We start from the raw sequence: 72089 nt of genomic DNA, 5'->3' as shown, positions 1-72089 counted from the left end.
GGAGGTCCTACTTGATCCAGCCCCCCAATAGGAAAAAGGCCAAGCGGGTGGGATGCAGATAAGATTGTGAGCTGGCACATGGGCTTGTCTTGCAAACATTTGGCAACCTTTGCATTTTCTGACAAGTTCTTCTACGTCTTTCAAAGCGGTTGGCCAGTAGAATCCGGTGCGAAATGCTTTGCCAACCAGTGTTCTTGAAGCGGCATGATTTCCACAGCAACCTAAGTGTATTTTGTCTAGGATCTCTTTGCCTTCTTCAAATGAGACACATTTTAGGAGTACTCCTGATGATGCTGCTCTTCTGTAAAGTCTATCTCCTACTAGAACGTAGTTTTTGCTTCTGCGAACAACTTGGGTGGCTTCTGCTTTATTTGCTGGCAATTTATTTTCTTTGATATAGTCGATGAAAACTTGGCTCCATGAAGTGTTGATTACCAAGATCTGAATGCCTTTAGCCTGAATTTCATGGGTTGTCTCACCAGGTTGTTTGATAGAGGGAACTGATAGCTCTTCTATGAATACACCGGGTGGAACCTTCGCTCTGTCTGATCCGAGCTTGGCGAGGACATCTGCTGCAATGTTGGAATCGCGTAGGACGTGTAGAATTTCTAATCCTTGGAAATGTTTTTCAAGTTTCCGTATTTCAGCATAGTAAGCACCCATGTTTTCTTTAGTGCAATCCCAATCTTTGTTGACTTGGTTGATGACTACTGTTGAATCACCGTATACGAGTAATCTCTTTATTCCGAGGGTAATTGCCACTCGTAGCCCGTGGATGAGGGCTTCATATTCTGCTTCGTTATTTGTAGCTTGCCATAATATCTGAAGGACATACTTGAGTTGTTTTCCTTCTGGAGAAATGAGGAGAACGCCTGCACCGGCTCCGCCTAGTTTGAGTGACCCATCAAAATACATCTTCCAGTGGTCAAAGATGGTATTTGATATAGGTTGTTGGATCTCTGTCCACTCGGCAACAAAATCAACAAGGGCTTGAGATTTGATTGCCTTGCGTGGGGTAAAATTGATATTGAGAGCACCAAGCTCGACTGCCCACTTAGATATGCGCCCTATGGCATCTTTAATGTGTAGGATGTCTCCGAGTGGAAAATCTATCACCACGGTAATGTTGTGGCTTTCAAAATAGTGGCGAAGCTTGCGTGAGGTGATAAGTAGAGCGTAGAGTAGTTTTTGTACATGCGGGTACCGGATTTTGGATTCTGACAGTACTTCGCTGATGTAGTATACGGGACGTTGCACTTTATACACGCGCCCTTGTTCTTCTCTTTCTATGACTATCGCCGTGCTGATCACGGTAGAAGTCGCCGTAATATATAGCATCATATCTTCGTCTTTCTTTGGAGGTGTCAGGATAGGCGACGAGGTGAGGTATTCTTTAAGTTTTTTGAAAGCTTCGTCGGCCTCTTTTGTCCACTCGAACTTGTCTGTCTTCTTTAGTAGTTTAAAGAAAGGTAACCCCTTTTTGCCGAGTCTTGATATGAAACGGTTGAGGGCTGCCATGCATCCTGTTAGTTTCTGCACATCTTTGATACTTCTAGGTGGGCCCATTTCTATTATAGCTCGAATTTGCTTGGTGCTGGCTTCAATCCCGCGCTGACTGACCAAAAATCCGAGTAGTTGTCCTGAGGGAACTCCGAATACACATTTATTTGGGTTCAACTTCCATCTCCATCTTTTCAAGTTTTCGAAGGTTTGCTTTAAATCTTCAATCAGAGTGTCTGGGTTCTTTGTTTTCACCACTACATCATCCACGTATGCCTCCACATTTTCACCGATTTGATCCCCAAGGCAAGTTTGGATAGCTCTTTGGTATGTGGCGCCAGCGTTCTTTAGTCCAAACGACATGGTCTTGTAACAGTAAGCACCGAACAGAGTAATGAAAGACGTCTTGCTCTGGTCTTGTTCTTTTAATGCGATCTGGTGATACCCTGAATAGCAATCGAGAAAGGATAATAGTGTAGACCCTGCTGTTGAGTCAACTATCTGGTCAATGCGTGGTAGCCCAAACGGATCTTTTGGGCAATATTTGTTGAGATCTGTGTAGTCGACGCACATGCGCCACTCGTCTGTGTTCTTCTTCTGCACAAGGACCGGGTTTGCTAGCCAGTCTGGATGAAGGATTTCTCTAATGAATCCAGCTGCCATCAGTTTTGTGATTTTCTTTTTAATCGCTGCCTTTTTGTTGGGTGAGAATCGTCGTAGCCGTTGTTTTACAGGCTTAGAGCCTTCATTGACATCGATTCCGTGCTCAGCCAACTCCCTTGGGACATCTGGCATGTCGGTTGGTTTCCAAGCGAATATATCTTTGTTGTCCCGAAGAAAGTTGGTGAGCGCAAATTCCTATTTTGCCGAGAGGTGGGTGCTGATGATTGTTGTTTTTGAGGCATCACCAGTGCCCAGGTCGATTTGTTTGACGTCGGCTTCTTTTGGTGGTACTAGGATGCTGGGCTTTTTAGCCGGTATCTCTAGCTCCTCTGGGTTTATTTCTGCAGCAACAGTGGCTATTTCTCTTCTACTTTGGTCATCTTGTGCTCTGGCTGTAATCTGGATTGCTTGAACATCGCAGTCAAAAGCGCGTTTCAAGTCACTTCGAAGGGAAAGTACTCCATTAGGTCCTGGCATCTTGAGCAGCAAATACGGGTAATGCGGTATCGCCATGAATTTTGCTAGTGCCGGTCGTCTGAGAATTGCATGGTATGATGACTCAAAGTCCGCCACCTCAAATTTGATGAATTCTGTACGGTAGTTCGAGGGTGTTCCAAAAGTGATTGGTAGAGTAATTTGTCCGAGCGGCATGGCTGCTTTGCCAGGTACTATTCCATAAAAAGGTGTGCTTGTTGGTGTGATCATCCCGGCGAGTTGTAGTCCCATCTTCCTTAGTGTTTCTGAAAAGATGATGTTGAGTCCAGCTCCCCCGTCGATTAGTACTTTGGTGACAGTCATACCGGCAATAGTTGGGTCTAGAACTAGTGGGTAATGGCCTGCGTTCCCTATGCTAGCCCATTGGTCTTCTCTTGAAAATTGGATTGGATATTGTGACCAATTGAGATATCTTGGAGTAGCCGGCTCTGCTGCCGTGATGGTTCGTAAAGCTAACTTTTCTTGATGCTTGCTTCTGGAATCTAAGGCCCCAGCGAAAATCACTGCTACCGTCCCTCTGGATTTTTGGAATCCTTTGTCCTCAGGGTTTTCTTCTTCTTTTTCTGACCGTCCTATTTAGTGTCCTTTTTGCTGTCTATCCTTGTGTATCGCTCTTTGAAGGTGTAGCAGTTTCTGATGGTGTGCTTTCCATTTGGGTGCAGGATGCAATGCATACTTTCAATGTCGTCATATCTCCTTGGCCTTGAAAATTTCTTTGATTTGTCAGCCGTTGCCACCGTGTTGTCCGGTCCACATTTTCTTTCCTGATGCCTGTTGTTTCGATGATTTGTCTTGTCTGGGTTGTCTCGGTTGTTCCTTTCTGGTAACCTTTCTCGCGTCTTCTCTTCTGTAGTAATCATCTTTTCTACCGTTCGTCTGAATTCTTCGTTGCTCCTTAGGTTTTCTTTGCAGAAGTCCTGAAATTGCCACCTGGCCATGATTCCGTGAGAAAAGGCTTCGATTACTTCTCGTTCGGTGATATCGTGTACTTGAGCACGTAGTTCGCCAAATCGTCGATAGTAATCCCTGAGGCTTTCGCCTCCTTTCTGCTTGAGTCCTTTTAGTTCTGCGTGGGTGATCGGGTGTGTGATGATACCCGCAAAATTTTCATAGAAAGCTCTTTGCAAGTCCTCCCAATTTCTGATCGACCCTAGGTTCAATTTATCGAACCATTGGAGGGGCATAGTTTCGAGGGCCATGGGAAAAAAACAAAGTTTTGATGTTGTCATCTCCACCGGCTAGTTCAATCGATTGCGAGTATATTCTGAGCCATTGCCTTGGTTTAGTCTTGCCATTGTACTTGGAGTGATTGGATGGTTTGAATTTGTGAGGTAGTCGTATTGAAGCTAGTCTGCTTGTGAAATAGGGGAATCTATCACGCATCCAGGCTTCTTGGTATTCCGATTCAGCACCTCCTTCTTGCCAGCTATTGTCTTGGTGAGAATAGTTCTGCAAGGCTGTCTGTGCAGGTACTCTGCTTATGGTCTTTCTTGGCTGTTCAACTCAGTGATTTTGGCTATAATCCCTTTTACTTTCTTTGTTGTGACTTCCACTTGGTTCAAGTCTCATAAAAGCAGATTTCCTCTTGCTTTGACCTTCTTGCTCATGAGATGTTGACTTCGCAGGTGGTCTTGAGCGTGTTCTTCCGTCATGCGTCTTTTGAATCGCTGGCTGGAAAAAATTCCGGAGTTGTTCCTGCCTCTCGTCGGGATGCGTAGTCGCTCTAAGTTCTTCCAGTGCTTCTCGGATCCTATCATAGGGCGTGTTCGCTGCACGCCTTTCTCCGACTTCTTGTTCAGATTTTCTTCTATTGTACTTGGCCATGTCAGACTCGTATCTTACCCAAGCTTCCTTGCGCTGCCTGGCACGGTGTTGGCGCCCTTGTTTTAATTTGTTTCTTCTTTCTCTGGCTTGTTTCTGACTTTCGGTCTCACCATCATACCCCTGGATAAATGGTGATATGTTGGATTCAGATTTGTCTGATGACCTGACGTCAGGTGCTTCTGGTGGGTCCAAAGGTGATTGCGGACGACGAACCATGAACACCTCCCGCGTGTGAATTGCTTCGTCATAGGTGTTGTTTCCCATGCTGTCACAGTTGTTGATAATTTCAGTAGATGCTTCATGATTATAGATCAAATCCCCTTCTTGATAGGGTAGGATTGCTGTTGTTGTTGTGCCGACTAGTTGGGTTCCACTATCTTCAGGAATGGAACCTGGCCAGTGGATGATACAGTCTTGTGATGTTATCGTTAGCACGAGACCCTCTTGGGCTCCTGTCAGTGGTATCCCAAGCATTGGATTGAAGGATCTTTCAAACTGTCCCTGATAGGATTTTGCCATGTTGTCGAGCCCAAATGGAAAAGAATTCAACTTCTTGAAAGAACTCCGAGTGTAATCTGAGTTGTTTTGGGTTGTGCTCTGGAACCCTGCCGAAAAAGAACTCGGTTTCTTGAAAGAACTCAGATAAAACTTCACCTTGGACACGGAACTTGAATTCGAGTCGGATGCGCGTAGCCATGAAATCTGATTTGAATCGGATATTATGAGCTGCGCGAATCTTCTGGTGAGCTGATCCATCGTAGTTGTCGAAATAGGAAATTCTTCATGATGATCCGGATCTTTGAGGAGATGGCCTTGAAGCTTGCCATAGTTGTCCGCCTCGCAGATCCATGAGCCGAAGATGAAAGTTGATCCCGTCGGGAAGATCATGTTATCGAGGTCCATCGAGCTCCTGGATGCAAAGTCGCCGAAAGCCCCTACCTGGCGCGCTAGCTATCAATGTTTTACCACCGATAGCCTGCCACGGGGGTACCCGAGGCCGTATGTTCGGGCTTCAGCGTATGCAGAACTCGATGATGAACGCAAGAGACAAACGACTTATCCTGGTTCGGACCCTCGATCGTTGATCGAGTAATAGTCCTACGTCCAGCCGGCGTTAGCCTCTATGTTGGATTGATTATGAAGTGTCGTACAATTATTGTTCTGTTGTCCCCTTCCCCAGGAGCCCTGCCCTCCTTTATATAGTCAGGAGGCCAGAGTCCTAGTCGGTTTACAATGAGAGTTCCTAGTAGGATTACTGAATAGTACTACTACTAAGATTATATGGGAAGAATCCTAGTTAGACTAGATCTTCTCTCTCCCTTGCGAGGTATCCTGTGGGTCCCGCATCGACATACTACACATCTCATCACCACCTTCCATCTCTTGTGCATGCATGATTCTTATACTATGCATATGCATGTAATAGATATTCTAGAGAGAGTCACGCTTCTAGAATTCGAGCAAGGACTCCCGGAGGAACAGCAGCAAGCTCAGGAGCAGGAGGTGCAGGCCCCCAAAGAAGGAGCCAATGAAGAAGTTCTTGAGTGTCCCGATCCCCAACCTTCATCTTTTTTGAAAGACAAGCCCCAGAGCATTCTAAGTCTCCTATGTTTTGAAAATGGTTACTTTGAGTATCTTTATTTGTGGATGCATTAAGTGATAGGAATTGGATGCAAACACTTATTGCATATATATCTATTCCTTGTCCAGTAAATGTATCCTAAATCCTATTTAGGTCCAGGAGCGAATCAAAGCTTAGCCTTGCTTAGACCGGTAAAAGTCAGGTGATTTCCTGTCACCTGCAAGTTAGGATGATGTCTGGTCATGGTTGGCTATATTTGCTATCGTGGAAATAACCATGTGTTAATAATGAATAGAGACCGGGCGGGATGTTGATAGAGAAGCAACAAGGCAAGGAGGTCTTGGGTGTGGATCTATCCCCGTCTGTATCATTTATGGACCGATTCGCTGTACGTCCTCATGTCATGTTGAACGCAGCCTAACACTTAGCTGGCCGGATAAGTCGTTCCAACCGCGAAGCCTAGTAGTTCAACTCAGGCTAGGAACCGGGGGGTCGTGCACATTCTGGAGGCAGTAAGGATGTGCTTGGGGACATTGGCATGAGTCCAAGGGGTCAGGTGCTTAAAATTCCTACACTTCCTGGCAGAGTGTCGCCCTTGAGGATGCGGCGCTGTCCGGACCCACGACTCTAGAGTTATACCAAAGGTGACTTGATTGTGACCCCGACAATGGAAGCAAGGTTTGTGTTAGGAATACCCCTCTAGCTGGATAGAAATCAATTCGAATCGCCATCTCTCCTGGATAGTGAGAACTTGACTGAGCAGCGACAACATAGATTCACTAAATTTAAAGATATGGTTAAATGATGATGATGATAATGAGCCATGAAAGACCTAATATGGTTATTATTATTTGTGACATAATCAAGTGATTAATTAGTACAAGTGCTAATATAGATGGTAGGTAATGGCTAAAATTCACTACTAGTACAGGTGAATAATGATAATGATTACTCAAGCTTTTATGCAAAAAGGTTATCTAGCAAGATCCACTGATAAAGCCTTGCATACTCCTTGGTGTCATTTATTTTTGGTTTATGATGGGTAAGTCTAGCTGAGTACATTCTCGTACTTAGGGTTTATTCCCCCTTGTTGCAGATGTCATGCTCTGTAACGGCTACTACAAGTATTGTCTCTACCCTATGGGGAATGAAGACTAGATGATGGGGCATGATCGTCTATGTTATCTTATCATGTTGCTTTTGCTGGATATGACTATGGAACTGGCTTGTATTTGAACTAAGCATGTGTGAGGGTCTCAAACTACTTTGCTTCCGCTATTTATGAACTCATGTTGTAATAACTTTGTGAACTCCGATGTATAAGGTAATTGTGAACTACTTGTGAAATGGATGTAACATGTGGCTTGTTATGTGAATCACTACGATCTTGGTTGTATGCAAGTTGGTTTGAAATTCTTCGTGGTTTCAGTTGACTACCGGGTTTATATGGGTTCAAGTATGACGGTTTGATCACTCCTGTGATTGCTTTCGTACTTGTGCTCTTATAAATTAGTCAGTTCTGTTACAGCTGGTATCGGAGCTAGATTCAACATTAAACATGTCATATGTGTATTTAAAACAAAGGTTTTTGTTTGCAAAAATCAGTTTTGACAACTTATAGCTACTTATATAGGTGTGTTCAAATCTAAAATTTTACTTAAGTGTGCCAGTGGTCATATCCTCTATGCTCAAATAAGGACTTTCAGGTGGCTTATTTAAGTAATGACTTTGGGGGGGGGGGGGTAATTGCTTGTATTTTATTTCGTCGTCCATACGGCGTGCTATTGTATGGATGCCATCCGCTTGGGTGGTAATGTATGGATCAATTGCCTCAATGCCTAGGTAAGTGTGAGTTGTGATAGCATGACCGTCCAACTGTCGGTCTAGGGGAGAGTTAGTTGTGGTTACCGGAATATTTACATGTTGCACACATGTATATATGAAGGTACTTAATTGTGGGTATATCTGTCGGGTAGTTTTGGATACCGAAGTATATATATCCAGGGATGTATATATGGAGAGTATCTTAGTTTACTGCTTTCATTGTGTGTTATTTCTCTTTTGTTGGGATGGGCTGCAATGAATTTGGTTGTAGGTACACTAACAACGCAACATGTAGCTCGACTAGATACGTATATGAGAGAGCGTATGTATGCCACCGTCTATGTCGTTAGCATTTTAAATTTTTCTTAAGATTCGTGAGGACGTACGGAACGTGCATGCATCATGTTCACTCATGCCATTATATTTTTGCATCACTCCCTCCCTTATCTTTAATTATTCTATTATATATTTCTCATCCTATAAGATAATCCTCTCACACCCAAATTATAAAGTTACTATAGATGGCCGCACCAGCATTGCCGCCTAGGAGCAGCACATTCCTACACGTGTTTGGCACTCCAACCCTGTTGTTGAGGGTGCTACATTCAGTGGGATATATGGAGCCACCTCGTTATACTTGGAAATAATGGGAGGCTGAAGGAGGGATGCTGTGGTATGACGTTGAGGTGGTTGTCCTGCCTCACGCAAACAGACCCCAGTGGCTTGGTTGGAGCGTCGAAGCTGATGGACAAACCCCTTTGGAAGGGGCACATGTGATAGCTTTGGAAGTGCTAGTTGATATTTGTTAGGAGTTCAGTGACGAGTTGATCAACGGACCAGTTGAGTCCATTCCTCATGTAGCCCCGTCTGAGGCAGAGTGGCTGAATTTTGAGGCTAATCCCTTGGTAATGACTGAGACAAAAAGGGCATAGAGCTTAGGGCCAGCCATGAGTGCTATGATGGCTGTCCTGAAGATGTTTCAAGATCACCAGGGCACTTATGTTAGTGCCTTGATAGCCCTTCGACAAGCATTGAATGAACAGCTCAAGTGGAAGAAGCGTGCGTGCAGGAATGGTAAGGAGCTTAGGACAGCTCAAAATGATATAGGTGGTCTTATGAGTGCTTTGGAAAACCGCATGCAGCAGTTTGTACGTGCTGTCAAGGAAAGGGATGCTAACCATGAGCAGATCATGTAGTTGACTCATGAGCGAGATGACGTACTCCGTCTGGCTCAAACCAGGGACAATGCTAGGATCATGACAGGAATTCGAGCTGAAGTCAGAGAGAATGAACTCCTCTACCAAATTAAAGAACTACAGATTGATGTTCACCGCCTCAACAATCAGCTCAATCCGATTCCTCACCCTATTCTCGTGTGCCCTGTGGTGGGGGGACCATAGGTGATCTTCTCTGATGATGATGGCATGGACTTAGATGCCAATGTCATTGTAGTACTTGAAGCCGATGAAGATGAAGAAGAGGAGGAACTCGATCCTATCGAGGATAAAGATGGTGAAGGAGTGATCGAAGCTAACACTGATGAAGATGTGTAGTTTAGCTATAGCACTAAGCTAGATGCACTAGTGCTTATCGTTTGCTTTCTTTTGGAAGAACATGTAACTTTATTTTAGTTAGAGACTTGGATGTAATCTCTAGAACTATGCATGTGTTACTTGTTCCCTTGTTTGCTCGCATGTTTCGTGGTTGTCCCACTTGAAAGCATCTAGGCCCCTAGTTGGGTTTAAGTGATTAATGACAATACATGATCACTATTACTAACGTGTGTTTTGCAGAGGCAATTAAGTTAGGTCATGGTAATGGAGATCAATTGGGCTATCATGGTGGTCATGCCCCTACGATGGAAATCATTTTGGTTTTTAAAGGATGGACGACAAGGTTAACGATGGACTAGTTCTAAGTGTCGTTTAGAGTCAAAGAGACACTTAGAGTAGTTTAGGACTTTGTTTTTCCTTTAGCTGTACTATTAAGGGGGGTATGGACGGGTAGCTTGACCTAGGTGAGTCTAGCAGGTTAGGTGTGGTGCACACTTGCTAATTCTAGCACTAGGTAGCTCCTAAAAAGCCCTTAGATCCGTTGGAGCAAATTTCATTCACCTACGTTCGAAAGTTGGAAGTGAATGGAGGGTCAAATACTAACCGGACGCTGGCTTCGGTGTGACCGGACGTTGGCTCTGGGTCCGGTCAGTTCATTTGACCAAGGTGTTTTCATCTGGTGCGACCGAACGCTGAGAGATCAACTGATCGAACGCTGAGGACCAGCGTCCGGTCGACTCCAGTAAGGTTCCAGAGAGGGAAAATCTCGACCGGACGTGTCCAGTTAGTGCTGACCAGACCCTGGCCAGCGTCCGGTCACACTGTAAACACTGGAGTTCGGGGTGAACTGACCGGCGCATCCGGTCAACATGACCGGAGCGTCCAGTCACCCCGCAGAGGCACATAACGGTTTGTTTTTTAGCCCATGTTATAAATACTTCCTCTATTCGTGTGGGGGGGACTTTTGCTCATTCCAACAGCTGAGAAACACCTTTGAGAGTGCCAAGAAGAGCAAGGTCCTAGTGAGATGATTGAAATTTGAGAATCCCAAAGAGAGCCCTCATTAGTGAGATCAAGAGTAGCCAAGTGTGCATCCACCCTTCTCATTAGGCTTGTCGTGGTCAAGTGAGAATTCGTCCTTGTTACTCTTGGTGATCGCCATCACCTAGACAGCTTGGTGGTGATTGGGAGATTGGTGATCATCTGGTGGTGCTTGTGGATGACCCAATTCAAGTTATGAGCGGTTGTGGGTGATTCACCACGACGGAGTGTCGAAGAATCAACCTGTAGAGAGCACTTGATCCTTACGCGGATCAAGAGGGGGCTACACCCTTACGCGGGTGCTCCAATGAGGACTAGTAGGACTCTCCGATACCTTGGCAAAACATCGCCGTGTTCCTCATTCTCTCTTTACTTTGAGCATTTACTTTGAGCAATTCAATTCTTGTCATTTACATTCCTAGAATTTCCATGCTAGAGTAGGATTGGAACTTAGGGTGCTAAACTTTTATACGTTAGATCAATAGAAACACTTTCTAGGCACAAAGGGTTAATTGGGCTAACCGTAGAGTTTCATTATTGCAAAGAAATTTAGAATTAGCCCAATTCAGCCCCCTCTTGGGCATCTTGATCCTTTCAATTTGTATCAGAGCCTCATGCTCATGTATTTAGGCTTAACTGCGTAGAGAAAGATGTCTCACGAGGATGGACCTCCTCCTATCTTTGAGGGGGATGATTTTCCTTATTGGAAAATCTGCATGGAGGCGTACTTAGAAGCTCTAGATGTTAGAATACTTAGAGTCACCTCATAAGGTTTCTCAAAACCTCGGGATGCCACACACCCACAAGGTGATGAGTTGAATTATGAAAAATGGAATGCAAAGACTAGAAACACCATATTTAGAGGTCTTTGTAAAGAAGCCATACAAATTGAAGGGCTTCCACTCCAGCCTGATTTGTCTCATGTTGAGCATCCTATCAAAATCCTAGACGAGAAAGAAAGAGCGACGAGGAACAGTGTGGTAAAGTTCTACAAAGTGCAATGGCAAAACCTCTCAGAGGATGAGGCCACATGGGAACAAGAGAGTTACCTATTGAAGCATTACCCCCACCTCCTCACTGGTTCTGATAGTTAGTTGTTGCGTCGAAATGTATTTCCCTATCTCTTTCTCACACTAGGCACATGAAATCTTGGGTCGAGATTTTGTTTTAGGGGGGTAGATTTGTAACACCCTCGGTGTTATGTCTTAATCAAAACACTAAACCATATCATGAGCATCATGTTTATGTATTATTGCACGTGGTAAATGAGAAATTAAATTTTATTGCACTAATTCTCAAATTGAGCTCTAATTTATTCCTTGTCCAAGTATTCTTCCGTAGCCCAAATCACTTTCATTCATCCTAATCCAACTCTAGCTCTTATTATTCTTCTCCTCCTTAATTTTCCATGCACGCACTCGGCACTCGCAAGCCCATGAAACATGCTTCAGTACATTCTTTGGCAAAGACGCGGTGCTTTTACTTTGTCGTGTCAAGAAACTCAAGTTAGCAGCACCTGACCGACCGGCAACAGCATCGCACACGCTACGCATTAATCTCACACACAAGCTTGGCCCGCTGAGCACTCCTTTTGCTCGCTGCTCAGTTGCTTTGCAAATGAAGGTCAGACACAGTTTCCACATGGCAACACTGTAGCAGCGTAGGAAATACTGTTCCCCGCAGAAAATACTATTCGCTGTGGGAAAAACTATTCGATATGGAAACACTGTTCATCCGCAGCAGCACGTCGTGCACAGGCAGCGTTTTTTTACCTTTAAGCAAGCTAGTTAGCCACTAACCTTACGACACGTCGCTGTCGCGCCTTCGCATCTCCTGTCTTTAAAAGGATATGCCGAGCCACCGAGCCATTTCTCTCCGCTACTCACTTGCTTCTCTCAAATCAAGTTTCTTTGTTCTTGCCCATGAAAGCTACGTCTATCGATTTCTCTCGAGCTGCAATAATCAGCTGAGGTAGCTAGTCTGTAATTGATCTTCTCATTCTCTAATATTTCCTTGACCTGTGGTCTCCTCCCCCATTAATTTCTTGACCTGCATGAATGAACCAGCACCCTTCCGCCAAGCACGTTTAGCCCAAAGCACACTCTAGTCCTGATGTGCTCATTAAGTCCAAAGACCACTCAAAGTCCATTATTGAATTAATTCCCTCATGACCAAAGACCCACTCCAAGTCCATCACGTGAAATCCAATTCACATGACCAGCTAGCCAAATGCTAGCTCCACCTCCAGCCCCGCGTCTCCTGCCTATAAAGGACATGCTAAGCCCACCGAGCCGTCCCACTCCACCGCTCACCATTTGACTCTCTAAATCGAGTTCCTCTGTTCTTACCTGGAAAGGCCGCGCTCTGCCGATCTCCCTCTCCGAGCTGTAATCGACCGAGGTAGCTAACCTGCAAGGATTCCTTCATTCTCCTTCTCCATTATTTCTAGACTCACAGTCACGTGTTGGTCAACAAGTCCAATAGCACGATTAGCCTCCTCCAATAATATCATTTTCTTCATCTCTAGAGCTCATTTGAATTTATTCATTTATTGTGAAATAAATTTTGTTAGATTCCTAAATTCATGATATATCTGTTAGTGTAATTAGTTCATATGGTTCTACGATGTTTTAGGGTTACTTATTAATTCTAGGTTGCTTGTTATTATTACGGTTATTTAGAGAATGAATTTTTGTAATGCATTGGTAGAAGTGCTAGCCCTAAAATTCTTTTACAGTAGGTTTATTGTATTATTATGTGCTCACTGTAATTTTTGTGGCCTTAGAATAGGTTGATAAATATGGTAGCTAGTGCACCTTGTTTTATCATATATATAGTAAATTGATATTAACAATAAGGATGACTTTAGTTGCTAAGATAATACATGAAATATTTCATACCTGTTTAGTGGGAATAATAGGTAACTTTGCGTATTAGTCGTTAGAGTTAGCTTAGTAGCTTAGTAGATGTATTCTTATTTTAAGAGTTGTTGTTGTCGTATTACTAAGTGTTGCATCATCATTTCATGTATGTAGATAACGAGTTGATTGAGTTCATGACTACGGGCGAGCAGGAGTATGACGAAGTCATCGAAGAGTACGAGGAGGAGATCCTCATGTAGGAGGACGTCCTAGAGCCATTAGTTGCTAACTTTGCTGACACCATGCCTGCCCAAGGCAAGCCCCAGTGCATAACCCTTACTTTGAATAATAACTGGATATATATCTATGGAGTGCATTTACGTTACAGGTATTTTATGGAAACTACATGCATAAATATATCTACCCATGAGTCCTACTAGTACAAGTCGAGTAGCTGCTATGCTCAGGATATCGGTAGCGTGAGTAACCTGCCGTTACTCGCAAATAGGTGATAAACATGATCACTCATGATAAAATGGTGGAAAAGAAAATGGTGACCGAGCAGGGATATGGTTGGGTTTTGGTGGGTGTAAAGGGTTGTCCTGCGGCTAACAGGGCATAGCTCGGTTACACTTTTTTCCTATCTGTGTCAATTAAGGTCCGGTCATTGCATATTGCTCTAGGCAAGTCACAGATCTATTGTCCCGAGCACATACTTGGGTATGGACGCAGGGAAGGCTTGTTGCTCTCTTGTCATGGATCTGGCTCTTTCCGGACCGACTGATTGGAGACGGAGATGATGGAGGTCCTTGCACCACACTGAGTCCGAGACTCAGGAGTGGGGGCTTGGAGTCCAAGTTTGGACGGGGACCTAGACACCCAGGACAGGAGAGTGATGGGTTGGTCCTGCTTGTGTCTAGGGTACAAGCAGGGCATGTGTCTTTAGGGTACCCAGCTAGGCACATTGATTCACGAATCGTCGGGAAATCCGGTACGGCTTGTCTATGGTTTAGCACCGTAGTAAGAATTGAAAGTTGAAAGGAGAAGAAATGGAACTGATTGCTCAACTCTTGCTTGAAAGTAGAATAGGTGCTTATATAGACTGGCTAGATGATAACTTAATACGGCTGATAATAATACATAAATGAGGACTCACTATTAGTATTGCTTTCTGCTAAAAGAAACCAGTAAACCATAAAGCTTATCATATTCCTTGGAGTCAGGAAATTATTCCCACTAGTCGGATAAGTCTTGCGAGTATATTGTATACTTAGGGTTTATTTACCCCTGTTGCAGGTGATGCATGAGAAGTACCTTTGTGTGGAGGATTCTTCTGGTGGGCTCAGACGGATCCTCATTCTTATCGCTAGATGTTTATTTTAAATTCCGCTGTTTATCATTCCACACTCTGATATTTGGTATTGTAATAATGTACTTTTAAGAAACTCTGATATTTGAAATGGATAGGTATTGTAACTCATTCTCATTATTAGATCCTTGGGAAAATATGGATCTTTCGGGTTCTCCCTTGGGGTGTGCCCGACGGATACCGCCCGCTGTAGCTTACTTTCGGGGTGCTTAGTGTCTGGTGGAAGACGAGCACCTCCGTAAGCGTGTTATTTTGGACGGTTCTACCACAAGAAGGAAGCCAATCTCCGAGATGGATTGCTACAATTATGGAGAACTTGGTCATCTAGCTCACCAATGCACAAAACCCAAGAAAGACAAGTTCAAGAACAAGAACAAAGGCAAGAAAGATGACTCAAGTGATGAAGATGAGAAGAAGAAAGACAAGCCATACAAGAAGAGAGATGGCAAGAATAAGGACTTCCACAAGAAGAAGAGTGGAAAGACATACATCGTCGGTGGTTGGCTCACAGACATTGATTCATCTAGTGGCTCATCTGATGATGATAGTGACAACGAGAAGGTGGCCACCATTGTTATTGACTCTTCATCATCTTCACCGCCACCATCGCCATCATCCTCTACACACCTATGCCTTATGGCCAACGGTGAATGCAAGGTATCAAATGATGATGAGAGTAGTGGTGATGAACATGCTAGTAATGATGATAGTGATAGTGATGATGATGAATATGAATCACCTTCTTATGATGATCTTGTTAAATTGCTAAATAAATACTCTAAGATCATTATAAAGACTAGAGCAAAGAATGACAAGCTAGAAGCTAAAAATAATTCTCTTTTAGCTAAATGTGATATAGCCAAAAAGGCTAGTGTTGAGCTTAGAGAAGTAAATGAAGCTATGTCATCCAAACTCAAGGAGTTCAAATCTTCTAAGAAAGAGCTTAAAGATAAACATGATAAACTTGAGAGGATGCATAAAGAGCTCATCACTAGCCATAACAAGCTAAAAGATGAATATACTACTCTTAAGATTAATCATAATAATCTTGTTATCGCTCATGAATTCTTATCCAATGAGCCACATGATGCTACTAACAATGTTGTTAAGATTGATATAGCTACATCATGTGATGATTTGATCATTGAGAGCATTGAGCAAAATTCTAGTAGCAAGGGCAAGCAAGTGGTTAAAGTCGATGATTATGATGAGTTTGTCAAGCTCAAGAATGACAATAAAAAGCTCAAGAAAGATCTTGAAGAACTCAAAACCACCAAGTCTATAGTGCTAAAAACTCTTGTTCATGATGATGGTTTGATCCTTGAGAATGAAAAGCTCAAAGAAGAGAATAAGAAGCTCAAGGAAGAGAAAACCAATGATGCTCTCAAGGAAGAAAATAAGAAGCTTAAATTAGAGAAAGAGCATCTCAAGATTGGATTGAGCAAGTTCACTAGAGGCAAGTATCTTCAAAGTGAGCTACTAAAGAATACCATCATGAAGATGGATAGAAGTGGCATTGGGTACGTGGCAAACAAAGAGAAGAAGGCTCAAGCTCAACAACAACAAAAGCCAAAGCCAGAGAAGTGTTTTGAGTGTGGACAAGAAGGCCACTTTGCTCATGAGTGCCAAACTCCACCACCACAACCCTTGCCCAAGCATGCTAGACCTTTTACCTTCAATGCTCACTACATACTTAGAAAGGATTCTAGTGGAAAGATGAAAGTCATGTTCTTAGGACCTTCCAATAAGAATAGGCCTAAGAAAATTTGGGTTGCTAAGTCACTTATTGAGAAGGTGAAGGGCCCTCAACAAGTTTGGGTTCCTAAAGCTTGATCTCTTATGTGTAGGTGAACTACAAGAGCGGTGGAAGTCATTGGGTTATTGATAGTGGTTGCACACAACATATAACCGATGATCCTCGTATGTTTACCTCACTAGATGAAGAAGTGGATGGACAAGAAAGAATCACATTTGGAGATAATTCAAAGGACAAGGTTAAAGGATTAGGCAAAGTGGCAATATCAATTGATCATTCAATCTCAAACATGCTATATGTTGCTTCATTGAGCTTCAACTTGCTATCCGTTGGACAATTGTGTGATCTTGGCTTCCAATGCTTGTTTACTAAGAAGGAAGTTGTTGTATCTAAGAAGGATGATGATCAAGTGATATTCAAAGGATTTAGATACAACAACCTATATTTAGTGGACTTCACCTCCAAAGATGCAAATTTAAAGACTTACCTATTCACCAAAACAACACTTGGGTGGCTATGACATAGAAGACTTGCTCATGTTGGGATGAGCTCACTCAAGAAGCTAATGAAGAATGACTTGGTGAGAGGGTTGAAGGATGTGAAGTTTGAAAAGGACAAGCTTTGTAGTGCATGTCAAGTCAACAAGCAAGTTGCAAATACTCATCCAACCAAAGCTTTCATGTCAACCACAAGAGTGCTAGAACTCCTTCACATGGATTTATTTGGACCGACAACATACAAGAGTTTGGGAGGAAATCTTTATTATCTTGTGATTATTGATGACTATTCAAGATATACATGTGTATTCTTTCTTCATGACAAATCCGAAGTTGCACCTTATTTCAAGAAGTTTGCCAAGAGAGCACAAAATGAGTTTGAAGTAAAGCTCAGAAAGATAAGAAGTGACAATGGGAAGAAATTTGACAACACAAATATAGAAGCATATTATGATAAAGTTGGGATCAAACATGAGGTCTCCACAACATATATTCCTCAACAAAATGGTGTAGTTGAGAGAAAGAACCGGACATTGATCACTCTTACAAGAACAATGCTAGATGAGTACAACACCCCAAAGCTCTATGGGCGGAAGCTATCAACACCTCATGCTATGCATCCAACTGCCTATTCTTTCAAAAGTTCCTTGGCAAGACACCATATGAGTTGCTCAATGGAAAGAAGTCAGACGTCTCCTTCTTTAGGGTATTTAGTTGCAAATGCTACATCTACAAGAAGCGGCAACACCTAGGCAAGTTTCAAAGATGTTGTGATATTGGTTTTCTTGTTGGTTACTCATCAAAGTCCAAAGCACATAGAGTATTTAATCATGCCACCGGCTTGGTTGAAGAAACATATGATATAGAATTTGATGAATCTAACGGCTCCCAAGGAGCACATGAGAATCTTGGTGATGTAGGTGATGAACCATTGAGGGAGGCTATGAAGAACATTCCAGTTGAAGACATCAAGCCTAAAGATGATGAAGATGATGTACAAGTGATTGATCCACCTTCTTCATCAAGTGTGCCACAAGATGATGATAAAGATCGGAGAGTTGAAAATGAAGACACACATGTCTCCCATGATCAAATGGTGGTACAAGCACAAGATGTTGATGCTCCACAACCTCCTCCTCAAGTGGTCAATAGAAGAAATACACCTCTACTACAAGATCATCCACAAGATCTCATCATAGGGAGTCCATCAAAGGGTATAATGACTTGCTCACAAAAACTTGCTTCATTTATTGCTCATCACTCTTTTGTCTCTTGCTATGAGCCTACAAAGGTAGAAGAAGCTCTTCAAGATCTAGATTAGATAAATGCCATGCATGAAGAGTTGAACAACTTCACCCGCAATGAAGTTTGGACTCTTGAAGAGCGGCCAAAAGGTGCAAGAGTCATTGAAACAAAGTAGGTGTTCCGCAACAAGCAAGATGATCAAGGAGTAGTTGTGATTCAAGGGGATTTGGACCTCTCTGGAATCGACTGGCCGTTGGGTGGCAGCGTCCGGTCGCTGCCACCGGAGCATTCGGCCAGTAGAAAACATGCGCGTTCTGGATTCTTTTCCTGTTTCCTTTTTTGACACGCGAGGGACCCCCCATATAACCCTATTCACCGCATGCATCTTTACCTAATCTGCCGCCGACCCCCGCACCCCGCACCGCCGCCCATGCTCGCGCTCGCCACCGCCGCTCGCGCTCGCCGCTGCCATCATGCCGCACCTCCACGTGTCGCCGCCCGTGCTCAGTCTCGCCCAAGACACTGCCCGTACTACGTCGCGCCTGAGCCACCACTGCCATCGTGCTAGTCTCCCCCACGCCTTTGCTTCAAGCCGCCGCTCCCATATAGTAGCCCTAGGCACCGCCTCCGCAAGCTCGCCACGCAGTAAGCTTCGCCACTGAGCTCTTGCGACCGAGCCGCCCTGCTTCGCGCTAGCACCATCATGAGCCCATGCTGCTCCACCATGCCTCCCCACATCCGTCCACTCCCGCTCATCAGCCATTACACCGCCATGCTCTAGCTTCATCACCGTCGGTGCCCTAGCCAGTGCTCTCCTCGTTGATTCATCATAGTGCGTCGCTGGAACCCTAACCCTAGCCAGTTCGCTGGTTCTCCGCATGTCGCTTCTCATCTCTTCAGATCGCTGGTTCATTAGGTAGCAAGCCCTTGATTCAATTTCATACCTAATTGCTTGCTTTCTTAGGGTTTCGTATCTCTAGATGAATAATTAAGATTATCTGTATATCCTCTATTCTATCGTGCAACGAGTCGGTGCCGTTGAGGTCCTATTTGCTGTTGTCAGTCAACTCAGGGCCAAGCTTGTGAGTACGGATCGAGGCCAAGCCTCAGAAGTGATAGTTGGCAGTCGTTTCTTGTCAGCGGCAGTTGTTCTTTTCATATCCAACCGATGGTTCGCGTCAAGAATGTTGGAAGTGGTCCCGGTGATGAGGATCCAAGACACCCGCCTCGCTTGCCTACAGATCCAAAAGGCAAGGCAACAAAGAAGCGGAAGTATCCAGATGCAGATACATCTAGAGCAGCTATAGTTGTAGAGGCCATAGAGTGTACCAAGAGAGGAGGTGCTCGTAGTGGTGTAGTTATTGTAGATCAGCTCTCTCCATCTATGAGGGCCGCACTAGAGTAGGTTAAGCACCATCATGGTGGTCCAGCTGGGACTGTCATGGTTGTAGGATAGTGAGTTGTCTTGGATGAGAGTCAGCCGCAGGGGGAGTCATAGAAGGAGCCATAGGTAGCAGAGCAGACTCAGGAGGGACAGTAGGCCCAGGAGACAGAGCAGGCACCTCAGCCATAGCTTCACCACTCTAGTCATACCCATGCTCTAGTCACACCGAGGATAGATACACAGCGGAGGGGTTCTCATCCACCGCCCAGACCACAGGGTCTGCCTCTAGTGACTCATCTAGATCTGAGCACCGCCACAGCCAAGCAGGTGCAGCAGCTCAAATTTGTGGAGTTTGAGCAGTGGTTTCTGCCGAGGTGAGATGAGCGTGCATCAGAGGGCTTCTACACACCACTACAGGAGGATTTCTATAATGCATATCTTAACAGTGGAGCTATTTTCAGATCTCAGAGGGTGTGCAACATAGAGTCTATTGTTGCAGTAGCTGGAGAGCATATTTGCCCCTACCTTTCTTACCTGCCTGGGCTATCAGATTTACTTGGACGGACAGACTTGTATATTCTATCTTGGGTCCGTCAGTTCTATGCTTCTCTCTGGATTGACCCGCAACACAGATTCATACACTTTGCATTTAGTGGCAGAGATTACAGACTGACGAGCACTAGGGTCAGAGAGATACTACGACTTTAGGAGTAGCCCATCCGACTACATGAGGTTTGCTATGGACAGATAGCGCCCCCTAGATGTCCTCATGGCGGGATGGTGCCCCCTACAGATCTAGTGCTCCACTGCTTCACAGAGCCATTCGGCGAGGGGTCTAGCAGGACACCTAGTGATCTCACTCCCACTGCTAGAGTGCTTGATGCCATTATGAGGATGACACTACTTCTAAGGATGGGGTATCGCGAGGGCTTGACTCGCATACAGTTGTGGCTACTGAACTGTCTAATGCAGCAGATAGTGTTTGATATTTGGGATCTCCTTCTATTAGAGATGGAGGACACTATTGCTGAGAGGTTCAGAGGTCACCAACAGTTGTACTATGCCCACTGGATCACATTTCTTATTCATAGGGCAGTTATAGTGAGGCCACCTGAGATGCTAGCTAAGTATAGTGGTGCTACGATAGAGTTCCCTGCATATAACCTGACTCAGAAAATCCACCATAGTACGCCGACTGCACCTAGCCATCCGCACCATCGTCTAGAGGTGCCAGAGACTGCAGCCCAGCAGGATGATATTATCTAGGGCTTAGCAGCTAGATGCTCAACAGGAGGGGATGGTCGAGAGTGACCCCAGTGATAGTTCAGATGAGGACTACCGCGATATCCCTCAGATGCCTCCTCGACGACATGATCATGAGGCCGGTAGCTCTAGTTCAGATCCATCTGCATCGTAGACAGACCCTACTCTACTTGCTATACTTGAGCGGATGAGGCAGGATCAGACTCGCCAGGCTCAGGAGACCGCCGCTACTTTTGCATAGTTCCAGGCTCGACAGGATGAGTTTCAGTGGCAGCAGCAGGCCATATAGCAGCAGCTGCTGCTCCTTGGATTTATGCAGCATGTAGTGACAGCTATCGGGGTTCCACCGCTAGAGCCTTCACCCCAGCTTGGTCAGTCTGCCACAACTTCTATGACTCTAGCATTACAGCCTAGTGGGCTTTAGAGTCAGGGACAACCACCAGCATAGTTTGCTTCACCTACAGAGCAGGTGTCCCAATGGTTGCTTCACCCGTGTTAGCCCCGTAGTTCACACCTCTCTAGACGGGCTTCATACTGGCTCAGACTTCCTCGCTGCTAGTGCTAGAGACTACAGTGTCTAGGAGCCTTGGTGCATCTTTTAGTGAGTTGATAGCACAGCCTACTCCACCATATTTGCATGTCCTAGGTCCTTCTATAGTTGCACCTATTACCGGGACTATAGAGACGCTCCATTCCTCAGTGGCATCATCAGAGCCAGCTGCTCTAGTCATACCTGTATAGTCTATAGCAGCTCTAGTTATTGATCTGACCCAGACCACTTTAGCAATGCTTCTAGCTACAGAGGGTCAGATAGCTCTAAGTTCTGGCTCAGATGATGATGGCACTCAGTTCTAGCTTGCTCCTCATACCTCAGTGCCTGACTCATCCGCTATAGCCCCGCCGACCGACTCTTAGGTTTTGGTGTTTGACACCAAAGAGGGAGAGGGATCGAGTATGCTAGACTTAGGGGGAGCGACTTAGGGGGAGCTTAGTTTACTTAGACTATCTATTACCTTTGGAGTTTTATGTGTGATACACTATTATGCATTCGTGTGTTTACTTTTATGCATCAAACTATTTCTATGTGATAGTGATATCTATGTAATTGTGATATATGACATGTGGGCTTTCTATTTTGAATTATTTACATGTCATATCACTTGTGCTAAGCTCATTTGCTTTTGCTTCCGCGTTTTACTCCGATGCAAATGAGCTTTATTACTTGTACTCATACTTATTTCATATCTTTTGAGTACATCATGTTGGCTTGGGTCATATAAGCTTGCCTAACACTTTTGTTCTTATTGCCAAAAGCCTATATGAACCAAACATGTCAAAAACCTCAACTCTTTTACATACTCAAGGTAGTATTGTCATCAATCACCAAAAAGGGGGAGATTGAAAGCATCTAGGCCCCTAGTTGGGTTTCGGTGATTAATGACAATACAAGATTACTATGACTAATGTGTGTTTTATAGAGGCAATTAAGTTAGGTCATGGTAATGGAGATCGATTGGGCTATCATGGTGGTCATGCCCCTATAATGGAAATCGTTTTGGTTTTCAAAGGATGGACGACAAGGTTAAGGATAGACTAGTTCTAAGTGTTGTTTGGAGTTGAAGAGACACTTAGAGTAGTTTAGGACTTTGTTTTTCCTTTGACCGTACTATTAAGGGAGGTATGGATGGGTAGCTTGACCTAGGTGAGTCTAGTGGGTTAGGTGTGGTGCACACTTGCTAATTCTAGCACTAGATAGCTCCTAAAAAGCCCTTTGATCCATTGGAGCAAATTTCATTCATGTACGTTCAAAAGTTGGAAGTGAATGGAGGGTCAAATACTAACCGGACGCTGGCTCTGGGTCCGGTCAGTTCATTTGATCAAGGTGTTTTCATCTGGTGTGACCGGACGCTGAGAGGTCAACTGACCGAACGCTGAGGACCAGCGTCCGGTCGACTCTAGTAAGGTTCTAGAGAGGGAAAATCTCAACCGAACACGTTCGGTTAGTGCTGACCGGACGTTGGCCAGCGTCCGGTCACACTATAAACATCAGAGTTCAGGGTGAACTGATCGGCGTGTTCGGTCAACATGACTGGAGCGTCTGGTCACCCCGTAGAGGCACATAATGGTTCGTTTTTTATCCCATGTTATAAATACTTCCTCCATTTGTTAGTGGGGGGACTTTTGCTCATTCCAACAGCTGAGAAACACCTTTGAGAGTGCCAAGAAGTGCAAGGTCCTAGTGAGGTGATTGAGATTTGAGAATCCCAAAGAGTGCCCTCATTAGTGAGATCAAGAGTAGCAAAGTGTGCATCCACCCTTCTCATTAGGCTTATTGTGGTCAAGTGAGAGTTCGTGCTTGTTACTCTTGGTGATCGCCATCACCTAGATGGCTTGGTGGTGATTGGAAGATTGGTGATCATCCGGCGGTGCTTGTGGATGACCCAACTCAAGTTGTGAGCAGTTGTGGGTGATTCACCACGATGGAGTGTCGAAGAATCAAGCCATAGAGAGCACTTGATCCTTGCGCGGACAAGGGGGAGCTACACCCTTGTGCTGTTGCTCCAACGAGGACTAGTGGGGAGTGGCGACTCTCTGATACCTCGGTAAAACATCATCGCGTTCCTCCTTCTCTCTTTACTTTGAGCATTTAAATTCTTATCATTTACATTCCTAGAATTGCCATACTAGAATAGGATTAGAACTTAGGGTGCTAAACTTTTGTGCGTTAGATCAATAGAAACACTTTCTAGGCACAAGGAGTTAATTGGGCAAACCGTAGAGTTTAATTATTGCAAAGAAATTTAGAATTAGCCCAATTCACCCTCCTTTTGGGCATCTTGATCCTTTCACCGCTCATGTGTGGGAGGACCTTGCTCTAAAGTCCTTGTTAGACATCATTGCTCCTTCTTCTACAGATGATCTGGTGCAATGCTACTCGTTATCTACCCTAGCTTTGGAACCTTTTCCTCATAGATTATGTTGTTGCTTTTATCAACTAATTCCTAGCCAGTGCATTGACTCTATCCCTCGAATCCCATGTATTTTGTCTCCAACTCTTTCAAGTCTCTGGGTGTTTATCAGTTTTGATCTCATGTTGTTGCTCGGTGAGATCAAATCTTATGTGAATCTTTACCTAGGAATCACCTGGGTGGACACTAGGCGTGTATGGAAATAACGCAAGAGTCCCCTACTCAGTTGTCTTCAGCAATTAGGCTATGTTCTCTTACGCTGTGTTCTGACCTTTAGATCGCCTCCTCGTTGACTCCTAACCTTGTGACTACCTTTACTTGCTATCCCTCCTTTGCACAGTGCTTGTTCTTATGACTAAATCTATGCACTTGAAGTTTCACTTTGGGTGTGTGATCAGTAATGGTGTTATGAGTAGCAACTACAGTGCCGCGACGAAACCAAGAGCCTCCTGTGGCGTGTGACCCAAGGTTGTACTGCTCGGCACATGCTGGTATCGAGATATCTAATTATGATCCATTAGAGAACTACACCAATGTGTTATTTTCATGTGAGCTCTTCCTCGATGATCTCTCCATATCTACTCTAAAGATACTTATATCTGACCCAATGGAGTAGTGTTTCCTTTTGAAATTGCAAAGAAGATAACCTTTGAAGAGCAGGTCACCGACATGAACATTGGTAGACCGCAAGAGGTGGTAGATAAGTGACTCTTTGTGACTGTTCCTATAAGGATGTCGGTCCTCTAGGGAGCAACTTATGTCATCCCCATTGTATCAGAAGACTACACAATATTTAAAAGTTGGACAAGTTATCAGTCGGCTAATAAATAGACCAGGATATTATATCATATGATGGGTCACCTGGTGCATATGAGCTTTCTATCTTAGCCTTGATCTTTAGGTGCAAGATGATCAACCGATCTTCTTTGGTGTGACCCCTTTTGCTGACTTCAGTGGTGACCATTCATTATGCATCAACCGTGATGATGGTTGTTAGCAGAATTAAAGATTCAATTGCATGAACTTTTAGAGAAGGGCCTCATTCGCCCCAGTTCATCACTATGGGGTTGTCCAGCTATATTCGTGAAAAAGAAGGACATGTCACTATGCATGTGTGTCGATTATCGTCCACTCAATGTCATGACAATCAAGAACAAGTACCCATTGCCCTGTATTGACATTTTGTTTGATCAATTGTCTAAAGCAAATGTGTTCTCCAAGATTGATTTGAGGTCAGGTTACCACCAAATCAAGATTTGGTCGAGAGGCGTATCTAAGACAACTTTTTCCACTAGGTATGACCTTTATGAATAGTTAGTTATGTCCTTTGGATTGACCAATGCTCCTGCCTACTTCATGTACTTTATGAACTCGGTGTTCATGCCTGAACTTAACAAGTTCGTGGTTGTGTTCATCGATGATATCTTGATTTATTCTGAGATGGCAAAAGAACATGTTGAGCATCTGAGAGTTGTTTTATCTAGGCTACAAGAACATAAGCTTTATGCCAAGTTCAGTAAATGTGAGTTTTGGCTTAAGAAAGTACCTTTCTTGGGTCATGTGTTGTCTGATGAAGGAATTTCGGTTGATCTGTCTAAGGTGCAAGAAGTATTAGATTGGAAAGCACCAACTTCAGTACATGAGGTTAGAAGTTTCCTTGGTTTGGATGGCTATTATCGTTGCCTCATTCTAGATTTCTCTAAGATAGCCAAGCCCATGACCAGGTTGCTTCAAAAAGATGGGAAGTTTCTTTGGACTCCAGAGTGTGAGATTGCTTTTTGCACTTTGTGGAATTTGTTAATCTCAGCTCCTGTTTTGGCACAACCTGATATTGAGAAATCTTTTGATGTGTTTTGTGATGCATCAGGTACCAGTTTAGGATGTGTCCTTATGCAGGAAGGTCGGGTTGTTGCTTATGCAATGCATCAGCTAAGAAAGCATGAAGCTAATTATCCAACTCATGATCTAGAGTTAGTTGTTGTTGTTCATGCCTTGAAGATTTAGAGGCATTACATGCTCGGTAACGTGTGTCATATCTGTATCGATCATAAAAGTCTCAAGTATATCTTCACTCAACCGTAATTGAGCATGAGACAGAGAAGATGGCTAAAGTTGATCCAAGATTATAATTTAGAAGTCCATTATCATTTGGGTAAAGCAAATGTTGTTGCCAATGCTTCGAGTAGAAAATCTCATTACAATTCTCTCTAGGAAGCAGATTATCATTTGGCACATCTACTGCACCCTGCTATATTGCATAGTAATACTCTTAGTTGCTCGCTAGAAAGCAAAATCATCAAGCTTCCGAAGACCGATGTGGGTGGGTTCCACCTAAAAAGAAAGAAATCACAGCTTATGTTGCAAGGTGTGACAATTGTTGTAGAGTCAAAGCAATTCACTTGAAGCATGCTGGACTTCTTCAACCATTGTCTATACCAGAATGGAAATAGGAAGAGATTAGTATGGATTTCATTGTTGGACTTTCCCCTACTCAAAAGAATTTTAATTCTATATGGGTAATAGTGGATCGTTTAACAAAGTCTGCTCATTTCATACCAGTTAGAACTGACTATCGACCAAGTGACTATGCTGAGTTATATTTTAATCAAATAGTACATCTCCATGGTGTTCCTAGAACCATTGTATCTGACAGAGGACCTCAGTTCACTACTCGTTTTTGGGAACATTTGCTCAAGATGTTAGGCACCAACTTAGTCAGAAGTTCTGCTTATCATCCACAAACCTCCGGACAGACAGAGTGGGTGAATTGAATATTGGAAGACATGTTAAGAGCTTGTGTCATATCTTCCAAAGGTTCATGGGATAAATGGTTACCCTTGGCTGATTTTTTCCTATAATAATAGTTATCAAGAAAGTATCAAGATGGCTCCGTTCGAAGTGTTGTATGGCCGCAAGTGTAGAACTTCTTTGAACTGGGTTGAATCTAGAGAAAGGAGATACTACGGCATTGATTTCATCGAAGAGGCTGAACAACAAGTCCATACTATCTAGAAACATATGGAAGCCGCTCAGGCTAGGTAGAAAGGCTATGCGAATAAAAGAAGGAAGCCCATTGAGTTTGTAGTGGGTGATCACGTTTATCTGAAAGTATCACCGATGAAAGGTGTGCAATGATTTGGAGTAAAGAGGAAGCTTGCACCTAGATATGTAGGCCCATACCCGATCTTGAAGAAGAGTGGGAGAGTAGCCTACAAGATAGAGCTACCTTATGAGATGAGAGCTATCTTCAATGTTTTTCACGTCTCTCAATTGAAGAAATGTCTCCGTGTTCCCGAAGAAAGAGTTTCACTCAGAAATATCAAGTTGACATCAGATCTATCCTATGAAGAAAGACCGGTGTGGGTTATTGATACCAGAGAGACAGTAACCCGGAACCATGTGGTCAAGTTTACATGGTTATGTGGCATAATCAGGGTAGTGAGATCGATGCAACGTGGGAATAGGAAGATTATTTAAAGGATGTATACCCTACCTTTTATTCAAAATGGTACACTTTTCAAATCTCAGGACAAGATTTTTATAAGGGGGGAAGGCTGTAACACCCTAGGTGTTTGGCTTCCACATTTGCACTTGCATTTCATAAACATGAGCATCATTCACCCATTCATGAGCTTAGATTGTTTGGAACATGCTTTTGAAACATTGCAACATATGTTTATTTTTCATGTGTGTTTGTTTTATGAAATGGATAGTGTGCAACACTCAAGTGCAACATGTGCAACTCACTCTTGAAACATGTCACATACTTTAGTGAAACATGGTTAGTTAGTACTATGCAACAAACTTATGAAACATATGAAACATGGCTTTGAAACAAAAGTAGTAATTCACTTGTTTTTCCTTGTTTCAATGCATGTGATGCTTGATTTTGGTGTGATCAATGTGTGGTGTGGTTAATTATTCCCTAAAACACCTTAACTACACTTAGGGTACATAGTGGAGCAATGTTCATGTTAATGACTTTGCCTAATTATGCTTCTAGGGTTTAGTTTGACTAGGTGCTCCTCTTGAGTGCTTTGGTTTGACTAAACTGGAACAGTGCCAGAGTGTTTGCATGTCTAAGCAACCTAAAGCAAACTTGTAGCAAATTATATATGGAACAAACATTGTTTAGAGGCCAAGTCATGAAAATGTGTGGAACAGTCCCAAACATGGCCCACAAGGCAGATTTGGGTGCTGATTCAGCACTTAGAATTTTTCTAAGTCAAAAATCGAATTCTAGTTTCATTGGCTCAACTTTGGCATGATTTTACTCTACATTGGTTGAGAATTAGACTATGATCCTTTAATAGGAATTGTAGCTAGTATACAGGGCTTCAATTGTTGTTAAGACTGTTTGCACTGAAGAGCCACGGTTTAGGAGTTTGAACGCTGTGAAATCACATCATCAGGCGGTTGATCGTGGGCCTGATGGCCATCTTCGTCAGGCCGGGCTCGCCAAGTGGCGGTCGTACATCAGCGCTGCCCCCTCTCATTAGGCCATCGCTGCCACGACGATGCCACACGCCCACTGGTTCCCTTACTTGCTTCATCCGCATCGCCTCGCCTCACCAGTTCACCCAGAAGCAAAGCGCCGCGCTGCACCATTTCCACCGAGCAAGCATCGTCGTCGCACGGCTCCTCCGCTAGCTAGCCGCCATGCAATTGCTCACACCCATAGACTCGCCTGGCCCTGCTCTACTCCCTTGACCTCTTCGCAGTTTCAGTCGAGCCTAGGTGAGGGCCCTTTGGCCAATTCTGTCGTCGTCACCATGACTGTCACCTCGCCGGAGCACGAGCTCGCCGTGGCCCAAGCTGACCACCGCTCCTCCATGCTCCCTTTCCTAAGCATTGTGTTCCACATGCCTCATAGTGACTCTAACCCTATCCAATCTAACTACTTCTGCCCGAATGTCGCCGACGGGTGAGCTTTGCCGGAGTAAGCTCCACCGCCGCATGGACCTCTCCATGGCCAGGTGTCCCTAGAGCATCTCCTAATTCTAGGCTAGCACGAATAGTTTCGCCCGAGCACCATGGTGCCATAGAGCCTTTTGCCTACACCCGCCATGGCTGGAGCCAGCCAGCGCACCGTCATGCTATGGCGTCGTACCGCCATGGCCGACGATGAGCCGCCTCCAGTGCGCCTCAACCCTAACCACTTACCTCTATAGATGTGGGAGAGTGAGGAGAGCACCAAGGGGGTCAGTTTCACTGGTGGATTCACCGTCAGTGAGCTACCGTCGTTTAACCGCCGTCCCCTACTCTAGTAAGACTGACCGGCGGGGTCCACTGACCTGTGGGTCCTGAGTGTTAGTGACGGTAAAGTGAAAAGATAGTTCATTTATTTCCATATTTGCATGCATATTTGGAAAATCATAAGTGGAGTTTTAGAGATCCAATTTTGGTGAACCAAATTTTGGAGTGTTCCTCATGAAGTGTAGTATTTAGAAAAAATATAACATGAACACTTGTAGTAAAGTTTCTGGAAGAATTAAATTGCAACTTAAAATATGTTTTTAAATAAATGCAAACTTGTTTAACTCATATCTAGAGTTCCAGTGCTCCAAAAATTATGAAATTTGTATGGTGAGCTGTTCTTGATGAGTAGAAGCTCTGGTAAAAATTTGAGAGTCATTGCATGAATAGTTTTTGAGTTATTAATTTTCCTTTTATAATTAGGTGATCCTTGTGTGAATTTTAATAATTAATCTATGAATCCAATGCTCATGAAATTTATTGGAGGTTGTCCTGATACCTCAAGGATGCTAAGAAAAATATTTTTTCTATTATTTGACACTTTTCAATAGGGTTTCCTATTTATGGCATTTTAAGCCCTTTTGTGTAGGATGTTATGATTGTTCAAATGATGTGAAATTTATATAGTAGTCTATTGGAGACATGGATAAGCTACTTGTGGAATTTTCTATACACTTTGTCTATGTGTTTATTATTTAACCTAAGTATCTAAATAAATCAATAAAGGCATGAAAGGAATTTATTTATGAATGACCACTATGTTTTCTAGTGTTCATTTGATGTATGTTAACTGTTGGTAACATTGGTAGTGCTCTTAGTACTATTCTTGTATATAATAAAATATTATTTCACTATAATTCACTTATAGTGACTTGGACAGATTTTAGAGTTAAGTAAATTAACTGGTGAAGATGAGTTTGCTAGGAATCTTGTCTAAAACAAAGTTGTATATAACTCACTTAACTAGCTTGTGTTAAATTTTCATGGTATTTGGCCAAATAGTTTTTGAGTTATGCCTGTTCAAAGTTGGCCTTCAGAAATTATGGCTCTCTAGAAATTCTGGACCAGATTTGATAAATGTGCCTGTTTGACATTGTTAACTTGGGAATCATGCTAAAAGGTTTAAATATGAATTGTAGACAATTTTATAAGCTTTACATATTGTCTTGTTGCATGTCTTTTAGATTAGTAGAACTCTAGTTATGAGTAAAACTAGTTGCTGTTGTTTGCAGCCTTGACTCTGTGATTGTAGTGAATAATTGGTTTGCTTGCTATGAGTTGATGTGATGATTTAGATGCTAGGCTAATTAACATAACTTGTTAGTTGTAGGTGCTCGACCTCTTACTGAAGATGAACAACCTTATCTTAGGCTGTTAGAGCTTGGTGAGCGTGTAGTTCTTGTTGTCTAGAAGAGATGTGCACATACTCAGTAAAATATGTGTTAATCTTGTATCACCGTATCTTTCATGCGTCTATCTATACATGACTGCACATCTCATCATCACCTTCCATCTCTTATGCATGCATGATTCTTATACTATGTATATGCATGCAATAGGTATTCCGGAGAGAGTCACGCTTCTATAATTCGAGCAAGGACTCCCGGATAAACAACAGCAAGCTCAGAAGCAGGAGGTGCAGGCCCCCAAAGAAGGAGCCAACGAAGAAGTTCTTGAGTGTCCCAATCACCAACCTTCATCTTTTCTGAAAGGCAAGCCCCGGGGCATTTTAAGTCTCCTATGTTTTGAAAATGGTTACTTTGAGTATCTTTATTTATGGATGCATTAAGTGATAGGAATTGGATACAAACACTTGTTGCATATATATCTATTCCTTGTCCAGTAAATGTATCCTGAATCCTATTTAGGTCTAGGAGCGAATTAAAGCTTAGCCTTGCTTAGACCGATAAAAGTCAGGTGATTTCCTAGGATGATGTCTGGTCACGGTTGACTATATTTGCTATCGTGGAAATAACCATGTGTTAATAATGAATGAAGACCGGACTGGATGTCGATAGAGAAGCAATAAGACAAGGAGGTCTTGGGTGTGGATCTATCCCCGTCTGTGTTGTTTAAGGACCAATTCGTTGTATGTCCTCATGTCATATTGAACGCAGCCTAACACTTAGCTAGTCGGATAAGTCGTTTCGACCGTGAAGTCTAGTAGTTCGACTCAGGCCGAGAACCAGGGGGTCGTGCACATTCTGGAGGCGGTAAGGATGTGCTTGAGGACATTGGCGTGAGTCCAAGGGGTCAGATGCTTAAAATTCCTGCACTTCCTGGCAGAGTGTCGCCCTTGAGGATGCGGCGCTGTCCGGACCCGTGACTCCAGAGTTATACCAAAGGTGACTTGATTGCGACCCCGACGGGGGAAGCAGGGTTTGTGTTAGGAATACCCCTCTAGCTAGATAGGAATCGATTAGAATCATCATCTCTCCTAGATAGTGAGAACTTGACTGAGCAGCGGCAACGTAGATTCACTAAATTTAAAGATATAGTTAAATGATGATGATGATGATGATGATGATGATGATGATGATAATGATAACGAGCCATGAAAGACCTGATATGGTTATTATTGTTTGTGACTTAATCAAGAGATTGATTAGTACAGGTGCTAATATAGATGGTAGGTAATGGCTAAAAGTCACTGCTAGTACATGTGAATAATGATAATGATTACTTAAGCTTTTATGCAAAAAAGGTTGTCTAGCAAGATCCACTGATAAAGCCCTACATACTTCTTGGTGTCATTTATTTTTGGTTTATGACGGGTAAGTCTAGCTGAGTATATTCTCGTACTCATGGTTTATTCCCCCTTGTTGCAGATGACGTGCTCTGTAACGGCTACTGCAAGTATTATCTCCACTCTGCGGGGAATAAAGACTAGATCATGAGGCATGGTCGTTTATGTTATCTTAGCATGTTGCTTTTGCTGGATATGACTATGGAACTGGCTTGTATTTGAACTAAGCGTGTGAGAGGGTCTCAAACTACTTTGCTTCCGCTATTTATGAACTCGTGTTGTAATAACTATGTGAACTCTGATGTATAAAGTAATTATGAACTACTTGTGAAATGGATATAACACGTGGCTTGTTATGTGAATCACTATGATCTTGGTTGTATGCAAGTTGGTTTGAAATCCTTCGTGGTTTCAGTTAACTATCAGGTTTATATGGGTTCAAGTATGACGGTTTGATCACTTTGGTGAGTGCTTTTGTACTTGTACTCTTATAAATTGGTCGGTTCTGTTACAGGAACCGTCCGATGTAACTTACTTTCGGGGTGCTTAGCGTCTGGTGAAGACGTGCGTCTCCGGAAACGTGCTATTTCAGGTGGTTTCGCCACAGCCGCCCTCCAGAGCGGCAGTGTCGTAGGATGAATTTGATAAAAGTTTGGGTGTTTGTTTTAACAGGCCTATTCACCCCCTCTAGGCCAATCAGAGATCTTACATGGCTGCTGGCCTCCTCATGCTCACCATGCAGGGGGTGCTCGCTGGCTGCTGGCCACTCACTAGGGGTGCTTGCTGAGCTGGTCGCCGTGCTCGTGCAGGTGCTCCTCGTGTAGGTGCTCACCCAACGTTACTCTCGTGGGCTAAGGCAGGTGCTCGTCCAGCGCAGTGCGTCCACTAGGGCACCGGGGAGCTCCTTGCGCCGCCGATCTCCGCGCAAGCGTCGAGCTCTGCAACGACGAGTCTCCATTCGTCCAAGCAGCAAGGTGACATTGCGCTGATAGCATATGTTTCAAGTGTTTCAGAGTGTATTGCAAGTGTTTTACATCGATGTTGCAAAAGTAGATCGGATGTTGTATATGTTGTAATGGCTATGTGCATGTTGCAAGGGTATGTTTCAAATGTTTTATTTATTTTTCAGAAGCATGTTGCAGGTGTGTTTATTTGGATGTTGCATATGTTTCACGCATATGTTACAAGTGTTTTATCTAAATGTGACATATGCTTGTAATGGCTTTTAAAGTGTTTTTAGACATTTTGCAAGTGTTTCAAACATATGTTCCAAGTGTTTTAGCATATATTACAAGTATTTTATCTAGATATTATAAAAGTAGATCTAGGCCTGTTTGGCCGGGCTCCGGCCTGTCGGCCGCCCAGCGGCCGACACCCGGTTACTGTTCACCGGAGTCGTTCCTCTCTCTCCTCCTTTCCTCTCTCACTGACACGACGGGAGCCGGAGAAGCTCGTTTTTCTAGCTCTGCGGCTCCGACTCCTCTAGGCACCTGTCGGCCACCCAGCGGCCAACACCTTGCTACAGTGCAGAAGCCGGAGCCCACAGGAGCCCGGCCAAACGGGGTCTAGTGTTACATATGTTTCGGCAGTTTAGGCGGGCGAGCAGACAGGGCAGCGGGCCAGCAGACGCGACAAGGCGGCTAGGAGCAGATCGGCCAGGCGGGCGAGAAAGAGGTGAGCAGGCGGTTGGGCAAGCAGACGGCCGAGCGAGCAGGCAGGGCAGCGGGCGAGCAGACGAGCGACACGAGCAAGCACGGCCGAGCGAGCAGACGATTAGGTAGACGAGCAGGCCTAGCAGGCCAGCGGGCGCGGACATCCGTCCGAACCGTCCGTGTACTGGCCACACCGTTACAATGTTCATCCTACACAACACAGCCCCTCCATCGGTCCATCCCGCCGTTGTTTGCACATACTGTACTACCAACCGACCAGCGGGTCTCGAGAGCGTCGTGTCGTTGTGAATTGTGATGCGAAGTCGCGAGGGAGAAGTGACGCTGATGCATCAGGTGAAGGAAGGTGAGCCCGGTCTGAGCGCGCGTCACGTAGGCATAGCATAGGACACAACTAGTACTACAGGAACAGGACACCGCGAGAGATCCACCTGCCAAATTATTGCCGCGGGCACGGCCAATCCCACGCGCCCACCGAAACGCCCGAAAACGCCAAACCGTCCCCCTCCCGGCCTCCCGTCCGTCCGGGCCCGGAGTCCACGTGTCGGATCGCTCGCTCGGGCCCCCACGCCCCTCACCAAAGCCCGCACACGCACGAATGGCGAACGGACACGATCACACGACGCCCTCGAGGCCCGCCACCGCGGTGGGTCCCATGTGAGCCTCGCTTTTCTCTCCCCCACCTTTCTCTCTCGCGTCACTCGTGTGTCAGGCGCATTCCGCCTCTCCTCTCCCGAGCTCCCCCGGCCTCGCATCCGCCGCGAGCCGCGCCTCCGCCTCCGCCGCCGCCTGCTCCGGCGGGCGGGACCCAGCTCCCCGCGTCTCACCGGCAGATTGGTACGCACGCCCCCATAGCCTCACCGTCTCTTTGTCCTCCGAGCCTGCGCGTCTGGCTGGGTGTTTGAGACGTGAAGAAGCTGGGCTCTGTGACTCGTGTCCCGTTGCTAGCGTAGAGGGATTTCGTGGCCCGGCTAGCTCCGCCAGATCCGGGGCCTCGCGTCGTGGGATGGCGCGCTAGCGGCCGGTTCGGGTGTGCGGCGTGCCTGTGCAGGGGTTGGGGATTTGGGGTTTGGGGCTCTTCAGCTTCGTTTTCTACAGGCCAAGGCCAATCGGGTGCGGATAGTTTCTGAAAGATAGCTTGAGGATTTGGCAACGGGATTCTGGTTCGCCTCCCCCGCCTCTCCGCGGAGTAAATCGAGGCGTGCTGTTTTGGCCACATGTCGGCCGATCCCTCTGTGATCAGAAACATGGTGGCGGGGTTTAGTGTTAGTTTGCTGGTGTCGAACCTTGTAATATCGTTGCTGAAGTAATGAAATTGGGTTTTACCGTTGTGAAAAAAAAACCCCGAGGCTTGCTGTGTCTTTGCTTAGCCTGAATCGGTATTACTTGTTTCGATCGTCTAGGTCCAGCCTTCGAATGGTATCAGTGCATAGTAGATCTTCATACTCACGAGTGCGCATGGTTTTAGCTCTCGTTTTTTTCCCCTCTTTTGCCCTCAAACTAGTATGATATGCTTTGGTTGTGATTCAGGTACACGATGGAGGGAGCTGGAAGAGATGCCAACCCTTTGAGCGGTTACCGAATTGGCAAAACCCTGGGAATTGGGTCGTTCGGTAAAGTGAAGATCGCGGAACATATATTGACTGGCCATAAGGTGGCAATCAAGATCCTCAATCGCAGGAAGATCAGAAGCATGGAAATGGAAGAGAAAGGTCAGTGCTTATTCCTTCTGTCTAGAACATTAGTTTGCAGTTCAGCTTTGCACACGATGTTTAGAGTATAGACACGCAGAAAAGCTCCTTATTATCTCTCACAATTTTTCTCTTATGACGAAGTGCTCAACTTAATTCTCTCTTATTGTGTACCTACAGTGAAGAGAGAAATCAAGATACTGAGATTATTTATGCATCCTCATATCATACGCCTTTATGAGGTGATAGATACACCTGCTGATATTTATGTTGTTATGGAGTATGTTAAATCTGGAGAGTTGTTTGATTACATCGTTGAGAAGGGAAGGCTACACGAAGAAGAAGCCCGGCACTTTTTTCAGCAGGTGGCTTTCTTGCATATTACTATGTTCATTCCAAAGATTGCACAATGCATTGTAATCCCTGGTTCGAACTGTAGTATGGCTGGCATAAGCTGTTTTGTGAGCTGATAAATATTTGAAATCTGTTCACCGTCATGCTTCTGTTATATCTGTGATCAGAATTGACTAATTGTGGTTATTTGGTTCATTGAGCTTAGTTTGATAATTTTCTTCTTATTGACTTTTTATGCAGATCATATCTGGTATTGAATATTGCCATAGGAACATGGTTGTTCACCGTGATTTAAAGCCAGAGAATCTTCTTTTGGATTCAAAATGCAATGTTAAGATTGCCGATTTTGGCTTAAGTAATGTTATGCGTGATGGCCACTTTCTTAAGACGAGTTGTGGTAGCCCGAATTATGCAGCACCTGAGGTATTATCTAGCAAGATTTACAATTAGCGTTCTTCATGGTCCCATTTACCTATATAAGAGCATCTCCAAGACATTAGCCAAAAAGACTAGCCAAATTTACTGATTTAGCTACTCTCTAAAATAGATTTGACAAAAAAATACTAGAGTACTTCAACAGACTCGGTAAAACCAAGAGGCTGGATGGTTAGTGATGTAGGTTATCCAAAAGTAGAGAGCGAATAAAGTGGGATGGAGAGCTACTAAATTTGGAGAGTCATTTACAGACTGTTGGAGACGTTTTTCCTTTAATAATAGCCAAATTACCTTTATAAAACGATTTGGCTAACCTCTTGGAGATGCTCTAACTTGCTATGACACGATTCTTCCTTATTTTCTTAGGTCATATCTGGTAAACTATATGCTGGTCCTGAAGTTGATGTCTGGAGCTGTGGCGTTATTCTTTATGCTCTTCTTTGTGGTACTCTCCCTTTTGATGATGAGAATATTCCAAACCTTTTCAAGAAAATAAAGGTAGCTATTGCCTCATTAGATTTGACCAGGGGGAGAGATGTCCCCCTGATTTTCATCTTAAGAAGCTGGTGCCGTGACTCGAACCCGGGCTGGCTCAGCCAACCGCTTCTTTGGCGTGTTGAGCTGACCAGTTGCACCGTGAGAGTGTTGGCAAATTGGTGCTAAGGGCCAGCAACGGCTAGGTCAAGCTCGACCTCCAAGGGAGCCCAACCAGGCCGCGCCGGCCCCAACTATTGCCTCATTGATTTACCTGAAAAAAGGATTCCTTTATATTTTATTTTAATATGCTCAGTAAATTCTTACATCTAATTGTAGGGTGGAATATATACCCTTCCTAGTCATTTGTCACCTTCAGCCAGGGACTTGATTCCCAGAATGCTGGTTGTTGATCCGATGAAAAGGATTACAATACGTGAAATCCGTGAACATGTGTGGTTCAAGATTCGACTTCCACGCTATTTGGCTGTGCCGCCTCCAGATACTGCTCAACAAGTTAAAAAGGTATAATGATATTGTGTGTGCATCAACTTGACGGCGTGTATTTGGTTCCTTCAAACTTTTAGAATCCTCTGCTTCGATGACGCTATTCTGTAAAATCCTTATTCTGCCTTTTCTACTTCAGCAAAAGATTTGGCATTGTTTTGAATTTTGTAGCTCGACGAGGAAACTCTTAGTGATGTTATTAAGATGGGTTTTGACAAGAATCAGCTAATTGAATCTGTGCAAAACAGATTGCAGAATGAGGTATCTGCTGTACTCTCTGTTTCCTTTGGTTGTTTTATGGTATCATGACACAGTTTGGCTGTGCAGGCAACAGTTGCCTATTATTTACTCTTGGACAATAGGCTTCGTACAACCAGTGGTTATCTTGGATCTGAGTTTCAAGAATCTATGGTGAGTGTGGTTTTTCTTCTCTCTTGTATTTCCGGATGTTGATTGTGAGCTGTTCAGTACTTGTGACGCTATAAATTTCTTGCTAATTTTTCTGTCTTGCTTTATGTGATTGTGATCTCTAGGACTCATCTTTCTCTCAAGTAATCGCTGAAACACCAACTTCAGCAACTGAACTTCGGCAGCATGGGTTTACAGAATCTCCGGGGTCTGGCTTGAGGCAGCATTTTGCAGCTGAAAGGAAATGGGCCCTTGGTCTTCAGGTAATTTTCATGTTAAGTGCATCTTAATCTTATTATGTGTTTCCTGAATTATTCTGATTCATATATCTGTAATTGTCTAACAGTCTCGAGCACATCCACGAGAAATAATAAGTGAAGTGCTTAAAGCTCTGCAAGAACTGAATGTTTACTGGAAGAAGATTGGACACTATAACATGAAATGCAGATGGAGTCCTGGCAGCCTGGAGAGTATGATGCATAGCAGTGATGGCTTTAGTGCGGAGTCTGCTATAATTGAAACTGATGATCTCATGGCGAAATCAACCCCTATAGTGAAGTTTGAGATTCAGGTATCATTTGGAATCTTAATCATGCGCACTTAAATAAATATATCACGTAACATAGTCTTGAATACAACATTGGCTGTGCAGACTATGAACGACACTTTGCATGACTCTTTAACATATGACCTTGACTTCTTTATGTGCTATGTTTATGCAGCAAACTTAACTTTGTTAGGATTACATTTGCATGCCAGGTTATTTTTCTGAATTGCTAAAATATTCACAATCCCTTAGGACCAAGTACATTTGTGATTCCAAATTAACATATTCCATAATTGTACTTTCATTTCATACTAGATGTCCCTTTTTGTTGCATAAAGTCTACTTGGAAAATGCACTCAATTCTAATACACTTACACTGACTGCAGCTTTACAAGACGAGGGATGAGAAGTACCTTCTTGACCTGCAAAGGGTCAGTGGACCACAGCTCCTCTTTCTGGACTTGTGTTCCGCCTTTCTAACTCAGCTGAGAGTTCTTTGAGCCTGACATGATTGGCTTCCCAAGCACAATCCTTGATGCACCCAGTGGAGTTTAAAGTTACATTTGAGATGTACATAATGACAATATATAATCCTCCAGTAGATTATATTTTCTGGAGTATGTAGACATTAGAGGCATGTCCTGGTTTGCCTAGACGGTTGTCACCTAAGCTCCTAAACAAGAGGCCACAGGCGAGCCACAGGCCTACTTCCTCAATTAGATCATGCAAAAAAATTTTGGCCTTTCTTTAGTCCTGGGACATGTTATCCCTTTCGCTGGTCTGGTTCAAACCAGCCAGCTGGCTGGTTTCCCTCTCAGTTTACTGTTTAACAAACCAGCTGAACAGTGTTTTTCTTTCACTGCAATTCAGTCAGAACAGTGTTTTCTAGCTAAGTTTTAGACCGTTCGCGAACGGGGCCATAAGGTGATATTATTAGCATGATACCCAGACTGAGAAATGTCCCACTGAAAATTGAAAAGAAAGTTTGCCCGTTGACACATCAGTGTCAACTCTGACATAAACGGAGAGACAGTCAGCGTGTTCGCTGGCTGGTGCTGGTTTTTTTTAGAGGAAAACGCTGTTGCCTGGTTGAATAAGCCTGGCTGAAACCAATAAGCGAATAGGACGAGTAATTAGATGTCACAGGAAGTGCACATTCATCAGATAAGATTACTGTTTTATGTATTATAGGATGCATCTCCTGAGGATTAATCAGAAAGGGCATAAGAACAACTCGCATCTAGCAATGAACCATAAGCAGACTGATTTCAAGACGTACGAGCCCTCTGTATCTTGTATTGTGTGTAACAAGTTCATACAAGTTACTTACGTTTAATGATTACACGGAGTCCGATTCTAATATATATTTAGTTATGTTGCAATGTACGGACATATTTACCGGTTAATCAAACAAAGCAAGAGCTCGCTGTAAGTTGAACAGCCCTCTATCCCGCTATTTTATTGTTCCCTGCGGTGCCAACGGGGACGAAATTAAGGTGGACGAAATTAAGGTCCACATCACTGAGGCCCCGTTTGGTTCAGCTCACGTGGATCTCGCTTATAAGCTGAGCATGATTATTTGATAAGTTGCGATGTGTAGAATTTAAGCGGGGCGTTGGGTAGGCCCTGTTTGGTTCACCTCAAGTGGATCCTGCACGGGCACGGGACCACTCGGGAGGGAGGGGCAGGGGGAGAAAACGCGGGGTCGAGCTCGTGATTTCAGAAACGTTGCGGACGACGGGGAGTCGCGACCACGCCCCTTTCGCGAGGCGTTTATGCGGAATTATTGGCTTATTGGCTTATTGGGCTCAAAAGCTGAGCAAACGCTGCCCCAGACATGGCCTGAATCCCCACAAATACATGAAGCCCATCACATCCAGCCCGCTCCCTCCTGCTAATACCCAGGCCCAGCCACACCATCTTTCCCTCCCGCTCCCATCGAGTCCGCCGCACTAACGGTCGCAGACACCGCGAGTCCGCGACGGTCTCTTCCTCTCCACGTCTCTCGCTCGTCGGCTCGGGCGCTCCGCGCTCCGCGCTCGGCACCATTCTCCCGCCCGCAGCCGCAGTCAAGGTCGCAAGGATGCGAGGTGAAGGAACAGGCGAACAGCTTCTCCCCTTCCGTCGTCGGGTCGCTCGTGGTCGCGGAGGCAGATCTCCATTCGAATCCCTGGCCGGGCTCTTTCAGGCGGTCCCGGAGGAAGGGACCCCATGCGCCGGCTCTTGTTCCAGGCGGTCAGGCAAGCTGTAGCCGCAGTGCGCGTCACCGTCACGTAAGCATGGGATGGGACACAACCGAGAAAAAGGAGAAATCCTCGGGCATGGCCAATCCCACGCGCCCACCGAAACGCCAAACCATTCCCTCCCGGCCTCCCGTCCGCCCGGGCCCGAGCCGGCCTCGCCTCCGCCGCGAGCCGCGACTCCGCCTCCGCCGCCGGCTGCTCCGGCGGGTGGGACCCAACTCGCCGCTTCTCCCCTGCTGCGAGGTAAGCTCGTCGTGGGATCGCGCGCTAGCGGTTCGGGTGTGCGGTGTGCCTGTGCAGGGGTTGGGGATTTGGGTTTGGGGGCTTGGGGCGCTTCAGCTTCGTTTTCTACAGACTACAGGCCCAGGCCAATCGGGTGCGAATAGTTTCTGAAAGATAGCTTGAGGAATTGGCAACGGGATTCTGATTCGCCTTCCCCGCCTCTCCGCGGAGTAAATTGAGCCGTGCTGTGTGTGTGTTCGCTTAGCCTGAATCGGAATATTACTTGTTTCGATCGTCTAGATCCAACCTTCGAATAGTATCAGTGGCTCAGTGCATAGTAGATTTTCATGCACACGAGTTCGCATGGGTTTAGCTTTCTTTTTTCCTTTGCCCTCAAACTAGTATGATATGCTTTGGTTGTGATTCAGGTACACGATGGAGGGAGCTGGAAGAGATGCCAACCCTTTGATCGGTTACCGAATTCGCATAACCCTGGAATTTGGGTCGTTCGGTAAAGTGAAGATCGCTGAACATATATTGACTGGCCATGAGGTGGCAATTAAGATCATCAATCGCAGGAGGATCACAAGCATGGAAATGGAAGAGAAAGGTCAGTGCTTATTCCTTCTGTACAGAACATTCGTTTGTGTTTCTTAAACTTGCGTGTGATGTATAGATTATAGACACGCAGCAAAGCTCCTTATTGTGTCTTGCGTTTTTTTTTTCTCTGATGAAGTACTCAACTTAATTCTCTCTTATTATGTATCTGCAGTGAAGAGAGATCTCAAGATTCTGAAATTATTGATGCATCCTCATATCATACGCCTTTATGAGGTGATAGATACACCTGCTGATATTTATGTGGTTATGGAGTATTGTAAAAAAGGAGAGTTGTTTGATTACATCATTGAGAAGGGAAGACTACACGAACAAGAAGCATGTCGTTTTTTTCAGCAGGTGGCTTTCTATTGCACGATGCATTGTAATCCCTGGTTCGAACTGTATATGGTTGGCATAAGCTGTTTTGCGAGCTGATTAATATTTGAAATCTGTTAAACGTCATGCTTCTCTCATATCTGCAATCAATAACTTGATTATTTGTGTTTATTTGATTCATTGAGCTTAGTTCGATAATTTTCTTATTGACTTTTTGTGCAGATCATATCTGGTGTTGAATATTGCCATACGAAGATGGTTGTTAACCGTGATTTAAGGCTAGAGAGTATTCTTTTGGATTCAAGATGCAATGTCAAGATTGCTGATTTTAGCTCAAGTACTGTTATGCGTGATGGTCACTTTCTTAAGACGAGTTGTGGTAGCACGAATTATGCAGCACCTGAGGTATTACATCTGGCATGATTTGCAATTAGCACTCTTCATGGTTCCATTTACGTATATAGCTTGCTATGGCACGATTCTTCCTTGTATCTTTAGATCATATCTGATAAACTATATGCTGGTCCTGAAGTTGATGTCTGGAGCTGTGGCGTTATTCTTTATGCTCTTCTTTGTGGCACTCTCCCATTTGATGATGAGAATATTCCAAACCTTTTTAAGAAAATAGAGGTGAGCTATAATCTCAGTGAGTTACCTGAAAAAAGGATTCCTTTATAGTTTATTTTTAATATGCTCAGTAAATTCTTATATGTAATTGTAGGGTGGAATATACACCCTTCCTAGTCATTTGTCACCTTCAGCGAGGGACTTGGTTCCCCGAATGCTGGTTGTTGATCCAATGAAAAGGATTACAATACGTGAAATCCGTGAACATGTGTGGTTCAATATTCAACTTCCACGCTATTAGGCTGTGCCGCCTCCAGACACTGCACAACAAGTTAAAAAGGTATATTGATTATATTGTCTGTGTATCAACTTGACAATGTGTATTTGTTTCCTTCGGCCATTTAGAATCCTCTGCTTTTGCGGATGGCGCTTTTCGGTAAAATCTTTATTCTGCCTTTTCTACTTCAGCAAATGACATTGTTTTGAATTTTGTAGCTCAACGAGGAAACTCTTAATGATGTTCTTAATATGGGTTTTGACAAGAATCAGCTAATTGAATCTCTGCAAAACAGATTGCAGAATGAGGTGTCTGCTTTATTCTGTTTCCTTTGGTCGTGTTTTATGGTATTATGACACAGTTTGGCTGTGCAGGCAACAGTTGCCTATTATTTACTCTTCGATGATAGGCTTCGTACAACCAGTGTTTATCTTGGCTCTGATTTTCAAGAATCTATGGTGAGTATGATTTTCTTTTCTCTTGTATATCAAGATGTTGATTGCAAGTTGTTCAGTACTTGTGATGCTATAAATTTCTCGCTAATTTTCTGTTTTGCTTTATATGATCTCTAGGATTCATCTTTCTCTCAAGTAATCGCTGAAAGACCAACTTCAGCAACTGAACTTCAGCAGCATGTGTTTACAGAGGGAACATTTGGATGCCTCGCTCTGCCTTGCTTTGCTTGGCTCGGCATCAAGATACACCGTTTGGTTGGTTTGCTTCCAGTCTCGGTTCTTGCGCTTTCCAGAATTTTCGTCGCCAACCCAAGCGACCTGAAACCGCTTTGCGCAGCTGGCAAGCCTGGCCTTGCCGAGCGAGGCGAGGTGAGCTGGCCACGTAAACCAGCCAAACATCTCCAAAATCTCCTGGGTCCAGCTTGAGGCAGCATTTTGCAGTTGAAAGGAAATGGGCCCTTGGTCTTCAGGTAATTTTCATGTTAAGCACATATTATGATATTTTTCCTGAATTTTTCTGATTCATTTATCTGTAATTGTCTAACAGTCTCGGGCACATCCATGAGAAATAATAATAGAAGTCTTTAAAGCTCTGCAAAAACTGAATATTTACTAGAAAAGGATTGGACGCTACAACATGAAATGTTGATGGGAGTCCTGGCTGTCTTGAGAGTATGATGTATAACTGTGATGGCTTTGGTGCGGAATCTGCTATACTTGAAACTGATGATCTCATCGATAAATCAACCCCTATAGTGAAGTTTGAGATTCGGGTATCATTTGGAACCATAATCATACGCGCTTAAGTATTATGTAACCTAGTCTTGATTAGAACTTTTGCTGTGCAGAATATGAACGACATTGTGCATAACTCTTAACATATACCCTTGACTTCTTTATGTGCTATGTTTATGCAGGCAAACTTAATTTTGTTAGGATTATATTTGCATGCCATGTTATTTCCTAAACTGCGATATTCACAATCCCTTAGGACAAAGTATATTTGTTATTCAAATTAACATATTCCATAATTTGTACTTCCATACTAGATGCTCCCATTTTGTTACCATAAAGTCTACTTGGAAAATGTACTCAATTCTAATACACTTACACTGACTGCAGCTTTACAAAAACAAGGGATGAGAATTACTCCCTCTGGTCCGATTTCTAAGGTGTATTTGTATTTTGGAGAAAGTCCTTAATATTAGGCGTCACATGTATACAAAAGCAGCTTTTTACTCGCAGATGAAACTAAACAATCGCTTGCATGTAGGTTTTCCCATTTTCCGTCTGGCTTGATTAATACCGATCCAATAGAAAACCTCAGCATCCAGCGTTAGATTAATACCGAGGCGTTTGTTGCGCTGCAATCGCATGCATGCCACAAAAAATTATCCAATAAAGAGTTGTGTAACTAGCGCTGGATTAATATGTTGTCACAAACCCCGGTTGCTCCTTGGTATCTGAAATTGGTAGAAAACGGACTAGGATTTGAACCTGGCTGCTGAGCCGAGGAACTCCAACCACTAGGCTAGAGGGCTGTTCACTCCCAAAGGATTTATCAGAAAGGGCACACACACAAGCACAACAACGGAAGAGCTTAGGACTGCAAATAACTGAACCTGTGCTCATCTAGCTCTACATAATCGACTTCAGCGCAAGGACATAATGTACATGGGTCAGCAGATAATTTTACTTTTTTACAGTAGGAAATGCTAGAAAAGACTCAGCTAGCTATACTATCAAGGTGGCCTAAACTAGTCTATAATGTACAGCGCTATAGCTTTACAAATGGACTATACGGATCAGCACCGATGGTGTGATATCAGTAACTCCGGGGTGCATAAGAGTCGTTCTCAGCTGATTCAAGCTGCCCCGTCTGCTCAGTGATCTTATCAACATTGTCCTGGAGACGACGACAGCTGCGGTCTATGGCAGTCTTCACATCTTCCTTTGCTTCTATTTTACCCTCTTCGTCTGTGAGAAACCACTCCCAAAATACATCGTTCACCTTGGCCGGCACATGTGAACCTCCAGTTTCACTGGTGGTCTCATCTTGTGAGGTGTCGCCAGTTGTGGTGTCGGAGTTCATATCGACTTCAGCTGTCCTATGTGCATATTCATGGAGCTGTGCCATCGGCAGCGTCGGGCTCTGGGCGTAGCTCGGAGGTTCTGCTTCCGCCAATGGACAAGACGACTGGTCCTGCCCTGAGGTCGAAGCAAAGGGATTCTGGCAATCTGATGTCTGCAGATTGATACTGGTATCCATTGGTGCCGAGACTGAGAGCATCTCGCCAAGACTCAGAGCAGGGCTGGGTGGTTCAGCACCACCACCAGCGTACATGTCTTGAGGAGACGCATGGGTTGCCCTCTGGAAGAAGTTCTCCAGCGACATCAAGGTCAGCTCCATCTTCTCAAACGGCTCAGCATTCAAAAGGCGGATCGGAGACATGCCTGGTGTCTCTGCTGCGCCCAATGTCTGCAGGAACAACGGCACCTGCTGTTCTTCGACCTTGGGTTCGTCGTCGACGAAGAAATCGATCTTCGGAACCCTCCTCTTCTTGTTGAAGTGGTCCGCCGCAGTCTCCATCAGCGTCGTCGTCGAGCCCGGAACAACCCCGTGCCTCTGCAGGATGTCACACAGGGAGGCCACGATGTTCCTCTGGCGCTCCTCCATCTGCACCAGCCTGCTCTCTAACGCCTGCATCTGCCAGTTGATCCCGCACCGCTGCTGGTTCTGCCTCTGGAGATCGGCCAGCAGCAGGCTCTTCTCGTACTTGAGCCTGTTGATCTCGTCCTCGAGCTCCCGCCTCTCGGACTCCGCTAGCGGCCCGTTCACTTGGGTCTGCAGCGAGTGGCTGTGCACCGGCTTGCGCCGGTGGATGTTCTTCAGAAGGTGCGTGTGTCCCCTTATGAAGTCGTCGTTGGCGAACTCCCATCTCTCTGGATCGATCTTTCCGAAACCCTGAAAGTAAAATGAAGTTAGCAAGCAGAAAGTGAAGATAGACAGATAAACCATGAGGAGCCAACTGTTAAAAAGATTTGTCACTTTAATTAAACCTTTACAATTCCATGGTAGATTAAATTTGCTAACTTGGTACCAGACAGTCTTGGCATTGCCTTGACAATGACATGAACATGCTGCACAAGGACGGAAGGGAAAAGAGAATGGTAGCATTTTGTTCAGATGAAGCATGGAAAATTGCATGCTGACTTGCAATAGCAGTTTCGAACCGGGGCAAAATCATCTAAATGACCCTGAGTAGAGCTGGGACTTTTTATTGAAACTTAGAGCTGGGACTTGGCCATGCCATTTGAGGGTGGGTCATGGTCATGGCACGATCTCTTAGCACGGCACGACACAAAATATTTTGAACCGTACCGGCACAACACGAAGGGCGTGCCGTGCCCAGGATCTCGGCACGGCGGGCTACATGGCCTGGGCCACATTTTTTACCGTGCTTGGGCCGGCACGACACGAAAATGGTATGTGGATACATTTATAACTCTACAATACAATTTTTTAGCATTTTCTATACTACCTCCATCTAATTCTTGAATAAATTATAAAAATCATTAAAACTTTCATAAAAATAGTACACACAAGATATATATATTTTTTATATCACGAGTAAAAAAAACTAGCAGAGATATTTTGAGGGCCGTGCTTGGGCCGACATGACCTGAAGACGTGCCGACGTGCCACGGGCCATGCTTGGGCCGAAGAAAAGATTTACCGTGCCGATACGGCACGTCCCGACGTGCCTCGCTCGCCTAGAGGGCACGGCACAGCCCAAGACCCACCTCTAAGGCTCTAACCCTGAGGATGAGCTGCTATGGAGCATGCTGAAAAAGTGAATAGAAAACATGGGCTTCTTATACAGAAGAACTAGAAACAGAGCACACAGGATTCCTTGCAAAAACCATGAACCACTTTTGGAATTGAATGCCATGCCACATCATGACCGTTCACAGTACGGATTCTGTTTCCAGCACTGAAACTCGAAGCACGTGTTTGGTGCCAACTATGTTCTCTTGAACTTACCAACCGGCTTATCAATTAAAATCTACAGTATTTTTCTCTCACAACAAAACAGTTTCGACCGGCTTATCAACCGGCTTTAATATCAGCTGAACCGATAACAGTAGAACAAAACTGCCACGGAAAAGGCACATCATCTAGAAAAGATGACGGAAACGAAATGGTGAAAATCGACGCGCAACAGCAACATCTCTTCACAGCAAAATCTGAGACGAAGTGGGTCAAGCGCATGACACATGGAGCGACGGAGATTAGAGTGACTCACATATGTGTTGAGCTGCCTGATGAAGCTGGAGAAGTTGTTGTGCTTGAAGTACTTGGGCAGCAGGTCCCGCGAGAAGTCCGGCGGGTTCCACACCACGAAGCTGGCGCCGCCGGGGCCCCACGACACGACGTGGTTGGTCGCCGGGTCCTCCACCATCTCGTAGGTCTTGATGAGGAACGGCGGCGGCGAGCTCGTCCCGCCTCCGCCACCGCCACCGCCGTGCGAGTTGGAACCTTCCATGCCGGCCGGCGTCCCTCCACCTCCTGTGTCTCTCCCTCGCTCTCACCGACTAATTAATGATGGGCGTGCGGGCGTGCGTGTGCAGGAATTCACTGGGTCTCAACGCCGCTTCCCAACTCTGTCTTGCCCACCAGAATGGACTGGGCGTCGTCAGGTTCCTCCGCGCCAGGTTCACACTGAACTGTAGAGAAAAATTCTCGCCAAGCGGCCGCAACGACGGCGGTTTTCCGGTGGGCTGCTTGTGCTGCAAGAATACACACATAGATACAGACGCGTCGATCGGTGAGTACGGGCGAACAGGTAACCAACCGCAGCCGTAGAAGCGAACGAAGGAATCTGAATGCAAATTAAGAAGCAACTAGGCACAGCGCAGCGGCCGATTGGTTCGGGTCCAGCTCCAGTCAGGATTCTAAGTAAGAATCAAGCACAAGTTTTCGAGTAGAGAGGAATTTTTCTTCCCATTTTTAAAATTTAAAATAAGAATATAAAAGAGAAGCAGCGTCGACTCACCTAAGTAGTTATTTTAGTTACTCGTCCTTCCTCGTTGGCCTTTCGCTGGAAGCGGGCTGACGACGACGAATGAAGCAAGAGGTCACGGAAGGGAAATGGAGGTCACGGTTCGCTGGCTCGCATCAGCTCAGACGCGCGCGGCAGACGAGCGTGCGAAGGGGCCGATGAATCGAGGGGGAGTGGCGTGCGCCGTCGCGCGGCGGTCCTATAAGGGGGTCGTGTGTGCCACCGGGACTCGGACGACCACGCGGACGCGGACATGAAGGTGGACGGGGCTGAGCTCTCGCTGGCTGGAGCGGTGGCGCCCGCATCCAGGGCGCATCGGTGGCTGGTCGTTGCATGGGGCGCTTGAGGTTTGACTGGCCGATGCGTTGGCCGCTCCGTGGCTCCTTTGCCCCCAGCTTGCTTCTAGAAGGGGGAAACCGGTCGGGCGGACGGGCCGTCAAAGTTCGCCGCCAGCCAGCCAGCCAGCCAGCCAGCCAGCGCGCCCGGGTAAAGGCTCGGTCTCGGTGAGCACCAGCCACCAGGCACCAGCAGCGTTGCTAGCTGTTGGCCGGACCGGTCTCCCCGCAATTTTTTTTACACTTGTTGTAAATTAATTTTAAATCTAACACTGTTTTATTATTATTTTTTCAAAACTAACATTTTAGGCCGCGTCTATTGTCATGGCGAGGCGAAACGTCTATGCCGCGTCATGTATGGTGACGCAGCGGGAGGATGACGTGGCATCGACCGGGGCGCTGACCGGTGACATGACAGGGTCTGCCGCGCCATAGCCCACGGCGTGGCAGGACCTGGACACAGACAGAAGCCGACCAGCCTCAATTGCAATTGAACGGGAGCTGTTGTCGGTGCTGTAAACAACTACAAGTGCTGTCGCGACGCATTGAAACGAATATGAAGCAAATAAATAAAGTCCGTGCGTAAGTTGACAAGTTGCCACATAACATTTTCATTGGTTCATGAATCTGCAAATTTCTGACGATAATATTTATTCGACATAAGTTCGACATAACCAACTAAGATCCAGGAGTGTAAGGATCCGTCAGATGCAGCTGTCTCTTTGGATTTATAGGCAACACATTGGGAGTATAGCCAACGTCGGTGTGGTCATGTTGTCGGTGGGTACGGCTCGTACACTGCAAGTATATGATATGCACGATTACTTATAATCTTTATGATCGTTAGTTTGTGGAGCCTACGTATTTAAAGACACTACATTTGTTACTACCTGTGAAGTTCCTTGGGTACCAAGCGGGGCACCACCTAGCTGAGACATGCCGATCTCGTCCTGCTGCCAAGGGTCCCACTGGTGGTGCTGTATGCGGAAGCCCGAGGGGTCGTCGTCGTCGTCCTCGTTTGTAGGGTCCTTCCCAGCGCTATAATGTGGTGGTGTACGCACATCGAAAGCGGCATCTGTCACCGGCTGAGAAGAGTCGGCTGGTGTCCTCAAAGAGCCGGAAGACATGGCACCCGACCGCGCCTGGTAATTGGGTTCCACCCAAGGAGTGTCCATGCAGCTCAACTTCTGAGCTAGCTTCCTACAGCTCCGCTTCATATTCTGCATGAATAAACGTTAACATTAGTGTATTTCCCAAACACATATACACTAAAGAAATATTTTTGAAACAGACAAGTTTATGTTTACCTCCACAAAAGCCTCGAGAACGCCTGGCCCCTGTACTCTAGACTTGTGAAGCCGAAACGCTGCTTCGTTGGATAGCATTGACAATTGTGTCGCCTGGGTACAAAACGCGGTTGGACAGTTTTAGTACACATACTTAATATCAAATGGATAACAAATTGTACCATTCGAGTATCTTACCATATATCTTTGAAGCGGGGCTCTCTGTAGCGGGGCTCTCTGTAGTTGTGTGTCGTTCCTAGTGGTAACGTCGTACACATCTTCGATCACATCTTCCTCGTCGTCCTCGTCAATCGCCTCCTCAGTGTACGGGGGCTTGTCCTCGTAGACCTGTGAAACCACCGCAGGTACTCGTCGAAGGTGTGCTGGTCGTGTGGGGGACCCGCATCGATCGACTGCCGGTCCCTGGCCTGCCACAACTGGATGCACGCGTTGTGTGTCACGCGCCAATCCTTGATTTTGTACCTCTTTTTACGGTCATACCTGCAATAAAACGATTGTTAGTTGTACCATATACACCTCTGAATTGTAACTTTGTTATTAATCGATAACGCACCCGTGCAATTCTTGGTTGGTGGAGTAAAGCGGTGGTGGATAGCCTGTCATTCTTCCAAACTGTCTGCAAACCCTGATGGACAAGTGAATCCCGACCACGTGGAAGAAAATAAGAGGAACATTGCAGCGATACTCGTCTGACTCATCCCTAGTGACAGGACTCAGATAGTCCTGAAGCTCTGGAGCATCCTAAGGACACCAATGCACCTGGACATTTCGTAATTGAGTTAGGTTGTGATATAGTGTACATCGAACAAGACACATGTATGATAGTAAAGAGAGCGTAACCTAGTGATGTGTCAGGACGTCGAGACAGTCTGTGTACTCCCTGTACTTACGCCTCGCATTTCCTCTAGCTAACTCTGCTTGCGTCCAGATATACAGAGCTGTAGGCAGTGTATCCTGCCCGTTCCAATGCTGTATTGAACACGATAATGAATTAGCCATTAACAATTTCATCATATGTAACTGCCTCGAAGAATATAATAAACCGAAGTACTTATAGAAAAACCAGTAATAAAGGGCATCTCAACGGGCCATCGTTCCCAACACCAAACAAGAGTAGGTAGGAGCAACCCCAAAGTTCGCATACCCTGAGGTGCGATGGCAGGCAACGCATAGCTGTCGATACGTCCATGCCAGGTCTGCGCTGCCCCAGCTGTACGACGCTATGTTATCCCACGGCTGGCATAGTATGTCAAGAAAGATCCAGCTGATGGTATTGCCCGAGACGTCTAGAAATAGGAAAGCACTAAGGAAGTGCCAGAGCCACACTCTAGCGAACCTGTCGATCTGAGCCTCATCAGCCTATGGGTTCAAGTAATCAAACCGCTCTGTGATCCACGACGACGAAACACCAGAACTTTTCATGAAATTCACCAAAGAAAATGAGACCCGGTGGCTACAGGAAAGCAATGCAAGTATTAAATAGGCTTAAATTGCTCATTTATTTTTCTTGGAAACCTCGTCGCTCGGTGGAAGAAAGCCAGTGAACTGAGCCACCAGCTCCCTCCAGTGATCGTTGTCAACTATACATGTCACTGGAAGTCCCCCCAACCGAAGGTCAAAGATAGCCTTTACGTCCTGTATGGTTAAGGTCATCTCGTCACAAGGTCGGTGGAACGTGTGGGTCTCAGGCCTCCACCTGTTATAAGATTAGAACGACTCTTAGTTATCTTAAATTTGTTATAAGAATGTTTACGTACAATGAAGGCACTCGCACCTGTTTACAGCTGCAGTAAGTAGTGTTGGGTTAAGGGGTGAAAGACCGTAGTTGGCAACACGGACAAGCTCGAGGAAACCGGTACGCCGTATGTACAGCGCGTAACGCTCATCCCACTGGTGCGCCCTGGTGTGCGTGCGGGGCCTCAAAGAAGGCAAGGGCACCTCTGCGTTGGCATCAGTCAAGAAGTGTGCTCGGTGCGGGTCATCGTACTTCACCTCGAGAAGGGGGTACAACTGGTGCTGCGTGGGAGAGGTCATCCTGTTACAAATTGATAAACAAAGGGTTACAGTATTCAAATTAACAATATTCAAATTAACATTATGTAGCATTGCAAAATTTGAACTACTTATTATGCAATACGAACACAATATGAAAGCATGTGTATATATTCAAAGTAACATTAATAGACATATTAAACAACTTCACTAGGAAAATAAGCATTTGACGAAACTTCATCAAATCATCTAAATCGCCGTATCACACACTACTAAGTACCGACCCTTGAAAACTAGTATCTATACTGACAACATTTACTACTATAAACTAACTAAATAATAAATATCTAATCAATCCCTAAACCCAAAGTCCTAGCTAACAGTAACCTAAACCCTAACTACCTAACCAAACCTTAACTATACTACAACACACAACCTAAACCCTAAAAACTACCTACCTAAATAAACAAATTCACTAACCTAATTATCCTAAATCACTAACTCTAACTAAAATAACATTAATAATAACAAGAAATCGAGAAAGGGTACCTTGATATGAGCGGGGACCTTTTGGGGTCACCCAAGCCGAAGGAGATGGCCACTGGCAGCCTCGCCGACTGGCGGCGCTGGCGCCCCAACACTGGCGAGGCGGCGGCGGCGGCGGCGGTGGCGCAGGCAGCGTCGGCGGCGGCGGCGCTGGGTAGAGCCAATGGCGGTGGCGCAGACGTCGGCGGAGTGCGCTGAGGTCGAGGGCGAGGGCGGGCGCAGTGGGGGCGTCGCGGGCTTTTACTGGGCCTTACCGCGCCACTAGCGCTGGCGCGTCACAGCCGCGCCAAGATAGGTGGCGTGACAGACCCTGCCACGACGACGCCACGTCATCCTCCCGTCGCGCCACCATGCATGGCGCGGCACAGACGTTTCGCCGCGCCAGGGCAATAGGCGCGGCCAAAAGTGTTAGTTTTGGAAGAAGAAAAAACAGTGTTAGATTTAAAATTAGTTTAAAAAAGTGCTAAAAATAAAAAAAATTCTCTCCCCTTCGGTCGTCTGCATGACTGGAAAAGCAACAGGCGGCCGGGCGGGCCAGATTCGAACCTTGCCATCTCTCTCGACCTCTGTCTACGTCTCGACCTGCAGTCTGCTGTGCTGCGCATGTGCTCCGACCCTTCCCTGGCCTGGACTGGAGAGCGTACAGGGCGCATGTCGGCGCCTTGCATTGGCATTGCTTCGTTCGACCAAATATCGCCGGCGACCGTCGCTCTCCAGTTACGTCGGTCAGCTCCAGGAGCCTGCAGGAATCTTCCAACGCCTGTCGCCCCCTGCGGCATGCGCGTCGGCATGGAGCTGCCAAGAAGCTAATTGCGGAATGCCCGAATCTTCCCATCGAGGCACCGGCTGAACACCACACACGAGATCCTACTGGCAGTGGCAGGCAGGGGCGAGCGAGCGAGACGCCTTTTTTCCGGGCAAGTCGCCCGTCGGGTCATCGCGGGCAGGATGTGAACGTGAGCTCGGTCTCGGCGGGCGACCATTCCAGGCGAGACTTTTCAGCGGTGCGCCGGTGCCGGACTGCCGGCCGTGCGCCGTGGAAAAAGAGGATCGTGGATCACCAAGCGAGTGGCTACGAGAGCACGCACGAGCAGATCTGTAGACAGAACCACAACCACGCCGATACGACGGCGACGGCCGGCTTGGACGCTTCGTACCCTTCCCTGTGTCCGCGCTGCGTGTGCCATCCCTTCTTATTCTTCTTCCTTAACTTTGTCCCCAAGAATGAACCAACTACAAGACTGAGAAGCATGGCAATAGTAATCCTGTGCGTGCGATGGAGCTAGCCTCTGAAAAACGTCAGCTATGGTGTCACCCACCGCGCGGATCGGAAGGGACGGGGGCTGACCTCGGCTTCAGTTCAGGTTGTTGCTGAGTGTTTCTGAGGGTTCCTATCATCATTCTTCTTCTAGATGCATGAGCATGGACTTCTGATGCCATCCAGGATCAGGCTATCAGGGGTTTTATTTTATCTGCACGAGCGAGATTACCTAGTAGTTCGTCTTCTAGATCCTGCAACTTGTGCTTAATTACCCTGCCGCGTCCGCGTGTCTACCTACCTGCGACGTAAACTACCGGTAATCTAGAAGGGCGGCGCGCGAGTGGCATGCATGTCGTAGGAACCCTCGGCGATTGGATTCAACTCGTAACGCAAGAGGCTGTGTTCTCACTTCTATGTGATGGGCAGTAATTTAATGTCATTAGAGAAATGATAAAATCTGTTGCTCTCATGGTTAGAACGAAAAAAGAACCATTTTTATTTGTCGTCGTTTACTCCTCGTAGTCCTATTTCGTTTTACTGAAATTTAGCTTATGCTGATTTACTGTGAGAGGTAAACATTGTTCGCTCGCTAAAAAGTACTGCTGCGAACATAAATGACACCGGCTGTATAGTACCTACATCTTGTCATCGGTAATAATTCTTGGATTTAGAAATCCCTGTACGGCTTGAGTACACATCGACGTATCACGTACATACGCTGTCATTTTTGTGAATGCAAAAGGCGCGAGGCTTTTTACGGTGCACATGACTAAACATGTGACGGAAAAAGATCATTGGGCGGGTGTGTGTGTTTGATTGGTCAACCACCTGTGTGCTAACGGCGGACGTACGTGCTAAATTTTGGTTACTTTCATGTTTCATCAACATTGATCTTCATTTGGTTAGCTTTACCATTTGACCATCTTATTAGTTCGTTTTGGAGTGGCTAAAGTTAGCCAAAACCATAGTCACCAATTTGGTTAAAAAATTAGCTACTGCTAAGTTTTGGCTTGACTAATGCATGGCATATTTGGGTGAAAAGCAAACATACCCAAACTCTGAGTTCTAAGCTTCCGGACAAATTTGTAGATAGAGTGGATCTACCACTGTCAAGTAGTATGACTCTCCAGCTAGATTAAAATTGGCCATGGATGATGGGACAATAGAATTTTCCTTTTTGTAAATTTGCTGCTGAGAAACTAGATAGAAACTCAAGATTCTGGAAGCAACTTTTCTGGAGTCATTGTCGAGTTCACTAAAAAAACGAGGACCGTATTTTCAAACTTCACTAACACGTGCAAAGATGGAGTTGAACAAAAAGAGAAAGAACAGCTGATACGCACTCTGGAGGGCAGTCACATCCGCTCGGGTCGGGGCCCGTGATGTAGGGTGGCGTGCGCTTGTCATATTTCACCCACGGGTGACTCGTGGAGCCCCAAACATGTTTTTGTATTTTTTTTCTCATCTAAAATTGGATGTCCAAAACTAATATTTGGTACAAGTCTATGTAAAAATAGTATGTTTTGTAGGGACTATGGCCCTGTTTGGCATAGATTAGATTCACTAGTTAAGCTGTTTTTTTAGTATTTTAGCTTCGCAGGCAGCTCTACGAGTGAAATTAAAGCTGTTTTGAAGACTTGTTTGATAAAATAGCTTCGCACAACGAACAAAATGATTAAAATGACTATAATATCCTCTTTCTACCTTATCCCCTTCTGTCTTGTCTCTTTCTTCCCAGACTCGCATCCGCCTGCAATTGCTTCTTCCTAACGCTGCGTGCTCCCTGGACCTGGTGAAGGAGCCTATCGCGCCGGTGGCCCCGCACGCGCCTCGGCGGCCACGCCGGTCGTGCCTCGGCAGCTGCACCCGCGTGTGTGCACCCATGCTCCTACCGCAATCCACCACCACATTGTCGTCCTGTAGAGTCGGGAGCAACAGGAAAGCAACAAATTCAGCAAGATCTAGAGCCTGTTCGTTTGGCTGTGGCTTGTCGTAAACGATCGTAAATTTTCAGCCGAAACAGTATTTTTCTCTCACACAAACCAGCCAGTAGTACTTCTTCACGAACCAGCAACGATACGAACCAGCCAACCGAACAGGCTGCTAGTCATCTCCATGAGTGCAAGAACCAGGCCAAACAGTCGCATGCGCACACATACCTGGGGGCTGGGGCAATGCTAGGCGTGTGGCCACTCCAGATTTCTGCCCAAGAACAAGGCCATGTTCGGCTTACCCCATATTCGACTTGTTCGGCTTCTTTTTTCAGTCAGAACAGTGTTTTTCTCTCACAACAATTCAGCCAGTTTTAGCCAAGTTTTAGACCAGCGAACGGGACCAAGATCCGCACTCGGATGCGTGCCTGAGTAAGGATGGCAACGGGGATGTACCCGTCCGGTATCGTCGGAACGTTCTCTTCCCCGCTACGGAGAATTCATCTCGTCCCTGTCACCATTAACTGTCTCGGGTATAGATTCTTGCCCATCCCCATACCCGTCGGGCATCGGTCGGGTAATAGATACCCGACGGGTACTGCATACCCGATAAACAATGACACTTGGGGACGCAGCTTTGCAAGAGACGTTTCTTCTTCACCCGGGTATAAGTGTCGGAATCTCGGAGATGCCGAGGAGAAGGAGCGATGTTGCGAGGAGGACGAGCAAAGGTGGCAGAGAGACCGAACTGAGAAAGCGAGGGGCACGAGCGCTCGTGAGGCAGGCGTGCTTGTGCTGCTGGCGGAGATGGTGAAAAAAAATTGAACTAGAGTTTCTAGAACACACAAACTATATATATGATTGTTCAGATTTGGGTCAAAATACCTATATTGAGCTTCTTTGGGCCTAATACTCGTATGACAGCTCAAATAGTCGGGTTCCCCAACGGGTAACGGGGACAGATAAACAGGGAACGTTCCCATACCCGCTATACCTGTCGGGGATGGATTCTTGCCTATTTAGATGCCCGCGGGTAAATATTTGATCCCATCCCCATCCCCTAATGGATCAAATACTCGTCGGGTATCGGGTATCGGGCCCCGTTGCCATCTTTATGCCTGAGCGGCCACGCCTCGCGATCCTCATCCTTGCCTGAGCGGCCGCACCGGTCGTGCGTGCCCCAGCGGCTACGTTCGCGCGCGCCACGGCGGCCACGCGCTCCCTGGCGACGGAGCCGGTCGTGTCGGCGGCCCCTGCACGCGCCCCGGCGGCCGTGCCCCCGTTCGCCCCGACGGCCGCGCCGGTCGCGCCCCGGCGGGTGCGCCTACGTGAGTCCCGACAACCGCGCCGGTCCTACAGCCTGTTCGGTTGGCTGGTTCATATCGTTGCTGGTTCGTGAAGAAGTACTGCTGCCTAATTTGTGTGAGAGAAAAATACTGTTCCAGCTAGAAATTTACGATCGTTTACAACAAGCCATAACCAAACGAACAGGCTGCTACTCCGGCAGCTGCGCTGCATGCCTCGGTGGAAGAGCCCACGTGCATGATGGGTAACGTGAGAAAGGTACTCGTTGGGGCCCACCGGAGACAGTTGAAGCTGGGATAAACTAGTTTTCCGGTTTCATCTCAACTCATTCACAGAAGAAAAACAACTTCACTGTACTGTTTTGAAAAATGGTGTTAGGCAAAAAAAAAAACAGCTCACAAATGTTTCCAAACAAGCCCTATGTTGTCTACATAGTATGTACTATACTAGATTTAAGTTGTTGTGAACTTTTAATTCATTGTTTTGTTGATAAATTGATAGTTACATGTTATTTCTCTCAACTTTTATTTTTTTGTTATATATTAGCTTCTTATCGACACAGCGCGGGTGTGGGTGTGATATTGCACCCGTGGGTCTCATTAAGGATGGGTGTAGCCAAGTATCACGGACATCGTCGAGAGCAAGTTTTTACTCCACCGGCACCAAATCCGGCGCATTCCCATCCCTATGCACAAGAATCAGCATAATCTATGATCTACTCTCACTGTCTTAAAAAAATACATTTTTAGTTTTGAGCCTGGACAAGCGCTTGTCTAGGTCTAAAACGAAAATTGCATTCTTTTTATGACAGAGGTGTAAGGAAAATGGACCCTTGGCCCATTTACTTTGGATTTTGGTGTTTGATGTCTAACACAACCAAATTGGACTAATGAATTTGTAAGTGTTTGTTTTGTAGTTCAATAGGATGCAAGACGTAACTTGGACGAAGGCGACGTGATGATCCGACGATCAACACCTCAAGCAAGACCTTAGGAGCACAAGAGAAGACCCAAGAGATCAAGCAAAGTCCAAGTATGAAGATTGGAACCAAACCATACACAAGATCACGAAGAAACGAGCTCGCAGAGGCGACCGGACGCTGGACCGGACGCTGGTGGCTCGGCAGTCGGGACGACCGGATGCTAGACCGGTGACTCGGCAGTCGGGACAACCGGACAACCGGACGCTGGACCGGTGGCTCTACAATCGGGGCGACCAGACGCTGGACCGGCTCTGGACGACCGGACGCGGGCGGCGAAACCGACCGGACATAGGGAAGCAGCGTCCGATCGAGTACAGAGAGGTTCCAGAGCGGCAAATCTACGACCGGACGCGTCCGGTGGCAGGCGACCGGATGCTGGCCAGCGTTTGATCAGCACATTGCCGGCTCAACGGTTAGGACGACCGGACCCGTCCGGTCAGTAGCAGAATTGCGGAAGTTCGACCCCAATGGCTACTTTCTCAGTGGGGCTTATAAATAGACCCCCCAATCGGCCATTTGGTAAGCGTGGAGCTGAGGAAACATACCAAGGGTGTTGATACACCATTTTAATGATCTCCACTTGCATAGAGCTTAATGATTCATTAGGTGATTAGCGTAGGTGCTTTGCGAAGTGCTTAGGTTGATTAGACCACCGCTCATGCGCTTGCTCTAGGTTTAGGCCTAGTGTTTAGTGAGGTTTGCATACCTCTTATCACTCGGTGCTTGCGAGCACCATTGTTGTACATCAGAGGGGCTTGAAGTCTTGTGAGATCACACCAACCGCGTTTGTGGTGTGGCCGCCACCGTGTATCGGAGGGAACAAGGCCCGCGGCGTTTCGGCCGGAAGCTTTATAGTGAAGACGGCGGGGAGCATCCGGGAGAGGCTTGCCGGAAGGCACGTCGGAGACCCACTTGCGCGTGGGGAAGGCCCGAGGCTATCCACGGAGTTACCCGACCGGGAGCTTGTCCCTTGCGAGGGATTCCTTGCGATGGGCTCCAACGAGGACTAAGGGAAAGCTTGCACGCTTCTCGATACCTCGGTAAAAATACCGGAGTCGTCGATGGGAGTTTGCATATCTCTACCTTGCTCTTTAGCTTCCGCAATTACATTGATTACTTTACTACGTTTGCGGTAGAGATAGCAACACACTAGCAAAACCATAGTTGCACATCTAGATAGTTTATCTATTGCATAGGTTTTGCTAGGGTTAGAAAAAGAGGTCATAGTTTAGAGTTGGAATTTTTAAGTTGCCTAATTCACCCCCCTCTCTTAGGCATCACGGTCCCTTCAGGAGGAAATATATCGATATCTAAACTCGTATAAAAATTATAAATTTTAATTGTTAAAATATGAGAACTTAAAATAAATATTTAAATCTCTAAACTACCTCTAATAAAAGACTTATCAACTACAACATCTACCTGTTCAAATAAACACACCGTCAAAATGTGCTTCATGGAGAATTTATTTAATAGAACTAATAATTAGATGTTGGTGCATTTTCTTATAAACTCGATAAGTTAAGAAGTTTGATTTAAGACAAAATCAAAGTAAATTCTAATTTGAACTTGAGGGACTGCATGCTTAAGAGAGTTTGAGCTCTTCTACCATGAAAGATGCAACGTGATTAGATGCGCATAGCAGAAAGACATGTACTATTTTGTAAAATAACCACCTCATAATGTCGTGGAAAATAAATTCTTTCTTTAAACAAGCCAAATAGCCTCATTCTCAAGACAATGAGGTTGAAAGGAGAAGGGGGAGCTCCATGGGATCCAAGAGAGGAAGGGGTGAATTAGGTCACTAAAAGTTTTTTGGCCTATGACGACACTACATAAATATATAAAATCTAACTATTAAGATATTATTTCTAAGGTCGATGATGATTTTGTAATTTGGCGCAATGCCTAAGTCATGATCATGATGTAAATGGCATGAACAATTGGCATCGCTAGCTCCTCTCTTGTAACTTCCTGATAGCTTCAATTAGCTGGAGCTCTCATTTGGAAAAAAAAATGTGGTGGGAAAGCTCTCCCCGTTTGAATTAAAAAAATTAAGATATGCAAGAATTTAACTAGCAAGATGTGCATTTAAGGTTTATCTAATGTTTTCACTTAAATAGCAAAAAAAAGTTTTGCAATTTGTAGTCAAACCTATCAACTATATATTCTAAGCTACTCTAGGAAAGGTATAGACACATAAACACATGAGTGGAAGTGTCGGTGCAGAAAGTGACCAACTAGTGAATATTTGTAGTTTTGCTGTACGTTGTGATCAGATGTGGCCTAGCACTCAATGACATAGGATTTATACTGGTTCAGGCAACGTGCCCTACGTCCAGTCGGGGTCGGTTGGTGACTTTATTTCTGAGTCTAGGTGCTCGAAGTTTGCAGTGCGGTTACAAACGAGAAGGAGAAAGATAGGGTGTACAAGTGATCCGGTCGGCTCCGGTCAGAAGGGCCAAGAGTGACAGGAACTTCGCTATGAGCTAAGTGTTCAAACCAGGTGCTTGAGGTCCGAACCTGGCAGTTCTATGGTTGTGAGCTATCGATCTAAGGAACTCTAGCCAACTGGAATCGGTTCTCTTTGTTGGAGGAAGTGCACCCCCTTTTATAGACGAAGGGGACGGCTTTACAAGTGAGAGGGTGAGGGTACGTATGCTGCCGAGCCTTGTTGCCCATGCCTTCCGAGCCTTGTTGCCCACACCGGCGGGTACAAGATAGTGGTTGGCGCTTACAACATTGTTGCCATCACTATAGAATGTTAGATGCACACAGGAGGTCGTGCTGCCTTTTTCAGAGATGGTGGATGTTGGTACCTGCAAATACTATTCGATGCCTAGAGGCATGTGAGGAGTCTCGCTATGTTCACTCGGTACGGTAAATCTTGGTGCCCATACCGCTATCGATGCCCAAAGACACGTGGGGGGCCTTACCGAATGGGAGTTTTAGCAGCCCCTACAATACCGTAGAGGGAGATATCGGCGCCTACAATATTGTTTGTGTCAGGGTGGCTGCAGAGTACTATTCCACATAGGGTATGGTCCTTGGTATAGTGGTTTTGACTTGTGAGCCTTGTCTTGTCTTTCTCCGGACGTCTTCTGGTTCCTACCGAGCGAGCGTCCCTGGTCGGATGGCTCCAGTCGGCTCTGAGTGCGCCGGTCGGAGAAGAGCGATGAGCAGGTTTCCTGTGACCCCTAGTCGGAGACGCAGGGTCAGAGCCGGAAGTAGTGTTTTGGGCCAGGTCTTCCGATTGGAGAGGCTGTTCGGTGGCGGCTGGAGTTGAAGTGAACGCTCCGGTCCGAGAGGTGGGCCGAAGCAGCCGATGAAAGGGCGTTGTTCCTCTTCAGCCAGTCCTTCTGGTTGGTGACTGGGCCACCCTTCTAGTCTGTTGTTTTAGACTCTTGGGCTGAGCCTTGGCGTGGAAGCCGGTCCCTGAGGGACCCCGGGTTTATGAACCCGTCAGAAGCCCCTGAGCCCCTGGGTGATTCGGGTAGAGTCATCCGGGGGATTTTTGTCTTGCTGGCGGGTGCGCGCGAGCGCACATGCGGGTGTAGCCCCCAAGCCCTCGGGCGGTTAGGGCGAAACCGTTTGGGGGGGGGTTTCTGTGTTGTCAGTGGGAGAGTTTTTTCATTGAGACAGAGTTTTGTCGACCAAGGCGTCGTTGTGCAACCAAGGTGGTTTTTAGTTGTTTTGAGAGATTGGGCGAGAGGGAGCTCATGGATCCTGGCGTCGGTGCACGCCGTGGATCAAGCAAGAGAGTCAGTCAAGGGTTTTGGACGAGACGAAGCTTCAATGGTCCTGGCGTCGATGCGTGCCGTGGAATCAGGTGAAGCAGTTAGTTTTAGATGAGACAGAGCTCACTGACCCTGGCGTCGATGCGCGTCGTGGGATTGAGTGAGGGAGTCAGTTTTGGATGAGTCAGAGCTCATTGATGTTGGCGTCGATGCATGCCGTGGGATCAAGCGAGTCGAAGTCATGTTTTGGACGAGACAGAGCTCACTGATCCTGGTGTCGATGCACGCCATGGGATCAAGCGAGGGAGTCAGTTTTGGACGAGACAGAGGTCACTGATGCTGGCGTCGATGCACGCCGTGGGATCGAATGAGGGAGTCAGTCTTGAACGAGACAGAGCTCACTGATGCTGGCGTCGATGCGCGCCGTGGGATTGAGCGAGTCGGAGTCTTGTTTTGGATGAGACAGTGCTCATTGATCCTGGTGTCGATGCGCGCCGTGGGATCGAGCGAGGAAGTCAGTCTTGGATGAGACAGAGCTCACTAATGCTGGCGTCGATGCGCACCGTGGGATCGAGCGAATTGGAGTCATGTTTTGGATGAGACAGTGCTCACTGATCCTAGCATCGATGCATGCCGTGGGATCGAGCGAGAGAGTCAATCTTGGATGAGACAGAGCTCACTGATGCTGGCATCGATGCGCACTATGGGATCGAGCGAGTCGGAGTCGTGTTTTGGACGAGACAGTGCTCACTGATCCTGGCGTTGATGCACATTGTGGGATCGAGCGAGGGAGTCAGTCTTGGATGAGACAGAGCTCACTGATGCTGGCGTCGATGCACGCCGTGGGATCGAGCGAGTTAGAGTCGTGTTTTAGACGAGACAATGCTCACTGATCCTAGCGTCGATGCGTGCTGTGGGATCGAGCGAGGGAGTCAGTCTTGGATGAGACAGAGCTCACTGATGCTGGCGTCGATGCACGCCGTGGGATCGAGCGAGTCAGAGTCATGGGGTGAGATCAGGGTCGCAAACCCAGGTTTTTTTGGAGCACAGTTGGAAGTGTAGCTAGATGACGTGAGTTCAGAGTCGATGCGAGTTCGAAGTCGCGGTCCCTGGTTTTTTGGAGCGTAGTCGGAAGTGTAGTTAGTTGGTTAGTTTATAGATCAGACGAGGTGGTGCTCGCGGATCCTAGCATCGGTGCGCGCCGTGGGACCGGGCGAGTCAGAGTCGTGGATCCTAGCGAGTTCGGGGTCGCAATCCCTGGCATTTGTCTTGAGCCCCCGAGCCCTGTTGGGCCTTCATAGGGGTCGATTGTGAGTTGTGTGCGTTACCCCATCCTTGGTTCCTCACAACTAGAGGGGCTAAGTCTAGTCGCCTGTCCCAATCACTCGAGCTCGAATGACGTCGCTCGGTGAGTTCGCTAACAGGTATGATCGAGTGGAATCTAGGTCCGTCGTTCGTGATGGGGTCGGCATAGCCCTCTTGTGACATTCTACTACTCCTTTACCTACAACCCGATAGATGCCTGGGTCATTCTAGAGACCGACCCAGGGGGCCTAACGGCCTCTCCTTGATGGAGATTCTGTGGGCTTGGCGAGAGGTTCAGGATCGAACAAGAAGGTTGAGATGACCCGGTCTACCAGACTGGGCGAGGGTCGCACGGAGCTCATCTACGGTTTTCTCCCCTGGCTTTGTTGGTTGCTCTTATCGAATGAGGCAACCACCGCTTCGTGATGCAACACGGAACGTTGTGATGTATTTCACTACACGTGCGATGCTTAGTTCCCAAGCCCCCGAGCGGTTCAGGGCTCAAATCATTTAGGAGGTTCGGGCGTATGGAATGAATGCACGTATGGATGTATGAAATGATTGTAAGGAAATGGAGGGGATTGGTAGTGCTCACCTTGATGGCTTGAGTGAAGGGGTTGGGAGAGCTTTAGTTGGAAATGTCTGACCGGGACCTGCGCTCGTCAATCGTGGGTGAGCCTTTATGTGAACAATTTTTGTATTAATGAACGCATGCTTACCTTGATGACCTGAGTGATAGGGTTTAGAGAGCTTTAGTCAGAAATGTTCGACCGAGACCCATGCTCGTCGTTCATGATAGAGTCAGCATGGCCTACATGGGGTGCCCCTTCGCTTCCTTACCTATCATTCAATGTCTATCCTGAGTGATTTGATCGACTCAGGGGGTCGGATGGTTTCTTTCGGCGGAAGATTTCGCTTTGGGTTCTTCTAGGTCTGGCCTAGGGAAGCGAGGAGCCACCCACATGCGGTGGTGCTTCGGTTCCTGTGCCCATCGTGCGGTAGTGGTTGGTCGTGCGGTAGTGGTGGGCCATGGCTAGGCCACGTCCCTTCTGATCAGGAGCCGTTCCATCGTGCAGGGCACGTCTCATCGGTCAGGGCGTGTCTTATCTACATTAAATGGGAAAGAGAGAGAGAATTCCTTACTTCGCCGTTCCGTCCTCCCTGATCAATGCACCCTTCCCTGACTGATGTTTTCTTTTCCTTAAGTAGGAGAAGGGAGAGGGTTTTTTCGCCCTGTTCTTTTGCCTGTTCCTCGTCTGCCGCCGCCTTCCCTCTTCCTTCTTGCCGTGAGCGTTCCTGAGATCCATGGAGGTTTCTAGGAAAGAAAGGGGAGAGAGCGAGGGGGAAGAGAAGAACTCACCAATCCTCTTGCGATCCTAGAGCGAAATGTCGGACTAGAGGTCGTCCACTGTGAGGAAGTTGGTGCTAGAGGCCTTCATCAAGAAGGGGTTTCTACCACCGCAGAAGGTGGCGCACTGGAGGGTTCCTGGGAGGGAGGAGTTTCTGCAGCCTCGGGCCGAAGAGGTGGTGTCCTTCCTCACCTTCCATGAGCGCGGGTTGGGATACCCTACGCATTGGTTTTTGCGCTCAGAGCTAGATGGAAAGGTGAAGACGCTGGAGCAGGACCTAGAAACGACCAAGGCGACCCTTAGCCATAATGCGGAGGAACTGGCCAAGTCCCGTGAAGAGCAACGTGCTCTCGAGGGGCATCTTGACTAGATCCACAACGTTGCCCAGCTTGTCATCTCGGACGTCTTTGGGTCGGCGCCCAGCACTAGCGCACCCGCGGTCCAGCTAGCAGAGGTCCTAGATGTGGTTCGGGACCTTACCAGGAGCGGGCTGTTCTACAGGGTGTGGGGGTATTAACCCCTATACCCTTACGGCTAGGCTTGGGCCAGCCCAGATCAGGGGGTCCGGTCCACTAGAAGACGACGCGTGGCCTGGCCAACCTGTTCGGAATCCCGCACAAGGAGTCAAGGCAGATTTGGAGATCAAGCAAGATCCTGGTCGGTTAGAATAGGAATCCTTATCCGACCACCTATGGCAATTGTAACTGGCTAGGATTATTTTCCAGATCTGTAACCCTGCCCCCCGGACTATATAAGGCGGGCAGGGGACCTCTCTAAAAACATCTCTCATTGACATACAGCAATACAATCAGACGCAGGACGTAGGTATTACGCCTTCATGACGGCCGAACCTGGATAAAACCTTGTGTCTGTCTTGCGTCACCATCTTGTTTGTGGCTTACGCATCTATCTGCCGACAATCTACTACCTTGGGCATACCCCTAGGTAGACTGCCAACCATATTTCATCAACAGTGTTGCGCCAGGTAGGGGTCCCCTTTTAGGGGATGTGCGCGCTGATCCATGGTGAACTAGATGGAATTTTCTTCACCAACGACGTTAGCCGCAACCCGGGTTCTCGCGGTGACGTTCTTCGGCGGACTATGACGATCAAGCCCCGGTGCCAAACGCAACTCGCAACAGCGCTTTGAGCGTGCGGCGGCGGCCCCGTACTTTCTGTGTGTGCTAGATGGGAGACAGATCTTGACTGGGACAGCAAGGTCAAAACATATCCGCATAGGAAGTTGCATCTAGTTGATCCAATCCTTTTGTATCATGGCCGAGGGCTTGCATCGATCTGAGTACCTGGATTTTATACATGAAAAGCTAAGTGATTTTTTACTTTCAATTAACACATCCTACGATACATGTACATCTCCGGATATATCTCTACATATGTCTGCGTGACAACTACTGGCAGGAATCCGGCTACATCTTTCGACGTTGTCATCTCGCACCGTCGACAAGCGTCGCCGGCTCATCGCCATCCATGGCAGCCTTCGTTGTCAACTCCTCCACAATCCGTAGTTGACTACTATGGTTCAGCATGGTGGCCCCATCCACGGACTTCGATTGGACATGACGCGGTCATGCACCAAGTAGCCCAGATCCACTTGGTTCAATCATATGCAAGGCAAACCGGAAAGGCGTCATCATCACGTGTTGCCTTATAGCTTACCGTGAAGCTCACGGTGAATTATTGGAACTACAGGATCATGCAAGCTAATTAAATATTGAGGCTTGTATACATGTATACATGCACGGTGCATCTATCAAGCATGCTAGCTAATCTTCAACGATCAAGAAAATGATTGCATGTATTCATGCATATACATCTATAGAGCCATGACGCACACACGTACAACATATGTGTGCATCATGCCCAGTCCAGCATCCAAGCCGAATACTACAGCAAGTATTGGAGCCGCGTATGTGACGACAAAGCTCTCCGACGTCGACATGATCACCACGATGAATCGATGATCTTTTGAGGCACGGATGTGGCGTCGGTCCTCCATCGAACGAACTGCTAAGCATGCCGTCCGAGCCATCAAGCGAACTGCCCAAGTCATAAGTGAGCCGTCCATGCGACATCCACCTATTCGGACATCGCGACAGGCCGACTACTCCGCTCGGTCTTCTATCAAAGCGCCATACGGCATCGCTTCTCCGATCAGGCAACGATCTCTCCGACCACCAGACCACGTCGACCACGTCCCAAGCGGCTCTGTTGAGCTCTGACCACCTCGACCACCAGACCACGTCCCGAGCGGCTCCACCGAGCTCCGACCACCTCGACCACCAGACCACGTCGACCACGTCCCGAGCGGCTCTGCTGAGCTCCGACCACCTTGACCACCGGACCACGTCGCAATGATGATCGCCACGAAGAGCGGCGCTATGACAACCGTGACCAACGTCACAACAGGCCGAAAAGCTCAAGGACCGGACAACTTCATCACTGCCGACCAGATTTCTATCCAAAGATAAGTACACTTCTAATATTTATATTTAATATAATTTTCATTACGACGTTTCTCCACAAACGTCCTCGTCATGATTATTCTTCAAATAACGTTTGTCCATGTATACAATCTTAAATATAACATACAACTATACTTAATGCAAATCCTCGACCAGTCATGTTGACGCTCAATGTCTCTAGAAAAGGCCCTGTCTTCGGCTCCTCCCTACACGTGCACGAGCGTCTGCCATCTGCGTTATGGGTGGTCGGCAGCGGCTCCTTAGCGACGCTTTGTTCTTCCTACACGTGCACAGGCTCCGCGCCCCGTGTTATGTTTAACGGGCTAGCTAGGGCTGGAGACTCAGCTACATACTAACTGGTCGGGCAGTTTATATTAAGTATAAACATAAACTTCACATTAACACTGATGTTTACAAAGCACCAACTGCTTTATCACATCATGCTCATTTGCAAATGACTGCTGAGCGTCATACATTGTTTCTTCACTGCTGATTTTTTCTCCATAATTTATTATTTTGTACATCATGTACTACCATTCTACATATTTATATTGCAAGAATTTCGAGCTATGCTCGAGGACTTCGTCGCTCGCTCCTCGACCTATGCTTGGGGACTGCCTCGATCACTCTCCGATCACTGCTCAGGGACTTCATCGCTCGCTCCTCGACCTATGCTTGGGGACTGCCTCGATCACTCTCCGACCACAGCTCGGGGACTTTGTCACTCGCTCCTCGACCTATGCTCGGGGACTGCCTCGATCACTCTCCGACCACAGCTCGGGGACTTCGTCGCTCGCTTCTTGACCTACGCTCGGGGACTACCTCGATCACTCTTCGACCACAGCTCGGGGACTTCGTTGCTCGCTTCTCGACCTACGCATGGGGACTGCCTCGATCACTCTTCGATCATAGCTCGAAGACTTCATCGCTCGCTTCTCGACCTACGCATGGGGACTGCCTCGATCACTCTTCGATCACAGCTCAGAGACTTCGTTGCTCGCTCCTCGACCTGTGCTTGGGGACTGCCTCAACCACTCTCCGACCACAGCTCAGAGACTTCGTTGCTCGCTCCTCGACCTATGCTTGGGGACTGCCTCAACCACTCTCCGACCACAGCTCAGGGACTTTGCGTCTCAACTACATGCGACTGGCGACTCGCATACAGTTGGGATATTCTTTCTCGTTTAGACCTTGCTACAAGGCTCATACCTCGCCTTCCAGCAAGCTTGGGGACTACATGAGTACGATGCACCTACCGATGCATCTTATATCGTCTGAACGACGATTGGATTCTCAACTTAACTGGGTATTCTTTTTAGACCCTAGCACCACGTGCCTACGTCACCTACTACCAGGCTCGGGGACTAAGTGGGCACACTTCACCTTGCGGTGAATATGCTCGCTTTGATGGTTCAAACACCTCCGATTCTACAAGGACGATGGTGTCTCTTTTTGACTCAGAGTCAAAGTGGGCACACTTCGAGGGAAATATTTTTTCAAATTTTATCTTGAGCCCCTTACATCCTTTTGGCAAGCTCAAGACGACACTACTCGAAGGATACAAGGCGCTCAGGGACTAGCTGTGGGGGTATGGCCCCCGATATCCTCAAGACAAGACATGGGCCGCACCATCAGAGGTGGCCCGACCCATAAGATCGAGGCGTGCACGGCAAGATTACAAGTTGTACTAGATATTGTAATATTACCAAATAGGATACTTTACTTGTAACCCTCCTCCTCTAGACTATATAAGGAGAGGCAGGGGTCCCCCTCAAAAGATACATCTCAATACAATACACCAAAGACACAGGACATAGGTATTACGTCGATCAGATAGCCCGAACCTGTCTAAATCGATGTCTCTGCGCCTTGTGTCACCATCTGGTTCCTGATTACACGCACCGTCTATCGACAATCTACCATTATGGGCATACCCCTAGTGGTCAGAGCAGTCCCCGAGCATGATAGTGGTGCATCGTCTTCAGCCATGCCGACAACCCGTCGTCCGCTTCCTCGCTACAAAGGGAAGCAGATCGACAACACCGACCTGCTCGACTCCATTGATTGGGTCGGCACCAAACTTGCTGAAACCCTAGCTCTGGTAAGTTCAATTCAAAGTCAACCTAATGAGCAGGTAACCGCTACCCACAACAGATCTACCCGATCAGCTTAGGCCAGTCGTCCTGCATGACTCGGTACGGATCTCGTGGTCACATCTATTCCTAAAGGGCGCTCCGCTCGTCGCCGGCCAGCCTCCACGATGGGTCTCCGGCTCTCCGAGTACGAAGCCTCGACGGAGAACTACCAGGCCCAGCCCTACGGCCTACGCAATCTCATCAACATGGTCCGGATTGAGGATTATCGAGAAGAATCCGTCCACACAGTTCAAGAGGGTGGCTCCAGCTCTTCGTCTAGCATCGCATCTAATGTCTCCGTCCACACCAAGCTCTAGCATCATGACGATGAAGGCATTGAATATGATCTGGATATCCCAGACCACGCCCCGGGGTTCCCACAATTCCCGTGTTTCCAACCAAGGCGAGGGGACTTGATCAATGTTGTCAGCAATGACGAACCACTGACAGTTGGCGAAATAGAACAAGAAAGGCTTGCACACGAAGCACGCAATATTGACTGGCTTAATCGCTGACAAATCGAAGCCGAGGCAGAAGAGGAGGCACGACGCATAAGGGTCCAGCCACGCGACCTTAACAATGCCTTTGACAGGGTGGGGGACAAACAGGTCTTCAGGACTCCAAGCACCAACGTAGCTGTTGCTATGGCGACAATGCAACGACTACCCAATACCTCGGAAACCCAGGCAGTTCGCGATGATATACAAGCTTATCTGACGGCTGCTATGGCTTAGACCGCAGAGATTGTAAATCAAGCCCGGGCTCCATCCATCTCAGTCGAGTCAAGCCATAGCCGCCAGTACTCAAGTCACTCACAGCCACTCAACCAATGTGGCTCGCGCAATAATGACCCCTCAGACAACCGTCAAGGCAAAAACGGTGGCCATGATGGTGGTCGGGACGACAACCGCCACAACTACCAGGACGACAACTGCCGAGACAACCATAACAATCGCCGTGATATCTACGGTCGCAGAGTTAACCAGGGTGGCAACCGGGATCGCTGTGATGGCAATAACGATCTTCGCCATTACCTCGGAGAACGCGATCTGCATGATCGCATCAACCAGAGAGCCCACGATCGTGCATCACACGAAAGCCATCGCCGTATGGAATACGATACTACCCATGGCCCTTCGGGTTTGAAGTAGTTTACTTCTCACCTTCGCCAAGTCATATGGCCCAAGAACTTCAAGCTCGAGAAGCTTCAGAAGTACGACGGCAAGGAGAACCCTGAATTATGGGTTATGCTCTATGAAACCGCATGCAGATCAGCCATGGCTGACGAGCATGTCATGTCTAATTACTTCTCAGTCGCCGTTGGCCATGTAGGCCACCAATGGCTAGTCAGCTTGCTGGCGAACTACTTTGATTCTTGGCAGGAGCTCAAGCAAGCTTCCATCGACAACTTCATTGCTACTTGCGAGCAACCAGACAACAAATATGATCTACAGCGGATTCGAGATTGGAAAGACAAGCCACTGCGCGAGTACGTCCGGCATTTCTTGGAGAAGCACATCAAGGTCCCGTCAATCTCCGACAACAAGGCAATCGAGGCTTTCATCCCTGGCCTCTGCTTCCACGACGCCCTAAGAGATAAGCTCCTCCGCAAGAGACCGGAATTAGTCACAGCGCTCCTGGCCACTGCTAAGAAATATGCGGACATCGATGACACTAAAAAGATAATTATTGAAGAAGCAGCAAGGGTTCCATGCTCTGACCACCCTCCACACCGCGACGACTACCACGGCAACCGTGGTCGAAACGACAATTTTGACCGCCGCAACCAGCGCAACGACTCCCACGACCACCGCGACCAACGTAATCAGCAGTGTAACCGCCGTGACGATTACAGGGGCAAGCGTGCTCGGGAAGACGACGGCGAGATCAACACCGTTAAAAAAGGTGGCGGACATCGTAACTACAAAGAAGACTACGTCAAAGCATTGAAAGGGCCCTGCTAGCTCCATCCCAAGTCAAACCATACCATGGAGAATTGCCACGTTCTCAAGTCTATCTACACGCGTCAACAGGCTCTGGATACATCTGCCAAGCCTAACGACGTAGGGGAACAGTGTAACGAGGACAACGACGATGAAGACGCAGATCCTCATCACAAGTACGTCAAGCCAACCGATCGCGTGCACACCATCATTGGAGGCAAAGTTTCCATCGAGACCAAATGAGAACGCAAGCTGCTCGCTCGCGCCTGTTTGAACGTGGCCAACACCAACAACCTCATCGCCGATCCATGGCTCCCTCCATGGTCTCACCGTGAGATCTCCTTCAGTAGAAAGGACCAATGGGCCGCAATACCTGAACTAAGATGTTTTCCCCTGGTCCTCGATCCTTGTATCAACAAAGTTCAGTTCGATAGAGTGCTGATTAACGGCGGCAGCTCCATCGATATACTGTTCAAGAACAGTCTTCCAGCCCTAAAGATAACCCAGGCAGATCTCAAGCTATATGAGGCACAGTTCTAGGGTGTTCTCCCCAGATAGAGCTCTACACCTCTCAGGCAGATCATGCTACCTGTGCAGTTTGGGACCCCAGACCACTTCCGCACCGACTACGTCAACTTTGTGGTCGCTGACTTCGACAGCACCTACCATGCTATCCTTGGTCGACCATCGCTCACCAAGTTCATGGCCATACCTAATTATAGGTATTTGGTGCTCAAGATGCCTACCGAGAAAGGAGTTCTAACTCTCAGGGGCAACGTATACGCAGCTTATACCTGCGAGGACGACAGCTTCAAAATAGCAGAGGCTCACGACCTCTCTATTTGCATGGCTAAGACCATGCTCGACGCCAAGAAGACCTCAGCCGACCACCTGGAGATCCCAAAGCTCGAGGCTCCACGCAAGAACATCAAATCTAAGGAGCACAAGGTGATCCAGCTGGTCGACGGTGATCCCAGCAAAATGGCCCTTATCGGGGCCAACCTAGATCCCAAATAGGAAGACACGCTCATTAGGTTCTTGAGGAGCAACATGGACGTATTCACATGGAAACTTGCTGACATGCCCGGTGTACCTCAGAACTTGATCGAGCACTCCTTGAATGTCAACGGCAAGGCCAAACCTATCAAGCAGAAGCTACGACGGTTTGCTCGCGATAAGAAGGAGGCGATTAGGGTAGAAGTTACATGGCTTTTGGTAGCCGGATTTATCAAAGAAGTGTATCATCCGGAGTGGTTAGCCAACCCGGTTCTTGTGCGCAAAAATAATAATGAATGGAGAATATGCGTTGATTACACTGATCTCAACAAACACTGCCCTAAGGACCCCTTCGGCTTACCTCGCATAGACGAGGTCGTAGATTCAACCGCCGGTTGTGAGCTGCTTTCCTTTCTCGATTGCTACTCTGGTTATCACCAGATCGCTCTAAAAAGGACGATCAGATCAAGACATCTTTTATCATGCCTTTCGGCGCCTACTGCTACACGACCATGTCGTTCAGGCTCAAGAATGCCAGGGCTACCTACCAACATGCCATACAGGCCTGCCTCAAAGATAAGATAAAAGACGACCTCATCGAGGCTTATGTTGATGATGTAGTTGTCAAAACCAAGGAAGCACATACCCTTGTTGACAACCTAGAACGCACCTTTGTAGCCTTAATACATTCTAATGGAAATTAAACCCAAAGAAGTGCATCTTTGGTGTTCCTTCTGGTATACTGCTTGGCAACGTCGTCAGTTACAACAGCATACGCCCTAACCCGGAGAAAGTCAAGGCTGTC

The 72089-nt window shown here is 46.5% G+C and overlaps 2 protein-coding genes and 1 pseudogene across 2 annotated transcripts; 2 read left to right on the top strand and 1 right to left on the bottom strand.

Annotated features, from left to right (window-relative positions):
- Positions 1-34179: 34179 nt before the first annotated feature.
- LOC136511484 (serine/threonine protein kinase OSK1) lies at positions 34180-38862 on the top strand. Its single transcript, XM_066505545.1, has 11 exons — positions 34180-34335; positions 35029-35210; positions 35370-35554; positions 35784-35966; positions 36345-36476; positions 36792-36977; positions 37131-37220; positions 37287-37370; positions 37493-37630; positions 37714-37938; positions 38301-38862. Exons 2-11 carry the CDS (start codon positions 35036-35038, stop codon positions 38412-38414), a joined length of 1512 nt encoding a protein of 503 aa, XP_066361642.1. The 5' UTR covers positions 34180-34335; positions 35029-35035; the 3' UTR covers positions 38415-38862.
- A 902-nt stretch (positions 38863-39764) lies between these two features.
- LOC136512474 (serine/threonine protein kinase OSK1-like) lies at positions 39765-43874 on the top strand (annotated as a pseudogene).
- Positions 43875-44027: 153 nt separating this feature from the next.
- Positions 44028-47912, bottom strand: LOC136512473 (heat stress transcription factor A-4d-like). Its single transcript, XM_066506427.1, has 3 exons — positions 47672-47912; positions 46922-47405; positions 44028-45579 (listed from the first exon to the last, which is right to left on the bottom strand). The coding sequence occupies exons 2-3, from the start codon at positions 47159-47161 to the stop codon at positions 44440-44442; spliced, it is 1380 nt and encodes a 459-aa protein (XP_066362524.1). The 5' UTR covers positions 47162-47405; positions 47672-47912; the 3' UTR covers positions 44028-44439.
- Between the last annotated feature and the right edge of the window lie 24177 nt (positions 47913-72089).

This window comes from Miscanthus floridulus, chromosome 16 (genome assembly GCF_019320115.1).
Source record: "Miscanthus floridulus cultivar M001 chromosome 16, ASM1932011v1, whole genome shotgun sequence".
Taxonomy (NCBI): domain Eukaryota; kingdom Viridiplantae; phylum Streptophyta; class Magnoliopsida; order Poales; family Poaceae; genus Miscanthus; species Miscanthus floridulus.
Note: the sequence above shows the minus strand (reverse complement) of the source record. Positions and strands in the feature narration are given on the sequence as shown.

What these genes read in the sequence shown, in the direction of transcription:
- LOC136512473 (XM_066506427.1), bottom strand. Translation starts at nt 47,161, where the DNA reads ATGGAAGGTTCCAACTCGCACGGCGGTGGCGGTGGCGGAGGCGGGACG. An exon ending in TCAGGCAGCTCAACACATAT is followed by an intron (nt 45,580 to 46,921) that starts GTGAGTCACTCT and finishes TTTTACTTTCAG; the next exon opens with GGTTTCGGAAAGATCGATCC.
- LOC136511484 (XM_066505545.1), top strand. Translation starts at nt 35,036, where the DNA reads ATGGAGGGAGCTGGAAGAGATGCCAACCCTTTGAGCGGTTACCGAATT. An exon ending in CATGGAAATGGAAGAGAAAG is followed by an intron (nt 35,211 to 35,369) that starts GTCAGTGCTTAT and finishes GTGTACCTACAG; the next exon opens with TGAAGAGAGAAATCAAGATA. An exon ending in CTGAGTTTCAAGAATCTATG is followed by an intron (nt 37,371 to 37,492) that starts GTGAGTGTGGTT and finishes TGTGATCTCTAG; the next exon opens with GACTCATCTTTCTCTCAAGT.